General features: G+C 30.5%; 3 protein-coding genes, 1 long non-coding RNA gene and 1 pseudogene across 5 annotated transcripts in view; 1 reads left to right on the top strand and 4 right to left on the bottom strand.

The window, feature by feature from the left end:
* Positions 1–10,851: 10,851 nt before the first annotated feature.
* On the bottom strand, positions 10,852–12,215 carry LOC129292505 (probable pectate lyase 16; annotated as a pseudogene).
* A 14,518-nt stretch (positions 12,216–26,733) lies between these two features.
* On the top strand, positions 26,734–31,508 carry LOC129292070 (ras-related protein Rab5-like). Of its 2 annotated transcripts, none has more exons than XM_054929577.1 (7): positions 26,734–26,992; positions 27,304–27,381; positions 27,495–27,662; positions 30,087–30,135; positions 30,235–30,308; positions 30,503–30,596; positions 31,087–31,508. In XM_054929577.1, the coding sequence occupies exons 2-7, from the start codon at positions 27,319–27,321 to the stop codon at positions 31,185–31,187; spliced, it is 549 nt and encodes a 182-aa protein (XP_054785552.1). In that variant the 5' UTR covers positions 26,734–26,992; positions 27,304–27,318; the 3' UTR covers positions 31,188–31,508. The 2 variants fall into 2 exon arrangements, with proteins under 2 accessions (XP_054785552.1, XP_054785551.1); XM_054929576.1 differs by having other exon boundaries at positions 26,737–26,988.
* An 857-nt stretch (positions 31,509–32,365) lies between these two features.
* On the bottom strand, positions 32,366–33,538 carry LOC129292069 (uncharacterized). Its single transcript, XM_054929575.1, has one exon. The coding sequence runs from the start codon at positions 33,319–33,321 to the stop codon at positions 32,473–32,475; it is 849 nt and encodes a 282-aa protein (XP_054785550.1). The 5' UTR covers positions 33,322–33,538; the 3' UTR covers positions 32,366–32,472.
* Positions 33,539–33,827: 289 nt separating this feature from the next.
* On the bottom strand, positions 33,828–38,489 carry LOC129292068 (uncharacterized). Its single transcript, XM_054929574.1, has 6 exons — positions 37,847–38,489; positions 37,566–37,698; positions 36,998–37,101; positions 35,628–35,772; positions 35,401–35,541; positions 33,828–35,252 (listed from the first exon to the last, which is right to left on the bottom strand). The coding sequence occupies exons 1-6, from the start codon at positions 37,885–37,887 to the stop codon at positions 34,083–34,085; spliced, it is 1,734 nt and encodes a 577-aa protein (XP_054785549.1). The 5' UTR covers positions 37,888–38,489; the 3' UTR covers positions 33,828–34,082.
* A 33,297-nt stretch (positions 38,490–71,786) lies between these two features.
* Positions 71,787–72,089, bottom strand: part of LOC129292524 (uncharacterized) — a 551-nt gene continuing 248 nt past the window's right edge. The window contains exon 2 of the long non-coding RNA XR_008588898.1: positions 71,787–72,029. This is a non-coding gene — a long non-coding RNA (uncharacterized LOC129292524). The remainder of the gene's footprint in view (positions 72,030–72,089) is intronic.

Raw genomic sequence — 72,089 nt, 5'->3', positions numbered from 1 at the left:
GACTGAAGAACTTCATTGAATTTCTCACCTTTTATCACTAGTTCAGCAACTCTAACTTTTGTGGTTCATAAGTTTTGAAGCATATTGAAGACAATGATGGAATCGTCATTTGGTTTCATATTTCTAAAATAAGATATTATGATTTTCTTATGTAATTAATTGAATAGGATATGATGTGGTTCTATTTCTAGCGAATGATAGTGCTTTGTGGTGATCATTAAATATGGTGGTCGCTAGTGGTAAGTTATTGGATTTAAGTTGGTTGAATAGATAGGGATGCGATCCGTAATATCTCTTGACATTAACCACACTATAACCTAAATCTAGGAATAATCATGGTCATTAAAACTAATTTTTACAATTAAGGATGGTGCTAAAGAAATATAGGATCAACCATGGCTAGTTGAAACCCTCAAAGTTAAAATCAAAATACATTAGTGAAAAATAGGATCTTGAAAATAAAATAAAATTTAAAACAATCAATTATGGCCCTTCAAACATAAAATCATAGTAGAAACAATCTAGGAAGTATGGAAAAGAGTTTGAGCATTGAAAACAATTTAAACAAGGTCAAAATAATCATTTTCACAAATATTGCACCATTAGCTGTGGCCAAGCTTCTTTCTACCATGACTAGTGGTACAAAGGCCATTCATTATGACCAAGCACTCTATCCACCACGATTAACACCTTCTATACCATCTACCATGACTAATAGAGGCCTTTGTTGTGACCAACAAGACTTGCAGCACAGAAAAGATAACACCTGGATACCAACTTTCAGAGCGCCTAACTTTTACCTCAAACCTCTAGTTGAGATGATCCAAGCACCCATATGAAGATAATTAAACAATATAGTGAATGACTCCATCCTCACCTCTATCCGATAACATATAGAGATTTTGGACACTTGGAGCGAAAAGTACACAACATCAAAACACCTAAGTGTCTAAATACTGTTAACTAAGCCGTTAGCTTTAACAATCCATAAGGTAATGCTCACATTCACAATAAAGCATGACTAAACCTTCAATACATCAATAACTTCCAACAACCTAATTTAACTCACACTTGCAAGTTTAGACCCGTAAAAAAGAACTCAAGGGAGCCAATAATAACAAATACATGCCTAAGTATAGATTGAGCCATCTATTAGTAATAGAAATCTAAACTAATGCAAAACTCCTAATGTTGGAAATGTTAATATTCAAGTACACATAGAGCTTTCTAAAGACCTTAGGATTTACTAAGAATCTCTAAGATTGTTGCCTTTCCCTTATTATTCTTCAGCAGGCTCCCTAAAAGGTATAAAAGAACCTGGAGTGAGATACAACAATCTCAGTAACCCTAGCACAAAAATCAAGTATAGTAGGATTGAGACAAATGGCAAGTAAAAAATAGAACTTCCAAAATTAACTATTGTTAACTACTCAGACATGAATGCGAATGCTATGCAACACACATGATCATGCATCCCACCTTATTATTCTCCTTATATCCTATGACTGAATCCATAAGATATAATAAATATAGGACTAACCATTGTGATTGAGTTAGCTTGCTTTTTAATCGTGACATTACTCAGCCAATGCATCATGTGCCCACTCTTGGATCATAGATGTCCCCTTTTCATAATTTCTTGACCATATTGTTCCTTGTAGGAACCGGGTGATATTGAATATCATGTCTGTAACATCTTAAATTTTAATCCTTAGTTAATTAGTGAGATAATCATGTTTAAATTATAAATTAGAGTTAGTAGATGGCTAAAAATTAATATAGTGTGTAGTTATAGAGAGTTAATGGATATTTTAGGTTGTGGTGCATGCATAGCATGCCATAGAGCATGAGCTACTAGAATAAAAAAACTCACCTCTTTATACCATATATTATATAGCACATGGTACATGCATTATGATGCATGATACATTTTCTACAAAAATAAGATATGAAATTAAAGGAAAACATAGATAGAGGAAATATAGAAAATAAAAAAAAGATGAGAGAGTTTGAGATCTACTAAGGTTTAGTTCTTAAGGTAGATTAAAGCATTTTGAAGGTAATAAACTTGAATAGTAAGTCTGCTAACTTCTTCTTCTCATTCCCAATCCATTTTCTTAAATTTTATGGTTAAGGTTTGTAAGAGGGAGATGATTTTCACTCCATATAGGTTATAGGTTCGAACACATGACTCAAATGAGTTTAATGGGAATCGTTTGAAGTAGTTAAACTAATGATTAAGGGTTTTACACACTTTTGTTTAGTGAGGCACATTTATATATGAAATTAGGGCATTAAATTTGAGTTATGAGAATTGTTAAGGCATTAATGACCCTATGTGAGGCTAATAATTGTTGGTTGGGGACCTATATAAGTTAGTATACCTAACGGGTAAGCTTAAGTATGAGTAATAAGGGCTTTACATATTTGAGAAGGGAAGATTTAAAGTTAGAAGTGTGTATTGGACAATGTTGATGAGTTTAGAATTGATTAATTGTAGATTAACCATTCGAGCACCATATTTAGCTTGGAGAGCAAGCTTGGAAGCACATATTGATGGGTAGACCTTTGACCTCTCAAAAGATTGAGGTAATTGGGAGAACCCTATCTTAAGTAATTATTTGTTAATTGTGTTATAATATGAAAATAGTTTTATTTACATGTATAATTGAGATTGTGAATGTGAAAGCATGCTATAAACCATATGATAGTGTATTAACCTTGATCTAATCCAAATGTGGAGTTGAATTCAACATGATTTTTAAACTATGAATATATATTGAAATGAGAAGTGTATAATATGTGATGTGATGATTGTGTGTTAGTAAGGAAGTGGTGCTTGAGTAAAGTAGAGATTGTATGTGATGAGTTAGAATTGTTTATGCTCACATGTGTTAATTGACTATGTGATTTTGAAAAACAATAAGCCTGATAATGTGAATCACAAACATGTGAAAGTATGTGTGTGAGTATAAGGCATTGCATGATCATTTGGTAGGATTACGCTTAAGGAGAGGAGTAAAAAATCCATAAGGTATTTATGACCGCCTTTTAATGCATAAAGGTTAGCCTTATTTCACTATTTTTTGAGAGACTAGCATCTAGCTATCTCAATTTGTTTGTCGAGGAAATTAGCTTAAGGTATACAACACCTTAGAGATTTGAGAGTTAGGGAAGTTATGATCTGAGAGTGAGTGCTGTAATCATTAGCTGGGTCACATCTTACAATTAGTGAGTTTGGGTAGTCCAATCATATTGACGGAGCCCTAATTAATATTATAGCCTGTGATTTTAGTTAGAAGAAATAAGGAAGGTATAATGAGGTATTGATCATGCATATATGTATACATCCAGCATATCACATGGTTGATAAGTTTGTGGCAAGTCGTGATAGTAAGTGTGCCATTATCATATAGTTGGCTATATTGTGACAATGCGTATCAAGTTGTGTATTAGTCATTGTCACATGTTTATCTATATTGTGGCAATGAATCTTATGATTCTAAAATGTGAAATATGATAAAATGAGTTAAAGTGTAAGAGTACAACTTGTGATGTGAAATCCTATATGTTTGAGTATTTAACTCCCTTTTGTGTATTTTAATCAATTAATATGCAACTGCATAGGATAGGTATACTTTGGTTACTGATTGATTGTATTCACTCCTCTCTTTTAATATTTTAAAGGCTCTAGCTCTGATATGAAAAGAGAAAAGCCTCTAAAGGCTTCAGAATCTAGAATTCCTATTGTAAAGCCGCTTAAATTTATTTATTTTTGTATAATAGTTGGAATATTACCAATTAGAATATATTTTGTATATGCTTTCACTATGTTATTGCTTACAATCTTGAGATGCATTTTGGGCCCTAGAATATTTCATGTAAGTTGTTAAAGTATTAATAGGGTCAAAATACCAATGCAAGTGTAGGATGTTGATTTATCATAACAATACACATTGATTGTAAAATGTAATGCTAAAACCTCCTTCTATTTTTGGTATTAAAGGGGTTGAGAAGTGAAAATTTAAAATGATTAGAATTACATGCATGTGGTGTGTTATAGAGGTAGTCCTAAATACTTTAGGTGTTAGGAATAGCATTTGATAAATGCATGGGGTTTTGGACACCCTTGAGTTATGAAAAGTTATGAAAGTGTGTTTAGATGTCCATCTTCCTTGTGTGACATAATTTGAAAGTAAAAATAGTATCATTAGCTATTTATGAAAAGAGATTTTTGTAGGCACCTAAATCACCTTATTCAAATGTTGGACGGATAAATAGGACATATCAAAAGTTACCCCGGGTTGATGTCAAATGTTGGCAAAATTACTATCTGAATTGTGCAACACATGAAGGCACATGGCATAAAGAAGAATAGCCATGATCTATGTGCACATTAAGGTCAAGAAAATGGGCCAATCCTATTAGGCCTACCCATTTAAGCCCATTTAATAGGAGGGCTGGGCTTGCAATTAGGATCCTTAAATGGTAAACAGTCTCAAATGGGCTAGTCCATTTAAGCCATAAATTAAATGAGCTAGTCCTAACAAGTTGAGAACCAACCCGTTTAAGCAAGTGTAATATGTTTTTTCATCATATAGCCTACCTTCCTTGTGCTTTCTGTGGACCTTGCCTAGGGAAAAGCAAAACTTTAAATCCTCTATGTGTTTTATAAGTTGGAGGCCATATGTTGAAGAAGGCAAGGGAAGGGAAGAAAAAAGGCTAATATTAATAATTCTGATTCACTTTAGTCTTTTATTCAATCAGACTCATCATGCTACTTATGTACTCATGCCTCACGCCCTCATGTGAATGCTGTTGTCACCTTGCTCATTTTTTCAATCTTCTCCTTTACCATTTCATGGCTTCATGCTCATGACTCCTGTAACCATCACCTTTTAGATAATTAGATTTGACTTAGATTATAGAGTCATAGTCACTGATTGCTTTTACGTTACCCCTATTCAACCACTTTAGTCTTTAAAATCTAGATCTATCCTCAACAACACTCAATCTAACTACCTCTACTAGTTGTGCATCTGCGACATCAGCACCGTTTGAAGCTCTCAAGTCTCCAAGATCACTTGTACTCTTTAAAGGTTAACCAAATTTGAGTAAGTTTTCTTATTGTTCATACTCTTCTACCTTCATTTATCTGTTGAATCACATTTTCTCCTTGTTCGTACTTCATAAGTTTGAGCGTTCTCTTCTTACCATTTTGCATTTTGTTTAGGTGTTCTATTTTGCTTTAATTTATGAGTAATTTGTTCTTTTGACTTTGATGTACTAATACAGTAGGCAATCGACATTAAACACTATAATATCTACCTCACAATCACACAAGAGTAAGAGAAAGGCAACCAATGTAAATATGATGATGAAATACTGGTTAAGAGTGGTATGCTCCCTTTTCAGCTATTAGTAGTGGCAATGTCATTGGAAAATATAAAGGAAAAGTACTTGCTAGTGTAGTTTAAGAGGCAAAGGATGTGGATGATGAACTAAAAACTAAACAGTCTAGAGGTAAGTCATGTTCTTCTTTCTAAGAGACTGATGAATTCAAATCTAAAAAAACTAAAACTTTAACCTCTGATATTTGGAAGTATTTTACTAGAATTGATGTTAATAGGAAACCTAAAGCAAGATATAATAGTTGTCAAACTTTATTAGCATCGAGTGGGGCTAATGGTACTTTACTTTTAAATAGGCATGTTAAGCCTTGCAAAGTTCTAGACAAATTTCATAATATTGAAATAATGTTGTTGGATAAAGAAGGCAATATTGGGCATTAAAAAATTAATAATATGAAAATTCATAGGATTATTACTATGGCCATAATTGAACATGATCTTTCTTATTTCTTTGTTGAATACAAGTGGATTAAAAGAACTACTTTTTACATTGAATCCTAATATTAGGCTCTTTACTAGAAAAACTGTTGTTGCTAATGTTATGAAATTCTTCATTTGATAAAAAGTAAATTTGAAATAAAAGTTGAAGAGAAGTAATAGTAGAATTTGTTTGACATCTGATTGTTGGACTTCTAAAAGGTATATTTGTTTGACAACCTATTTTGTGGATGAAAGATGAAAACTATGTAATAAAATACTTTCATTTTGTAAAATGGAACCTCCACATTCTAGAATAGAGATAGCTAGAAAAGTACATGAATGTTTGATTGATTACAAGATTGAGAATAGAATATTCTCAATTACTTTAGACAATGCATATGAAAATGACAATATGTAGGACATATTAAAAGAGAGGTTAAGTTTGTGAGATAATTTCAAATTAGTAAGTAATGGAGAATGTTTTCATGTGAGGTGTTATGCTCATATCCTAAACTTGATAGTTTAGGAGGGTTTGAAAATAATAAGTTTTGATTTGCCTAAGATTAGAGAAAGTATTAAATTTGTGAAAGCATCAAGGTAAAGTTGATTCATTTTAAAAAATGTATTGAGCAAGTTAGTAGCATTGACACTTCAATGGGCTTGTATTAGATGTGCCTACTAGATGGAAGACTTGTCGCTAGATGTATCCACTATATGAAACTCCACTTACACAATGTTTGAGAGTGGAATTAAATATAGTCATGCTTTTGTATACATAGTTGTAAATGATACAAATAACAAGTTTGGTCTCACACATAATGAGTAGGCTAGAGTTGATGCAATGTGCACCTTCTTAAAGCCATTTGAGACTATTACAAGGTTAATTTCTGGGTCATCATACCCTACTTCAAACTCTTATTTTATGTAAATTTCTAAAATTGATATGTTGCTTGATGCAAGTATGAAGAGCCACAATCTTATGATTTAAGAGATGGCTTGGAAAATGAAACAGAAGTTTAACAAGTATTGGAATGAGTGCAGTGTCATTCTTACACTTGCAGTAGTTTTCAATCCAAGATAGAATTTTAATATAATACAATATTTCTATATGAAGATTGACCCTATCACTTGCCATGAGAAGGCTACTAATATTAAGAGTAAGTTAATACTCATATTTAATGAATATTCAAATATGGGGACATCTACCAATCTTAAAGTTAGTGGGGCTGTAAGTAGATCAAGTTGTAAAGCTTCAATACTCATCATCTTCCTTAGTTTCAAATGTTTCAACATCAACTTCTTTTGATGATGTATTTGATGTAAGTTTTAAATTCCTTATCTTTTTAAATTCTTTCACTTTTTTCAATAATCTAGTCTTCATTTGATTTTTTTAATTCTTTATAAATAAATGATGCAATATTATCAAGATATTTATGCAATTATGGATCATTCTTCCTTAGAATTAGATTTCTTAAGCCTGATAGTTGGAAAGAATTAGATTTCTTTAACTGGTGGAAGAGTAATCAACATCAATATCCAATTCTTTCAAGTATGGCAGCTGATATTCTTAGCATTTTGATCACTATAGTAACTAGTGAATTAGCTTTTAGCATCAGTTCACGCGTCACAAGAAACTATTAAAGTTCCATTATTTTAGCTAATGTTCAAGCTATCATTTACATTCATAACTAGTTACATGGTTTTGTGTACAATGGTAATTTATATTTATGTTATTTTTTACCATGCAAACAACATAATAAATTATAACTATATTGTGTGAGTATTTTTTTATTATTTATTGTAGATAATGAAGGTGAAGAAGAATAAAAAAATCTTGATATTTTTTCCCCTAATGAGCCAAATACAAGATCACAATTGAATTTTGTTGAACTTGATGATAGTGAAGAAGAAGATAATGATATTGGTACTAATGTTTGAGTTACTAAGTGTATTGATTTAAAGATTTTTATAAGACCATGGTTCTTGATGTTGGATGTTGGATAGATTCAACTAATCTTGGCTTCATTGCTTGCTATCATTTTTATTTAGATTGTGTTTCTGACATCTAACTCATTTAGATGTTATTTTGTTTGTTTGGTTATTGCTACTTGTTAAGCTTATTGCTACTTACTTATTGTGTTTAGTTTGTTTACTTTATTGCTTATTGTTGTTTAGCCTATGTGATTTGACATTGGAGTAAGATTTTATATTATAGTGGAATGAATAAATTAATTTTAATTTAAAAAAATGAAAAAAAATTAAAAGGGCTCAAAGCCTATAGGGCTGATAAAATATGATGCCCTAAAAGAAAACTTAAGCTTAAATGAGTTGGTCTTTTAAAACCTAAGCTCGTTAAGGGCCAGCCCAACCCGTTTTCGCAGCTCTAGTGCACATGCCGCGACGTATCTCCCTGTTTTCCACTTTTCAAGTATTTTTTAATAGATTTTGAGTTTTTTCACTCCCATGAGGTATCTCATGCTTCTAAAATAACATTTCACTTTGATTTGAGATTTCTCAAACATCATTTAAGTTTGAATTTTAAAAACTTAAAGTCTCATTTATACAAATTTACAGACTTAATAATCTAAAGGGACTTAGTCCATGATTACATTGACTTTGCTAGGTTAATTGTGATTAAGTAAGGAGTTTTACAATATCCAAACTATGTCGTTTCCCATACAATATGACAATACTAAGAACTTTAATTATCCATTTGCGAACCACTGAGTACGACTCTCAATAGGGCTAAAGGTAGAGAGAGGGGGGATTGACAGGGGCCACGGCCTCTCAACTTTTTAATTTTTTTCTTAGAAAAATATAGGATTTATATATTTTTATCTCTCTTAAGTTGACACATTATAAAAGTTATGAAACACTAGATGAAATTCTCATTTCAATTTTATATGGAGTTTTTTACGTATGTATAGAGTAACTATTTCAATAGTTTGAAGATATGGTTATCATAAGATGTACTAATCTTTAATAAGATAATGCTATATATGCTATTAAAATATTGATGTCATTTTATTTTTCTTTCATTTTATATTTAATAAAAGAAATTGTGAGAATTATTATTAACAAACTTTGTTAAGCATTGCAATTAAAATCTCAAAATATATTGAATGATATGTGCTTGATATCTATTATAAAATTACTTATCCAAAAGTTAAGAAGTTTGGTGAAGACATTCTTTTTAAAAAAATTACTTTTTTTAAAATAATCAAGCTATTGAAATTTATGATATGAATGGTTTTTACTCTGATATAATTCAATCTCATTAGCATAAAGATTTTATGACAATTGAGCATTATTAATGTGTTAATATATATTTTTACTATAATTATTAATTAAAAAATTAAAAAATAAATTCAATAAGCAAGTAATATAGCTTGTTACATTGAAAATAACTTTAAACTTTAATAATATATTTAAATCATTTAATGCTCAAAGGAATGATAAAATTTTTACTAATTTAATGATAATTTATATTGAGAAGAAATACTAAAACATTTATTGTAGAAATAATAATTAATGATTTTATACTATAAAAAAGTAATGAGCAAAACTTAATATATATATATATATATATCATACAATATAAATATATATGTTAAAATATTTATATTATGTCGGTGATATATATAACTTTTCTTTAATTATTATATATATTTTGTCATCTCGATCCCCTTAATAAAAATTTCTAGCTTCGTCCCTGAGTGGGGCCACACCATGTTGATTTCATCCTCAACCCATCTCTCTTGAGTGAACTCCCTCTTATTCATGATCATGCAACTCAAATCATGTCCTCATGACGCATTAACAAATTTATTCATGCTCATAAATAAAATGATGTCATCATGCTCTACGCATTCTAGTAGTACTTTCTTGACATGCATATATATGTTGGTGCATGCATGTACAAGCGCATACGTGCACATATGAGTGCATACCAAAAGTTAACAAGACATTTCTTACAAGGAAAACAAGCTTCCACTTCTCACGTGTACAAGTACATGCATGCACGTATGAGTGCATACCAAAAGTTGACAAGACTTTCTTACAAGGAAAACAAGCTTCCACTTCTCATTTCTATTGAAGACAATAACACGTGTGTGTGTCTTCATATGACATACATATTTTGTTGCACATGCCACTATATCACAATTGCTTCATGAAAGACCATGTTACCACACATAATGTTCTTCAAAGATATAATCTATATTTCATAATAGCATTCCATTTTAGTCATTTATTGTCAAACCATAAATAATCATAACTACATTGATAGCAACCAACGTATACAAAATGGTTTTTCAAATACTTTAGGACTTTATGTAACATATGTTTTTATTAAGAATCTAATTGAGAGGAAAATAAATGAGTTTTATAAAATATAAAGGAGAGAAATAATCTTAGGTTCCATCATATTCTTGAAGTCCAAGTTTAATTTAACTTTTATTACAATTACTCATTTTAACTTCCAAAATTTCTTTCTTTTGTTTGAAAATTTTGACATGGTTTTACTAAACCTAATTGGAAGTATAATGGCAATTTTTAACCACCTTTTTGAAATAATTATTGTGGAATCAAACCTTTTTAATTATTAAACTATTTATGATGGCCTTTATGCTTATGGCAAATGCTTGACAATGAGCATCCAACTATTTAAGAGTTGAGATTTTAGTAAAAGTAATTATTAAATTATCATAAAATAATAAAGAAAAAGAGAATATTTGTCCTTTGTCAGCTATCCTTTTAGTTTTCAATATCGCCCTTAGAATTTGTTTCTTCTGAAATCAATACATGAAAATTTTGTGTTGTAATCTAAATAGAACATCCATAATTATAAATGAGTAAATAAAACATTTTTATGTAGACTAATTAGTAACAATGTTACAATATTATGCTTACAAGTACTTTGATAAATGTACAAATGTAGCAACATGCTCATCTACCTGCTTCAGTCAAATTACAATAAGCTTAGAAATACAATGGTAAAGTCCCAGGTGTAATATTAGAATTAGCATCTAGAGGTTTTGGTACAATATAAAGCTCTTGATGATCTTGTTAAAACCCTTGCATATTTGGCATCTGTAACTTTAAAAATTTGTTCCTTATTATAATAAGGCTTTAGCACATGCCCTCCTTTTGTTTTTGTGAAGCAGGCTCCATTTTCAAACACATCTCTCACCAAATGGAATTCCCACTCACCTTTATTTTCATTGATCTCTTTTCTCCATGTCACCTACTCACACAGAGTACATACATATATGATTTATAATGAGTATAAATATAACTTTTTTATATAGAATTTCAACAAATAGTTGAAATGGTATACCTCTTTGCTTCCAGATGTTGGTGCTATGAAGAGGTTGGCTTACTCTTAAGGCTAGGTCCTATGCTTCCACCGATAGCATATTGCACCCATCCTTGGTAGAGATTATTGGCTACATGTGCATGCCCATGACGAATTCTGTAGCATTATTGATTTATAAGGCAATTGCTTTATATAGAAAAGTGTGTGTATTGTATGCTTTTAATTAATTAATTAATCACACACCTGGGCATACGTTGATTGCAATTAGGTCCAAAATGGTTGTAAACCACAGTGACCTTCATGTTCTTGTCTCTGATGTAACCATTATCATATCCAAGAAGCATAACCTTGTCTTGGTCTTTGTACCAATTATTCGAGATAGTGACATTGGTGGAACCCCTTGTGACATCAAGAACGTCATCTTGATAATCATATAGTGTATTATAGTCAATCCAAACCTTATAAGCAGTAACTAATCTAATTGCATCCCTGTCCACCTGACCCACTTGAATCACCTTGCCTTCTGGGCCCATCACCATTCCAGCAGCCTAAGGCTTACAGTGATGAATCTAAATGCTGTGTATTATTATGTTGGTTTCCTATTAATTTTGAAAATTGAAAAAAGTAAAATAAAAAAAGACAAAATAACTATATGAGTTGATAAATAAATATTAATAGATCCATTAAGAAATTGATTATTATAAGTAATGTACCTTAAAGATCATCAAGCTTGCATTATGAGTAATGTGAACGTTGACACCTCGGCCATCAATGGTGGTAAAGTTGCTAATGAGAAGTGGTATAAGAAGCTTAATATGCATGTCTCTTTGGAAAGTGATCTAAACTTTATGTTGAATCATGGAAGCTCTATCTCTTAATATTTCGGGTTTAGGGTTTGTTGGGTTATCACTAGGATCTGTGACTTCATAATGGATAAGGTCTTTTCCAATGTTATTAGCCATCTTCCTTGTGTATTCCACCAAGCAGGTTGTAAGCTGTGAGCAGTGTCTTTGCCATAGGGAGTTCATTCTCGAACATTAATCAATAACGTTCATGCTTAAACCAATCATTTTGATGGAATTAAGTATTGGAGCAAAAACAATCAAGGTTGAAATAATAATAGTGAAGTGTCCTAGGATATAATGGAATCTTTGAGAGGCCATGCTTGCGTGTAATGAATGGGAGAGAAGGATATAGAAGGAGGAAGGAAGGAAAGGGTTAAATGAGGATTAATGTTGAAGAAGTAGAAGTGCTAGGAAAGATGATATATTGAGATAAAAATGATTAGTGACGCTTTGAATTTGTTGAGTAGTTGTATTAGGTTGTTGTCAAAGGAATATCAAATATTGGTGGGAAGCTATTTTTGTAAAGGAAAAATTTGTGTCATTTTTTATGCTAAATGTAAATTGTGAGGAGCTACATTTTGTTTCAACAAAATGGTAAATCAATCATTTAATAACCATATTTTAATGGCATAATAATAATCCTACTTATGATGCTTGATGAATTATGAACATCAAACAACTATGAATTATTTGTTCAATAATTCACATGTACAGTTATTAATTTAACATTATTCAAGTATGGATGTTTACAATTATGGTTACTAAAACTATTTTAGGATCAAAATGATTTTCAACTTAAAGAACTAATATATTAGGAATGATGTGAATGATACATTAAAGTAAATAAATTGTGATTGAAATAATCAATACTATGTTAGAGGAAAACTAATTATATTTTTTTTATTGGATTGCTCCTTCAAAAACTTGCACCAATTCCCTCCTACGTTTGGCTTGTGTGTTTTCTCTCACTTCCTTCATGTGACTTTATTACATTTAGTGGATTCTTCAAGTATAGATCAATAAAATCTGATGAGATATCATAAATATATGTATATCCTGCCTTAAAAATGACTTTTTTTTACTTTATCACTTGATATCTTGGGAAACCTGAGGTTATTACCATCTAATGCCTAAACTAATATGAACCTCATTGTGTGGGACCAATATTAGCAATGATAGCCAAATAGGTATTTCGGGAATGCTTTTAACATATTTATTTAACTTGACTGCATCTTTTAGGATTTGAACCCGAGACCTCAAAACAAATTGATTCAACTCCTTGATGATGATAATTGAAATCCTAATGCATTATTTTTTTTCAAAATAATAATAAATAAAGTAGAGGAATAGTTGAAAAAACTATTATAAAAAAGGGTCAAATGCCAATTCAAATCTTAAACTATATGCCTTGGGAAAATTTGAATCTTGAACTCATATTCAAGAAATTTTGAACCTTGAATAATTAAATCTGAGGCAATCTAACCCCCACCATTAATTTAGACTAAATGTCCATTTAATGGTGGGCTAGAACACACACACACAAACTTTCTCTGTCTCTCTCTCTCTCTCTATAAGTGCTCTCTCCTTCTCTTTCTCTCCATTCTTTCTCACTATCAAGCTATACAAAGATCAAGATGTAATTCAACTATAGTCCTGGCTTCCCATCTCCAAGCCAAAGGACTTCAATTGTTCTCAAAGAACTTGAGGAGTCGGGCTAAAGTAGTTAGAGTCTTAGGTTCTGTTAACATTATTGCTAGTGCAGATGACCAACATGGCGGATAGTTGACTAGTGAGTTCAATGAGGTAGATGACATTGACACAAAGAGTAGATTTCATAGTAGGATTGGAAGCTTCAAGAAGGTTGATCATTGTTGACATGTTTTTTCGGATTGTGAACACTTGAATTTTAATCATGCGTCGTGCCTTAAGCCCTATATTGTTCTCTTCTTGAATGGAATCAACCTTCTTGTTGGCTTGTAAACTCATGAAGAATCAATGTAGTTCTACTCATCTGTTACTTTAGCTTACTATGAGAAAGAAGGTAAGAGAGCCAGAAATAGAGGGGCTTAAAGTTACTACCTTAACTTGAAATTAACAACAAGGGGTAGATTGCTCTAAATTTAATTATTCAAGGTTCAAAATGTACCAAATACAAGTTCAAAATTCAAATTTTAGGATCTACATTACCATTTAACCCCATAAAAAAAATCCAATGCCCTATATTTTGGATCAAACAAGGCTTCTAGAAAATACCATATATTGTGCTTTAAAAGGAATATTTTTCTTACTTCTATGACCTTATTTATAAATTATTTTTAACATGCTTTATCAAAAATCTTGAATCTCATTAATTTTAACTAAAACTTTAATAAGTTCTCAACTTTTTTTAATTAAAGATACATATCCTAAAACATACTTTCTCTCACTAGCATATAATGGAGGATAAAGAGATTTGTGATAAAAAGTTAATAATGTGACTTATTAAAAAAAAACCCCTCTTCACCTTATAAATAAAACTAGAAGGAGTATTTTTTATATCATTGGATGATAATTGTTCCCTTTTTTATTATCATATTATTTCACATTGTAAATTGATTTTTGGATATATTTTTTTTCTTTCTCTTTTTTTGGAATGGAAAATGGATACAAAACCAAAAGGTTTTACATTAAAACAGGATCAAAAAGAACTTCCTCTCCATCATCCATGACCTTAATACAATAAGGTTATTTTCCTTTCCTTTTTAGATTGTAGGAACATGGTTTGATTGTTTGACAACAACAAGGGCAAACCCAATTGCTTGCAAGATGTAAGAGTTCTTACTATCAAAGCTTACATAATTTATAAAATCAGTTTTCTAAATATATTTGTTTTATTATTTAACATAATATATGGTTACATCTTAGGGTTTCTACATTAATTTAGATTGGTTGTATTATTTTTTTAGAACAAGAGTAAAGTCAAAACTAGTTTAATAATTAATGAATCCAATTCACAACCTCCCAGATACAGAGATAAGTCTAATGCCATTCTTAATGTACCATGCAACATCCTAATTTTAATTTGAGATTTTATTTTGAAAATTATGTTATTGAGGTCTTTTGAGGTCAATTAAATAATTAGGCATGTGATAATGACTTAAATTGAGCTTAGGATTGATAATTAAGGTTGTGGAGGGCCCAAAATAGGTTTTAGGCTTGTTTAAGCCTAACAAAGTGGGTTTAAGTGAGGGTCTAAATTTATGAACCATGTGCTATGGTGCATGGTATGAAAACAAAACTAAATGTTCTACAGCAAACTGTAAAACTTTTTCATAATCCCCTCTCAGCATATTTTTATTTCTAGAATGGTTCTTTGGACTTTTTTATCCTCAATAAATTGGTTTTCAAACTAAAATATCCCTAGAAACCTTATTTACATATTATTTGATATTTAATTCAATATTTTAAATTTCAAAATCGTGCTTTGAATGGTATCCCAATTGTACACTTTTATTAATTGGTAAGCTTTTAAATTTTTTACCATGTTAGGCTTTATTAACTAAGTTTAATTTTTTTTATTATGGTAAACTCTTTTTTACTATGGTTGTTTATTTGAAAGTTATTTTGTAAATTAAGAAAAATTATTTTTCTATCTTGGTAAAACTTTGTAAAGTTGATTTAATTTTTTTCTACCATGATTGACCTTTTTTGCCATAGTAGTATTTTCAAAAGATATATATTATTTTTTCTACCACGATAGATACTTTTTTACGATGCTAAACATGTTAAAAGATAAGTTTTATTTTAATTATCATGGTAGACATTCAATTATCATGATAGGGTTTAATATTATTGTTTTAAAAAAATTGTGTTCCATATCATATTTTTAAGGATATATATTATAAGCTTTAAGAAAGATAAATGACTTACTTGTTCTAGAGTTCAACCTCCCATATCTTGATTATTTTAATGAATTGAAAGTTTAAGCCAAAAAGTAATTCTAAACTATTTTATTAAATTAAATTAATATTAAAAAATATTTAAATAATTTAATTTAATTCTTAATTATTTTATACATCTAATATTTCAACACTTAGTCAGAGATAATGGAATATAATTATTTAATTATTAAATGAAGCGGTTATTGATCGGCTCCTTATAAGTCGATCAGTTGATAACCACAAACACACGATTCATTTTCTTCTGCTCTATTATCTCTGAACTCTCTGAAGATTCTGGGGGCCAATGGGTTGTGCACCTGTCTATACTTGAGGTAATTGAGCCTTCTTAAGCACTCATAGATTCTTCAGGTACGCATATATTACTTTACTTATTTATATAAATTGAGATATACAAATCCAACACTTGGCATTAGAGCCTAGTCATGAATATTAATCTATATATCTCAATTCAATATGCTTAAAGAGATGATAATAAACTGAATAGAAATCCCTTAATTTATTTATCATATTCATATATGTTTAGTTCTCGTTTACCATTCTTATTGAATATGATAATGATGATTTTGGATATGTGAATTCTGGTTTAAATTTGTTATATTTATGATGAAACCATTAGCATGATCATAAAAATCCTTTGGCCATATGATTTTTTCCCCTTTTATGAATCTCTTTTGTTCTTCCTCTTCTACCCGACTTCACCCCATTTGACTATTGGAGTTGCTACTGCGCCATGGCTGAATTCTTCAGTTTTGCTCATCGAAAAATCGTCCTTGCGAGTTGCTACAAAACATGTGCAATGGTTCTTCCCTTGTTCTGCTTCAGCATGGTTTCCAACATCGCTCTCCCATGATTTCTATTCTTCATCAATATAGTAAAAGGAGGAGTCGCCAGAGATGGTCGTCAGCATCATGACGGCAACGAGTTCTGCTTCAGGTTCACTACGGTCGATTCACATTTTGTGTTGCTGTTTCACGGCACTGCACAGTCGCTAATCATGTCAGTCATCTTCTCGTTCTACAATTGCTGCCAGCGACGTCACCCCCTTGCTGTCCAGCTCGCAGTTGAGGAAGATACTGCCACAAGGTCATGAAACCGAATCCTAAATCTGTGAAAAAACAAAAAAAAGAGGAGGAGGAATGAGCCAGCATTTCACTTAAACATACTGGGCTTTAATCTCGGCCCAGTAGTATTAGTGTTTAAAAAAACATTTTTGTTAATTGTGTTTCGGCCCCAGTTTTAAATTACATTCTTTGGCCATAATTTCTAAAATGTCCTTCGTGACCCCAATAAATTTTTAGAAATTACTCCCTTAACTTCCAGAATTGAAGTTTGACCCAAATTTCTTCTAGAATTACTAATCTACCCCTAAACACCTTTTAAAATTTCACTGAAGTCTTAAATTTATTCCCTAATTCCTAAAAGACCCCCAAGGACTTTTGAAATTATTTTGTTTTATCCTAAGGTCATAAAATTTGTAACTTTGTGAATTATTAATGATACTTAGGATCTTATAGCATTGATAATGGATATACCACATAGGTGTGACATTATTAATGTGATTTTGATGGTTGTTTTCAAGGATAGGCTAATAACACTCCTTTAATGTGTTAAATATTTGTTGTACCCTATAGGTGTAGAAATATTTAATGTATTATTTTGTATGAACTTTTATGAGCTAGATCTTTATGGTATGTGAGCTTTCTTGGTGCATGATTATAGTTACATAATTGATAATCGCTTGTTGGGAATTCTATTTTATAATTATGTTGTGCACGCATAATTAATATTTCCTATTTTCTATTTTACGATTTCAGTTTCTGCTTTTACGCAACTATCCTTTGTAAAGGCTCTCAATAGGACTAACTATGATGACTGGAAAGAGTCCATGAATATGTATCTAACCATTTCTGAGAAAGATTTAGCTTTAGAGAACCCAAGCCTGCAGATCTCTCTTCTGATTCTAGTGTTACTGAAATGGCCTTTCATAAATAATGGAGTGAGTCTAACCAAATCTGTCTAGCGATCATCAAGTACACAATTGAAAAGGGAATTAGGGATAGCATTCCTGAAAAGGATACTGCAGTAGAGTACTTGAAAGCTATTGGTAACAAATACAAGAAGCTCGATAAGACTTAAAAGAACTACTATTTGTCACTTCTTGACAATACTCGATATGATGGAATTTCTGGTGTCAAGGAGCACATTCTAAAACTTGTTCATTACTATAACAAGCTTAAATCATATGGAATTGACTTGGGTGAAAGTACCTTAGTTTATCATGTTCTTCAATCACTACCATCGAAGTACGCATTCTTAAGGACTTCATATAACTCACAAGAAGCTGAATGGTCTATTGACCAGATGATATCAATACTCACTCAAGAAAAGAAAGCTATAAAGAAGAATTCCTCTCACTCAATAAATTATGTTTCTCATGGCTCTAGCAACAAATCTGAAGGGTCGTATAAGAAAAAAGGGAAGAAGAATGATGCCCCAAAGCCTAATAATCCAACCTTTAACAAGGATGGTGATAAGAATGAGAAGTTGAGGAAGAAACCCTTTAAGGGGTTATGCAATTATTGTAAGAAACCAGGTCACATTAAAGCTAATTGCTTCAAACTGAAGAACAAACAAGAAAGTGAAGGTACAATTCTTCAAATTGCCTCTCTAGCTCTAGTTTGTTTTGAATCTAACACCATTGAAACTTCCTTTGACTCATGGTGGCTAGATTCTGGTGCCACTATACAAGTTGTGAATTCTCTACAGGGGCTAAGAAACCAGAAGGTTCCAAGCGAGGCACAGAAGTCAGTCTTTAGCATGGCAGGGGGCAAGGCATCAGTTATTGGAACTATTTCTTTATATTTAAATTCTGGTCATGTTTTACATTTAAATAATGTTATTTATGTACCTTTTGCGAAGAGGAATTTAATTTTAACTTCTACATTGGATATTTGTGGCTATTCATTCTTCTAAAAAAATAAGAAAATTGACATTTGTTTTTATTCCATTAATGTTGGTTTTGCTTCCTTGATATATGGTTTATATCGATTGAATGATTAGTCACTTGAACTTTCTAATCTCCATATCAATGTTGCCATTGGGCATAAACATCAAAGGCCTAATGATAATTCCTTCATATTATGGCATCGTCATTTGGGTCATATTTCTAGTGAGAGATTGGAACACATAGCCAAGCAAGGTGTCTTGCAAGACCTTGATTTCTCAAATTTTGAGACTTGTGTTGACTATATAAAGAGAAAATTTCCTGCTAGAGCTAAAACTAAAGGGGTAAAGAGGTTTGAAAATACTTTAGACTTAATCTATACTGACATCTGTGGACCTATCACACCTCCAACTATAGGTAGTTTCAGATATTTCATCACCTTCACAGATTACTCTCGTCATGGATGGATTGAACTTTTGCGTGAAAAGGGCAAGTCTTTTAATGCATTCAAGACCTTTAAAGCAGTAGTTGAATTAAAATCTAGCAAGTCCATTAAATGTGCGAGATTTGATAAAGGAGGAGAATTTTATGGGAGATATACTGAGACTGACAGGAACCTTGGGCCATTTGCTTTGTACTATCAAGAGCATGGCATTAAGCTCAGTATACTATACTTGGTACCTCAGCAAAAGCAAAATGGGATTGTAGAAAGACAAAATTATACTCTTATGGATATGGTTAGAAGCATGATCAGTTACTCCTCACTGTCGAAATTCTTGTAGGATGATACACTCAAAACTGCTGTTTATATTTTGAATCAATTTCCTAGCAAGTTAGTTCCAAAAACTCCATATAAGTTGTATTTTAGAAGGACTCCTGCGCTAAAGTGTATACAAGTTTGGGGTTGTAAAGCACAGGTAAAACCTTATAATCTATAAAAGATGAAGCTTGATGCTAAAACTGTTGATGGTTTCTTTATTGGCTATTGCATCGGATCTCATGGGTACAGATTCTATTGTCCAAATCACACTACTAGGGTAATTGAATTAGATCGAGCTTATTTCTTTGAAGATGCCTTAGACAATATGAGCTTTGTGCCTAGGAATATTACTTTACATGATGAAAGCAGCATTTTGCCTATACCTATCTTGACAACCCCTCATGTTGACAGAAATAATGTTGTGGATCAGGATGAAGCTGAAGATAAACCACCTTTAAAGGGTAATGGGGATCTAGTTATTGAACCAAGATGATCCCAAAGGGTTCGCAGATCTGTTATTCCATATGATTATATGGTGTATTTGCAAGAATTTGATTCAGATGCTATTAATATTTTAGACCCAATATCTTACCAAGAGGCTATTTCTAGCTTGCATTCTTCTAAATGGTTGAGGCTATGAGTGAAGAAATCACCTCTATATACTGCAACCATGCATGGGAGCTTGTAAAGTTGCCAAAGGGTTTTAAACTAGTGGGTTACAAGTGGGTCTTTAAAACAAAATGAGGAGCCAGAAGTGAAATTGATAGATACAAAGCCAAACTTGTAGCTAAGGGCTACAACTAGAAAGAAGGTATTTATTACACAAAGACCTTCTCTCCGGTATCCACCAAAGATGCCTTTAGAGTGGTAATGGATTTAGTTGCACAGTTTGATCTTGATCTTCACCAGATGGATGTTAAGACTGCGCTCTTGAATGTTGATTTGTATGAAGAAGTCTACATGACACAACTTGATGGTTTTGTGGAATCTGGTAAAGAACATCTAGTGTGCAGATTGAAAAGATCCATTTATGGGCTAAAACAGGCCTCTAAGCAGTAGTATCTAAAGTTTGATAAAGTTGTCACCTCGCTCGGTTTTGTTGAGAATGTCTCAGATTAGTGTATATATCAAAAGTTTGATGGGAACAATTTTGCCATTCTTGTTCTCTATGTTGATGATATCCTGTTAGCCAGTAATTTAATGAATTTTCTCAATGAGATAAAACACCTATTGTCTTGCCATTTTGACATGAAGGACATGGGTGAATCCTCTTTCATTCTTGGGATACAGATTCATCGTGATAGATCTCGTGGTATTCTTGGTTTATCACAGACCACCTATATTGGGCGGGTACTTAAGAAATTCAAAATGGATTCATGTTCTCCCTCACCTACTCTTGTACAAAAAGGTGAGCTTTTGTCAGAATTGCAGTGTCCCAAGGATGAGAAGAAGAAGCTGAGATGAGAAAGATACCATACGCTTCTACTGTCGGCAACCTTATGTATGTTCAAGTGTGTACTCGACCAGATATCGCCTTTACCATTGGAGTGCTGGATCAATACTTAAATAATCTAGGTTTGGATCATTGGAAGGTTGCTAAGAAAGTTATAAGGTATCTTTAAGGCACAAAGAATCATATATTGACTTATAGAAGGTTAAATTCTCTTGAGGTTGTTGGGTATTCTAATTATGACTTTAAGGGATCAGAAGATCTTGAAATTATTGGCTTTTCTGATTTAGAATTTACTTCTTAACTAGATGATCATAAATCCACAATCGGCTATATTTTAATGTTGTCTGGAGGAGCTGTCTCTTGGAAAAGTGTGAAACAGAAACTTATAGCAGTTTCATTTATGGAAGCTAAGTATATTGCTTGTTTTGAGACTACACATCACGCTATATGGCTGAGGAAGTTGATATCTGGCATGTACCTAGTTGAGTCAATATCACGTCCTCTAACCATTTACTATGATAATAAATCTACAGTATACTATGCTAATAATCATAAAAATTCCAATCATATAAAGCATTTTGATATCAAATTTTTGTTTGTGAAAGAGAAAATTGCTGAGTCTCAACCTCGTGTGATACACATTCCTGGCACGCAGATGCTTGCAGATCTGCTGACCAAGGGCTTACTTGTAGAAGTTTTTCAAAATCATGTAACTTGTATGGGTATTGTGAATTCCTTTGATGCCCTGGTTTTAGTGAGAGTTTGAGAACCCTTTATGTTGTGATTTCTCTTTAGACTTTGTTTTCTTCTATAAGTTATGTTCAATTCAGTTAGATGCGTCTATATCATTTGTATCCCCATAGGATTCAATGATTTTGTTGTGGTACACTATGCATGTCACTTGTTTCTCTATAGGAATCAACGATTTATGTTGTCATCTCACTTAGCTGTGTTTGAAATACAAAATTTGTATTTTATTCAAATTATAGGACATTATATCACTTGTTTCCCCATAGGATCTAGTGATTTTGTGGAGCTTCATTTTCTAAATTTTGTTTGTGGCTTATTTATACTACTTGCTTAATTAATACAATCCAAGTGGGAGATTGTTGGAATATTTATTTATGGATTAACATTAATTAATAAGCCTAATAGTTTTGGTCTTTAAGATCTTGTGTGGACCGTGATAAGTGGACCACACAAGTGAACCTAATGGGCAGAGGCCCAACCCATAACCCAGTAGCTATCAGTTATTCCCTATCTCTTAATTGACTGAGTCAGAGATAATGGAATATAATTATTTAATTATTAAATGAAGCGGTTACTGATCTGCTTCTTATAAGTCAATTAGTTAATAACCACAAACACACAACTCATTTTCTTCTGCTCTATTATCTCTGAACTCTCTAAAGACTCTGGAGGCCAGTGGGTTGTGCACCTATCTATACTTGAGGTAATTGACCCTTCTCAAGCACTTATGGATTCTTTAGGTACGCATACATTACTTTACTTGTTTATATGAATTGAGATATACAAATCCAACACACTTACCTTCACAAAATCCCTTTCAATAAGCTAAGACACACCATTGCCATCATCACCAATCTACCTCTTATTCAATTCATCTAATTAGGGTGCATTTGGTTTTTTCACTGTTTATATTCAAAAAGCTACTTTTCACTTTAAAGAAGTTAAATGTTGTTTGGAGATCATTTATGATATAAAACTGACTTCCCAAATGTGCTTTTCGAATGGGCTAAAACAAAAAAAATTGAAAAATTCATATCAGTAGCTTTTGGAAAGTCAGTTGAAGGAAGATACATTATTAATAATATCTATTATTTTAAAATGACCATGACACCCCTCCCCTCATATTTGTCTTTTCCTCCTATTTGAGCTCATGTGTGTGTTTTAAAACCCATCTTTGTTCCTTCTTCTCTATGTGTCACTCATCTCATTCGCCTTGCTCCATTATCAGTCCACCATCTCTCCTCCATATCTCTAATGACTCTCGTCCTTCTCTCCTCCATCTCTCCCCTGCCATCTAATCATAGATCCGACTCCATCCATTCTTCCTTCCTCAAGCTTGTGGTCTTATTCTGTCGTCCTTCCCCGCTATTCCAATGGCCATTTTTTCATTTATAGCTCACAGATCGAGCTTGTTTTAGGTCTTGGATGACATTGCAAAGCTGACTAACGTGAAAACACCTAGGACTTGTTGAACTGAACTTAGACGCTCGAAACTAAACTCAAACGCTCGGACCTCCTCTCCAATCTGCTCTTCCATCTAAAGGTATGATGTCGTCCAACCATTCTTTACTAGATCTAGAAATGGTGGTCCTCTATTTTGGATGAATGTATGAAAATATATGGCCTGTATCTTCGATCGGTGGTCCTCTAATTTTTTCTCCAAATCCGATTATGCTCTATTTTTTTTCCATTGAAGGTAGTTCTGCTCTGTTTCACCTGTTTCTTCCACTTGCATTGCTAATCCAAAACTTGAGAGCTTTTGAGAGAATCTGAATGTTATTTGACTCTTGTTTTATGTGCTTTTAATTTCAAGTCATGAATAATGGTGTAATGGTTATTTAATTATGCTATGCCATTTTTATGGATGAAAGTATGCAATCTCACTTATTACAATTACTTGTACATGTGAAAGACGATGAGGTTGAGACTATTACTGTAATAGTATCTAATTACTCAACAACTTTATTGGAAGAGCCTTGTAGAACCAATTCACAATCAAGTCATGCATGGGTGTAAGAAATTTTGCAAGGGCATCCTCAGCATTGTTATGACAAGTTTCGCATGGAAAAAGATGTTTTTCTTGAACTTTGTGATAAACTGGTGCAACATGATTTGCATCTAACCAGAAGAACAGGGATTCATAAAATAGTCGGTATGTTTCCTAAATATTGTTGGACATGGGATGGGGAATAGAATGACACAAGAACAATTTCAATATTCAGCAGAGACTGTTCACAGACATTTTAAAAATGTATTGCATGCTTGTGAGAAGCTAGCAAAGGAATATATCCAACCAAAAGATCACACTTTTCAAGATATTCATCCAAAAATTTTAGGTGATCCGCGATATTGGCCGATGCCATAAGAGCAATTGATAGAATACATATCCCATGCATGGTCAATGTTGAAGAGCAAGGGAAATATATTAGAAGAAAAGGTATTCCAACACAAAATATAATGGCCACATGGGATTGAGATATGTGCTTCACTTATGTCATGGCTAGTTAGGAAGGGACTGCCATGATGCTCATTTATTTGACTATGCACTCACAAGCCGAACATAAAATTTTCACATCCACCCCAAGGTATATTTCATATTTATGTAATTAAAAATAATTTTTTTTAATATTTTTTAGGATCTTATAATTTTTATTTTTTTTATTGGTAGGTAAATATTATTTGTGAGATGCCAGCTATCCAACTCCATGTGGATATTTAGGTCCTTATAGATCTTATAGGTATCACCTCCCAGATTTCAAGTGCTCATCCGAATTTACAAACAATAATGAGATTTTTAATTATTATCATTCAAGCTTAAGGACCACAATTGAAAAGACTTTCGAGCTTTGGAAAAATAGATTTGCAATCTTACGACACATGCCTAGCTATCCATTTGTGACGCTAGTTCATATAGCTGGTGCAACAATGGCTATATATAATGTTATTAGAAGAAAATCAACAACTGATTCTGACTTTAGGCATTTTGAGGAAAAAAATATGGTTAATACTAATAATGATAATGACAAGCATGCATTTTCATCAATAATTTCAAGTGCAATTTCAAGCATAGTTTTTGATAGAGAGATGAATAGGGTTCGGGATTCTATTCGAAATCATATTGTATATTATAAATCGAAACGTTAATCATGTAACTATTCAATATTAATGAATGTTTAACTATTTATTACATAATTTTTTTTAAATTATATTTTATATTTTGTCTTATTATTTAATATTTTAAATTTTATTTTATTTTAAATTTATTTCACATTTTTTAAACATTGTTAATATATTATATTTGTATAATAAAAATTATAAATTATCATAAATCAATGTCCTTTTTGGTCATTACATATTATAAAGTACATTTCAAAAGTACAATTTTTATTAATCCAAACAACTTTTAGTTTGCTAAATTAATTTTTAAAAAAATGTATTTAAATACAAATTTCGTTATAACAACTGATTTTTATCAAATTGACTTTTATTAAATAAACTTTTATCAAATTTACTTTTGACAAACTGAAAACCAATACACACTTGAAAAAAACAACCCAAAGCATAAGGAGTCATAAAATTGCTATAAAATTTGAAAGCCCTCTCTTTTCCACCTAGGATTTTCTCTTTCTTCTGCATTATATTCCAAGACAATACTAGCCAAAACCAAAATTATCCATGCAACGATACTGTAGGAAGCTTCCGTGCTCGTTTGTGTTGGCCAAAAGTCATTTTTATTAAAAATTCATTTAACAAAAGTTAATTGCTGTATTTGAAATTTGTGTTTGAAACATACATATTTCAAAATTCAATTTCTCCCTTTAGATGCCCCAACCCAACTTACTTTCATTTTCAAAAGCTTTAAATTTATTCATTCCCCATATCCACTTCCAAACCCATTTGAATGTTCTTTTAGAAAGTTCAATTCACAAAAAATGTGTACCCAAACAACATTACCTGAAAGTGAAAGGTAATTTTTCTAAAAGTGGGATGTAGGATTACCAAACAGGCCTCAAAATAAACTAACTCAATTTTCTCAATCATGAAAAGCCACAAATCTCTTCTCATATTATCCAATAACCTCATGGTAACTCCAAATACCCTCAAGATTTTGCACAAGGGAAGAGAGAAAATAAGAGAAAGCATTTACCTTAAGTTTAAAAAGAATGGTTGAGGAAAAAGGTGCCCCAACACCAAGAAATGACTCTCCTTGAGCAACGGACAACACAGTTTTTTGAACTTATGTGCCGTCCACATGTTCGCATCCTTTTGAAGTGAGTTTTGGCCCCCACACGCATTATCAAGCCCAATCACTTTCCTAATTAACATTTATTAACGTCTTATTAACCCTAAGACCCTATTAATTGACTTTAAACTCAAAATAATTACACGTTAGGCTTATGCTGGCTATACAAGCTTACCTAAATTCATTGCATAGAGTAATTGATATTATCACATAACTGCACTAATACTGAATATTAATCTTAGGGTTTAAATATATCATTATTTAAAACATTAAGAACAGTATAATGCCCATTAAAATAAAAGGATCTAAATTATAGATTGGATGAAAGTTTGATGACAATAAATTTTGTTTTTTTCCTTTATTATATTAATTTTTAATTCTGAAAAATTAAATAAAAATGCTAACAAATATATTTCCCATAATGGCCAAGAACACAATAATCCCATAATTTCAGTTGATTTTTTTTTTTTTTGGAATTTTAGGACAATCAAGACCATAATTATTGAAGTTTCATGTGTAATGGATCTCTTATATTTCTTGTGAATGAAAGTTGAGAGGAACAAGACATAAGAGTACAGCTCAAAAGAGTTGAAAACAGCATACTTACCAGTCCAACTTCCAAAACTACCATTCTTCTCTCCCTTTTTAAAATTATCATCTCTTCTCAATATTATTTCAGTCTTATTGCTTCTTCGATCCAAACTTCTGAAATCTCAATCACATCTCATTGTGTGGCTCCCTTGAAACAGTCCTTGCGTCGCTGGCATTACCTTCATCATCATCACTGATCGTATTCCCTTAATTTTTCTTCTCTTTCGTTCATACCTTTCTCTGCTATAGACTCAAGATTTCTCTGTGATCAGCAATGGTGAGGTCCAGAAACAAGAGCTTACAGGCCAAACTGGTGGGTACGTCTTCCCTTTCTTCATTTCATACAACACCTAGGGGAAAAAAAAAAAACAGATTCTTCTTCTTCTTTGAGTTTTCAGACTTATCACTCATCACATGTTGATCATGATCAAGACTCTATACATAACTAGGAATTAATTTAAAAGGGAATCAGATTTGTACAGTATGATGGCTCAGGACTTAGCCAATTTCTGATGAAAATTTGTCCGATTTGTCTCTGCTACGAACAAAATCACATATCAGCAAGATTATTAAGAAGGGGAAAATTTATTAGGCATGTTGTGAAATTGGTTTATGAACGAATTTGCAGGTACTACTAGGACACATGGGCACAGGGAAGACAAGTTTGGTTCTGAGATTTGTGAAGGGGCAATTTTCAGAGTACCAGGTGATTAATTGATTGATCATATATATTCGATTGACTTTGGCACACAAATATATAGAGAGAGGTTTGAATCATGAAGATTGAAGTGTGTGAGTATGTTTTAATTTCTGGGACAGGAATCAACAATAGGAGCAGCATTCTTCACACAAGTGTTGTCATTGAATGAAAGCACGGTGAAGTTTGATATATGGGACACAGCAGGCCAAGAAAGATATCACAGTTTGGCTCCTATGTATTATCGTGGTGCTGCTGCTGCTATTGTTGTCTATGACATTACTAGCATGGTATCTTTTATATATATATATATATATATATAGTTATCTTGTATTTGGATTAAATTTGAGTGTTGTCGGGTCTAATTAAACTAATTTGGTATTTCCAGCGTAATTTTTTTCAATCTACAAGGTTCAAAATGTTTAGTGCTGTTTGAGAAAAATTGAGTTCTTTTTAATTACTTAGCCCAATTAGCATTTATCAATTGTTAACGGTTAGAATCCTTGTCGGCTATAAGGCTTGGTTTGCACTGGGGGAAAAATAGGGAGAGAGAAAATTAGGAGAGAAGATTAGAAGAAAAAGACATTTTTCACCATTATTTTCCCCTAATTTGAGTGTTGTCTATTTCCAATTAGGATAACCCTTATAATGTAATATTTTTTCAATCCATGAAGTTCAACTGTTTAATTTTGTATGAGAAAAATCGAGTCCTTTTAAATTAGTTAACTGAATCAGCATTTATCAGTCTCAATTAGGATACTTGTCGACTAAAGAATTTATGCATGTGGAAAAGAGATAAGTATAATGATAAGACTTACCCATTAGATGAAAATGACTTTTGTGTTTATCTAACTTTAGTTGTGAACTAGGTTTGTTCATCTGTCTCTTAATTTAATGGCCTTTCATAAATCATCATGTTTGCTCTTAGGCCTTTGACATTTAATTAGTGTCCTTGTTCATATTTAAGTGTAAAATTTATATGAAACTGTGGGGTGTTATCATGAATTAGGATCAACTTTACAATTTCCTCAAATTGTCTCAATCTAGCTAATTTTTAGCCATTAGAGTGATATGCATTATTAATTTGTATCTTTCTTCTTAAATCATGGGGATGCAATATTTATTTCTTTCCTATTTTACTTGGATGATACATTCGAATTCTCACTCTTTTTTCCCCTCCTTGAATAAATTGATGCAATATTTCTTTCTTTCTTATTTTAATGAATTACATATCTATAAACATGATGTGAGATATAGTAGATCGATCTAACAACTAGAATATCAAAACAGAGACAAATTGAGAAAACTGCAAATTTAGCTGATTTAAATTCATGTATCGTACTCTACTTCTTGCTTTGCCTTTTCTTCTTTGATGCTTAGTAATTTTTCATTTTTTCCCTAATAGGTATGGATTAATCAATTTATTTGTGCCAAAATGTATTTTTCTTGGCTGTAAATCTATTAGCTTTTAAGGCAGAGTAACCACTTAATGTTTTGTTTAGTACGTAAAATATTTTTTAAAAAAAAATAGTCTAGTATCTTGCTAAAAGAAGATTAAAATAAATAAAATTTGAATAATAATTAAAAGAACATAAAAAAATTACAAAAATTTACGAGAATGAAAATTTCATTTTTCTTGTTCATACCAAATTAAGCTTTAAAATTAGTGGGGACAATATATGTTTAAGACTTTAAATCCACTAATAAGCTTTGACCCCAAAAAAAAAAAATTGTTCAACAGTAGTTAAAGCATTTGTTAGCTTGGTATCTACTTTATCATGTTCTTAAAGAAGAGCACAAACACACTTGAGTATCTTAGAATGCTTTATTCATTTGGATATCTTTAGGACAATGTCTAAAGATTAAAGTCACTTTCAATTAAGTAACATATCACTTTAGATAGATTTAGATGATCCATTTTCAACCTTGTGGATAGATATTAAGAAGTTCCTTGCGATAAATTAGGATACTAATTTTGATTTTTTATATAGAGATCTTAAGAATGTGTCAGATTTGAATTCAATGAGTGACCTAAGTCTATTTATTGAGTGAGTGTCCCAAATAGAGTCATTAGATTCATTAGCACTTAAAAATTGTTAAAATATATTTCTCTCAAAAGATTCTCTCTCATTATCAGAACATCCCTCACATATATCATCTTCTCCAAAAATTTAAGATTTAGCATTTTTTGAATATTTTATGATAAATTTTTTTATAGCTGTTCAAATAAACAATTAGTTATTACTATGTCACATAAGATATTCATTCAGAGAGTAAACTTAAGCCACTCATTAGATTAAATCTGAATATGTCAATTAATTGGTTTGGTCGGCTCTTGACATTCATCTTTTGTTCTTCGTTAGTTTCCATTAGGTTGCAGGAGGTTAATGAAGTTAGAGACAATAACAAAACTTAGTGTGCTCTAGTTTTTGGATTTTTTTTTTATAAGGGATTATCTTTTAGACAAGAAAATAGTTAAATGACTTAAGTTTTGGAGGCTCATTAAGAATAAGGTAAGCTTTATGACTCAAAGATTACTTACATGTATATTTACATATTACGAATCAACAAAATTTGAACCCATGCTAGGCCCACTCCTTGGTAACTAGATTAACTTTTACTAACTGTGTATATTAACTTTTATTAACTGTGTATTACTATAAGTATTTCCTTTTATTAGGACAAAAAAAATAACTAATTTTTGTGAGTCTCAGGATTCATTCATACGTGCGAAGAAGTGGGTTCACGAAGTGCAAAGACAAGGTAACTTGGGTGATAGCCACACACACACACACACACACAAACTCGAATAAGAGAATGATTTAATGTGACAACTTACGGATGTTGTAAATCAAATTTCAGGAAATCAAAGTATGATAATTTTTTTGGTGGCTAACAAGGCAGATTTGGAAGACAAGAGAGAAGTGTTAAATGAGGTACCCCTGTTTTATATATAGCAACAATACGATTTTGTTCTATTTGTGACATATTACTTAGTATTTGGTGTTACTGAATAATCAGACTCGATTCAGTTCAAGTTCAATTGAAGAAAGAAAATGTTTTATTACCAATTTGCTCTATGATTTACAGGAAAATAATGATCAAACTTCGTTGTCCCAATGTTTTTCAGGATGGTGAGCAATATGCCAAAGAAAATGGCATGACTTTCATGGAAACTTCAGCCAAAACTGCTCAGAATGTCAACGAGCTCTTCTATGAAATAGGTAACAAACTAACTCATTAGCTACTCTTCTTCTAACTTGGTTTGCCCCAAAATGTACCACCTTTTTGTTTTTTTCCCCCTAGTGTCACAACAAAATTTAAGGAATGGGTGGATTTTGAAAAATAAATTTAATTTTGACAAAGTTATAAAAAGTTTGTATTATTTTTCTAAATTTCTATTTTTTCAATGAAATTCAAGAAAAATCCATATAATTTACTCTAATCCTCTCTTCTCTGTGACTGTGTCCCCCCTTGAATAGGGTCCTATGGATCGTACATAGTTTATAGAAATGAGTTGTAATATTACAAATAGTATTTTTCAAGAAAACAAACGAACGAAAAATGTAATTTATATTATTCATTTTTGTTTTTTGAAAACACTTTTCTACCTATATTATATATTTCATATGGATTGCTGATTGCTATTGATTGATGTTTGGTACATAACCTTCATGAGGATAGTTGAAAACTTGAGTGTGTGACATTGTGCAGCAAAGAGATTGGCAAAAGCTAACCCTTCACGTCAAACTGGGATCAAGCTGCATAGCAGACCTCAACAACAAAATAGGAGACGATTCTTTTGCTGTGCTTGATCACTTCTTATCTTCTTTTGCTTTTTTCCCCCTCTTTCAAGTGTTGCTCAATTATCATATGTCTATTATACACTCCACAATAGAACCTCTAAATTTATGTTACTTTACTTGGAGACCACCTGCACATCTCATAGAAGGAAAATTACAGTGATGACTCTCTGCCACATCACACACATACCATCAACATTTGTTTTTTGGTATGAACCATCAACATTTGTTTTGTGTACAAAGATATCATTGTGCAAAGCTGAAAAGTGTTTGTGGAGGGTATTTCTTCTCTTATTATATCAAAATTAATTCTACTTTGTGTGCTTTTATAAAGAGGTTTAGTTACTTTTCTGTTAAATTAAAAGAACATTGATTTGTTCTCTTCTTTTCGTTTTATTTATATTTCATGAAAATAAGATTCTTTAGCCATAAACAGAACAGTACGGGACATAATAATGACTGAACATAACAGGCAGATTTAATGCGAGAAATGAAGCTTCTTGCCTAATGGGGTTGAAGCAGACAGCTGGAATCGTCCACATCGAAGAGCAGAATACACAGTTTTTGTTCGTTTTTTAAAGAGCTTCGATACAGAGACTACACAGAGCATTGGAATCAGAAGTCCAGGTCCCTCAAAAACAGAGATCATTACTAATTTGATCAATGAAATATCACAAGAAACAAAATCTATAGTATTCTTTTTCTTCTCTGCCCATCCTCCAAAAGTCACGTGCACTCTCAATCCCAATAACAGAAGCAGCAACAAGTGGGTGTGGTGGAAACATTGCTTGTTATATCCACAGCCTGGAAACAAGAATTTAGAATGCAATATCCAGTATGCATTTCTATTTTTAAAATGTGAAATGTCTAAGTGGTGGGAGTCAAAGCTTTTGCTTTACTTTCCATTCTTTTCTTTTTTTCGTCCCGGAAAAAGAATGAACAATGATGTCAAAACTTGGGTAGACGAGCCATGGCCATGCCTGCAAAAGACAATTTAAATTGTCATCTTTCTTTAGTGTAAGGCTGCTCCTCTGCCACTTTTGTTCCTCCCAGATAACCAGTCCCCTGTGTATTGCTGCCACCACAAATCTTGCAACATCTCTGCCTTCTTTGTGCAATAACTTTCTCATTTCTCATTATAGGACCCAAAAAAAAAAAAGAAAAAAAAACAAGAAATAATCAGCCGGGTGTTTTGGAGGGAAAAGAAAAGCTTGACTTGTGACACAATCTCGCTCTTCACAAAAGGATCCACATAACAAGGAAAAAATAAACAAAGGAAGCCTTTGATGGTTTAGCTTCACCACTGAATTGAATCATCATGAAGGGACGTACAGGGGGTGGCAGATAATGTAGATGAGAGACCATTGTTACAGTGAGAATCACTCCCTAAATTACCCAACGACGCTGCATGTTTGAGAGAAACGGAGGAAGCCTCTGCAAGGAGCTTCTTCATCGGAGAAAGAGGAGGAGTGTGTGAAGGTGAAGGCTGAGCTGCCTCGTCTTCACCAGAAGAACCAATTGGTTCCAAGCGAGAAGGTGAAGTAGGTGGTGTTTCAAATGGAGTATCTGATCCACTACTTCCCTTGCATTCCTCGTCATTCTCGTAAATGGGATTAGAAATGTACACGAGGTGTTCTCCGCAAAAGGTCCCCCTGGTATCATCACTCCCTTGAACTGAGTCATGCACTTGTTGAACTGGCTTTGATGGAGAAGAAGCAGAGACAAGTCCAAGATGACGAGGGCTTGTAATGAAATGTTGCGTTTGAATTTGAATAGCATGATGACGAAGCTCAGCAAGCTGCTTCTTTGCTTCAACTAACTCTCCTTTGGAAGAAACCACAGGGAAAAGCAAGTTTCTTGGAGCTTGAAGGACTCCTTGAGCATAAATGCTAGTGAAGGGGGGAGGAGGACGATGAAGAGAATGTTGATGGGGATTTGAGGTGGGTGAAGAAGGTGAAGCATTGGTTCTGTTTGTAGCAGCGGCGGCAGCGGAGGTGGAGGTGGAGGCTCTGAGTAGGCGGCGGCGGCGGAGCAAGAGAGAGCAGTAGAGCTCCGTTAGTAGAACAAGGATGAGGCCCAGAACAACAGCAAGGGTCACCACCATGATCAAAGTGGCACCCATTATCACTTTGGACGTGCCCTTCATCTTCTCTGTCTGTTGTCTCGTTCCTGTGAAGCAATGAGAAGAAATTTATTTATGGCGGTAAAAGAAGTAAAAAGCTTCAGTAATATAGGGGAGAATGAGAAGCCCTTTTTGGCGGGAAGATAGCCATTAAACTGAAGACAGAGGAGATAGAGAGACATAGTTGCGAATCTTGAAAAGAGTAATGGTCCTACTGTCCTTGGGAATGCAGAGGCTTTTGTTATGATTTCTGAACTAGCAAGCTAGGAGTTCAGTCCCTCAAGGTCATACCTGTAATCTCGCTTAATATTAGCTTACCATAATCACCTTATATAAGTAAAAGCATTCACCTTTAAATTTATTCCCCTGCAAGGCTGCAACAACGGTATGTCACTGTAAACTGTTAAACAGTTTCAACGTAGCATTGCTATTGACAGTAATAAATTAAATATTTTACTCTGAACTTTTATCCTCAAGCTGTGAACATGGGCACGCCAGTTTTGGTTACAAATACTTGTACAATCATAAAAGGAAAAAGAAAGAAAAGAAAATTTGAACAGGGATCGGATGACATATAACTTGAAGTTGCATTAAAACCGAACAACTCCATAGAGCCGCAGCCTACATAGTAGTCAACAGTTTACCATTGAAATTGAAGCCCCCCACCCGCCAAAAAAAAAATTAAAAAAAAAAAACGACACACCAGAATATGAGATAAAGGCTGAATAATTAAAACGCCTTATCTACACGGGCATTGAAGCTTCTTTGACCCTTTGTTCTTTCTTTCATCTTCCTTTCAACGCTGCAAACCGAGCAGCCAAATCATCGTAGTCAGGTAACTTGGGATGCACATGCCGAGCTACGGTTGGTCTATCCGGTTGAAATGAAGCACCTCGAGTGAATTCTTTGTTTCCTTTCATTACTTCTGTTTCCTCGCGGGGAAGAGAAACCGATCGTGGTAGAGCAGCATTCATCTCTGGTGACTCATCATTCCTTGAAAATTCTCGTGCTGAGTTATCCATTTGGCGTGCATGGCGGCTTCTATTCTTTCTTATCCATTTTTCAGGCAAGATGGAAGGTTTTTTACTGTAATATAGCAGTAACTTATCCATTATCCTTTCCTCTTCATGACTTCGATAACGATCATCGTCAAACAAGAGTTGCAGGCCACGTCTTGGGTCATCTCGTCTCCTGCTCCTCAATTTTCTCGTCACAATTCTACTATGTTCTGCACTGGCATCATACTGACTAGAATTGGCATCATAGTGACTAGGGCGTGATTTTGAGTGCTTGCGCCTAGATGATTTAGATTTAGGCGCGGGAACTTCAGTAGCCAATCCCTTTTCTGAACTTAAATGAATCCTCTCTGATGCACTGGCCACATCAGGCTCACCATGTGGTGAAGGGTATGCAGAGATGTTACCTTGGTCTTCTTGTGAAAAATCAACATTGGCTCCAGATTTGCTAGTCTTCTGTTTAGAACTGGATTTAACATAAGGAGGCGGAATGTGAGTATTGTAATAGGGGTTGGCCATCGGTGTTTCCTCCCTAAGTGTTTCCTCCCTATGAAGAGTTCTGCTTCCCCAATTACAACCATCTTCAAATTGTTCCACCCCTTGATCCTGGGATAAACCACCTTTTACAATCGGTTTTGGCATACTATCCTCATTCCGGTGTCGTCTGTCCCTCTTAGCATTAAGCTCTCGTTTTTCATGGTCATGGATATCACTTTTTAGAATGTCATCACAACCATTATGCTGATTTAATCGATATTTAGGAGGCCTGGATCTAGACTGAGCATCGTCATAGACTCTTTTTGAGACAATAGCTTTATTGATAGGATGGGCTGGCCTTTGCTCCAACAAAACATGTTTGTCTCCTTTCAGGGCACCATCATTGCCATGTGATGATTTATTATTATGGGTCAAATGGTTAGTTTTGTAAATTTTGTGGTCCTGCATTAGTCGTAAATAAGAAGTGGTTCCAGCTTCAGCTAGATTTTCAAATAGGATTTGCCTTTTAGGAACCAAGAAACAACGTGCAGAAGTTACAAAATAAGGAGGGGGAAATTTCTGGAGGTAAAAAATTGTCAGAATATCACACCTGTGCAAATGCAGAGGGTTTGGACATCTTCTCCTCAAAAGCCTTGAAGTCCCAATTTATTGAAAACTCTGATGCAATCTCCTGCATCAAGTTAACCTTCTTTTCCAATGTAGAAGGCCTCACATTCAAGTTTGCAGCAAACTGGTAATAAGCAATAATCATTCATCCGTTCAGGTCCAGGAAGAAGTTAACTATGTTCAGGTAAAAATGAAAGCATGAACAGTGACCTCTTGGTTGACATAGCAATCCAGGGAATTCCCATATCTCTCCTGAAATATTTGCCGAAGCCCGCGTAGTTCTGGAAGATCAGAAAATCTTGCAGCAGCAAGCATTAGAGATGATACAGCCTCTCTGCATTCCTCAGGGCATCCACTGTAAATGAAATGAAAACAGTTGAAGGGTGTAAAATATTCCAGCTGGAGTCACGAGTAAAAGTTTGAAATGGTTGGCCAACCCAGGCAATTGGAATACCTACTACACTACTAATGCCCAAACAACCCACACCGCAGAAACAGTTCCAAAGTAGGATAGCTACTTTCCCAACCCATCAAAAGAATAACAAGGAAAATATTAAGAATTTAGTCTAATAAAAGGCAATCAGCTTACAATAATTATGAAAAAACTATATGTTGCTTGGAATTTGAAAAATTAGCCACACTGTTCATGACAGATAAATGGTGTGGATTGCTATATATATATATATATATAATTATATATATATTCTATGTTGGTCGATATTGATTTTTTTTTCTTTTTATCATAGTACTAAAATTTTTACTACCTAGGCTTCATGAATACTTTTTTATCATGCAAGTTTCATTGGTCGTGCTTTTACCTCTCCCATTCCCACATGCAAATCTTCAAGCATTAATCTAGACAATATAGATAGCAGTTCAATCATGTAAATTTGAGCGTTGAGATTCCAATTCAAATAACTAATCAGTAAGAGGCCTACTTTTGACATCAAAACTTTAAGTGATACCTGAATCTGATCATTATTTCTATGCAATGCGATAATTGGTACTTATCACATTGCATAATCATTTCAAGTTTTCAATTAAAGAATATGAAGCCACCTAGCATAGAAAGACCACACCCCAACAGCAAGTTCACCTAGAAACTAATAAAATTTGACCATGCACTCGTGTATTTATTTATGTTGCAGTATTAGAGACCGTTAACGTAGTTTGGTCCAACATGACGAAGTGCCATACGTTGTACTCTGAAAATTTAGTAAGAAACACATTATAGGAGTAGAAGAGACCCGGAAGCAGGGTAAACAAATAATAGCATTGGCACTTGAAAATTAATTTGTTTCAGAATATCACACCAAAGACAGATGAGTGGGCCCGGTTATTGAATGCAAAACAATATTCTTCTATACATTTGTGCCTACGTAGATGTGGAGTTCGATTTTGCCTATTCTTTAGTCCTGCCAACGATCCATGGGTTATGTAATTATGTCGCAGCATGAGCAACAATACTATATACAAGAAGTCCAGCGGATTCACTTGATCAGCCACAATTTAAATTAAATAAAGAAAAAACCAAAAAAAAATCGAAAGAGGAAAAAACTAATAAGAGAAAATAACCATACCTCAGGCTCTGCATCACCGGAAGGCGCTTCATTACAAAGTCACAAGATTGCTCAATGAAATCATAACAAGACGACATTGTCCGCTCAACAACAAGTCCATCAGCCTGTTTCCCCACCTCACAAGAAGGATAAAGCTTCATCAGCAGTATATTAAGGATTCAATAAAATAAGAACAGAATATACGATTTTTCGGATACTTTATCGGCTAGTCCACATAAATCGAAAAGCAAATAGTTGAACTCCCAACTCATGTTCCTTTGTAAATTTCCTCTTCATCAGTTTCAATTTTCATATAGGCAAGGAATGCATAACAACCACAAATGACGATTACCAGAGAGCATTTGACAAATTTAATTACTGCTAGTCCGGTAGGACCGAATATGAAAGCTCCTCCACAGTAAAACCACACAAATTAAAACATATGACAGATCTAAACCAAGAGCATTCAACCCAAGATCATGTCCATAGAAGAAACAAATCAAACACATGGAATCTAGAAACAAAACTAATAAAGAAAATACGCGCGCGCGGGCGTACATATATATATATTCATATGAAATATGCATACCCTTCCGTAGGCATTAATATCGAGACCATTCGCCAGCAGATCAGCAATGTCTTGCTTAAAAAACTTCTCCGTCGCCTTCCGCTTCCGCCTTATCACATCGATCCGATTCTTGATCAACTTGATCAACGATTTGCTGCCAGAAAAGTAAAAAAGCAAAACCGGGAGCATTCATAACCACATTCTCAAATTCTTTCGCGCCAACTTCATAAGAAACTGAACTCAACAAAGAACTATGACAGCGAAGGAAAATAAATTAAGAGAAAAAAGATCTTAGAGGCAACCATTTAGCGGCGAACCCGCGGCGAAGTAGTCCGTCCAACATGCCGGATCTCTGACTTCAGTCTCCTCAGTGATCGATTTGACTCAGTCACTCACAGAGAGAGAGAGAGAGAGAGAGAGATTCGACATTGACGACGGCGTTTACGATCGGAATAGACCATAAACAAGGAGGAGGTGGTGGTGGAAGAATAAGAGAAATAGAATTAAGAAAAAAAAATTGAGTAATAAAAAAAGTTTTTCGAAATACACAAAAAGGCTCTTTCTGAAGGCGCGCTTCAATGGGTTACTTCGAGACCTTTTGAAAATGTCCGCCGAACAATGACAGTATTATGACAATTAGGCGCAATCTCAGTGACGATAGTGGCATTTGGCTTTTATAAAGACGTAAGAGTTAAGACAAGAGTGAGAATAAGAGAATATTTCAGGGGTATTTTGGGGAGATAGAAAAAGCGTAATAATGGTGAGATGCGATTTTGAGTCCCCTTGGTTCAGCGATTCTGTGGTGATAATCGCAATCAATGATGAGCTGGACAACAAACGAAGACGACGACTCAGACAAGGATTCCACTTCAAGAACACAACGCATTTTAGGCTTTTGATTGAATCCCTGGTGACTCCCGCTTGAGGGTTGAGCAGACCACGGCCTGCTGAGAACTGAGCCCGGCAAACAGAGTGTTGTCAGGCGTGGGCGTGTGGCTTTGTACCAAAATTTATTTAAAAATATATTTAATAAACTAAAAATATTTTAAAAAAATTAGCCTTGTATGTTAAAAATAAATGACTGCTTGCAATTAAAATATGTTCATTTGGGGGGAAAAAACATGTTAGGATCAAAAGTAATATTTTTAAAAAATTATAAACATTCAACAATCCTACTATATTTTTATATGACATTAAGTTAAGAAATTAATTTAAAATTTCAAATAAAATTAAAAGGTTGAAATTTAAAAAGCATTAGCAATGCAATTAATTACATGAAATATAACAAGAAAAATAATCTTACAAAATAAGTTCATATTTTTAAAAAAAATAAAAACATTTAAAAAAATATGCATATAGTATACTCCCTCCATTCAAATTTATAAAATATTTTTTACCAAATTTCATCCGTAATAAAATAGTTATTTATTTTTAAAATAACTCTATCTTTTTATATTTACTCTTATATAATAGAATGTTGCATCTCACAATTAATATAAAGTGATTTATTCAATAAATGCACTTTTAGAGGAAAAAAAAGTAATGATTACACTTTAAAATATTAAAAACGCCTTACATTTTTTTAACATTTAACCTCTCAAAAAATACCTTATATTTTTAAACGGAGGTAATATACTTTACCAATCCGACCCCAATACAACAAGCAATACATTGTTCATGCCCTAACTAGATATGCTCAATAGGTTAAGTTATTAAACTAAGGATGAGATCTACCTTTGTTTGGATGGATGGAGAGAAAAATAAAGAGGAAAAAACTATAGAGAAAAAGTCTCAAAAATAGTGAAAAAATTATTATTTTAGAAAAAAAAATTCTTCTAATTTTTTCTCATCCCTATTTTCTTTCTGCTTTTCCCTTCAAACCAAGGCACGAAGAATTAGTGAGGAGAACTATGAGGTAAAGGTATTTGGAAAAAAGGAGTTCTTGAAGTAAATTAAGATTAAGCAAATTAAAGTTGTAATCTTAATTCACTTGGAGGACTTTTAACCTTTTTCCTAAATAAGTTTGCCTCTTGGTCATTCTTACCAATTTCTTGTAAATATACTTAACATTATATAATCAATATAATTTTCTATTAGTACTACTAATCGAAAATTAAAATAATATATACTTAATGTTATACTTAATATAATATAATATAATTTTATTCTATTAAATTAAAATAAATTTTAAAGTGATGATAATATTAATAAAAAGAATTTATTATAAAATTAAGGGTAAATGAGTAAATTAATTTCTGAACTTAATGTCTAATAGTATCAAAAACTTTAAACTCATTTATTGTGTAAATTGTTCTCTTTATTTTTAAAAATGGTACAATATGGTTTCTGCTATTAATAAAAGTTAACTTTATTTGTTAGTTGGCAAAAAAAAAAAAAGAACCAATTTTTTTGCCCTTTCTCTAATTTTTATGTCTTATTTGTAATTTTTTTATCTTTTTATGTAATTTTTTATTTTTTTGTCATTTTTTGATCAATTAATTATCAAAGTTAACTTTTATTAACAGCATGGCTAAATTGTATCCTTTTTAAAAATTAAGAGAATAATTTACATAATAAACAAATTTAAGATTTATGATAATATTGGACCCAAAGTTCAAGAGATAATTCATTCAATTACTAAGGCCTAAAGTCTTCAAAAGCTCATTCGAAGAAGTCCATTTTGAAAGCTATCTAATATAGTATTTTTATTTCTATTTTTTTAATGATAAGATTATAGAGGTCTTCAATAATTGATATATTATAAATTTGATCTTGTTATAATTTAAATGGGTTGATGAGCACCCTAAATCCTAAACTATTGCACAAATAGCATTCTAGATTCTAAATTCTTGAAATGAAAAAAAACTCTCATCAACTTCTAAATTTTGAGAACCTAAACCCTACCATTAAATTGAACAAAACAACATTTATTTTAAAAGTTAAGATGAGTGCCACATCAGAGTATGACTAAACCCCACAACTATAAAGTAACAATTGTTTTTTCCAATTTAATGGCAAGGTTTTTAGAAGATCGGAATTTAAAAGTTGAAGGAATTCTTTTATACATTTCGGTAGTGCAGGGTTCATAATATTATTTGTACAATACTTTAAGGATTAGAATGCTCATTAACTCAATTTAAATTTAAATTTTGTATTATTTAAACATTCTTTTATTATATATATTCTTTACCATATCAAATTTTATATTATTTACACATTTTTTAACAAATCAAGTTTTACCTGACAAAAATTACATATCAAAAAATGTAAATCCTTTTTAATAATTAATTATATATTTAAAAATGCATTTTATATATATCATTTTAGCAACTTTTAGTTTACCTTTTTGAAAAAAAATATCTAAACATAAATTTCATTACAATAATTAATTATTATCAAATTAATTTTTATTAATCAAACTTTCAACAAATGAAATTTTGACAATTGAAAAACACAGACTTCATCTCCATTTCTAAAATTTTCAACTTCAACCAAATTAATTATATAGGTTACTTGTATTGTTATAAAGTGCACAAAATATATTGTTTATAATTTATGACTATCACAATTAGTTATAAATTTTATATTTGTTAATAAAATTGACTCGGAAATTGTTTAAGAAATTATTTCTTTTTTTTATGCAAAATTATTTCTTTTTAATTGATAAATCGTGTCTTTATTAACTCGTTATGAATAGTAGTATTTAATGTCAGATTTTCAATTGATTGATTGGATTTAGTAGGAGGAGAATATCCAATGCTAATAAATTATCCCTCCATATAAAATATACGAAAAATTTTAATTAATTCACGTAGTTTGAAAAAATAGTTAAATATAATAATTATGTTTAAAATTTAAATTTTAAACTAAATTATACTTAAAATTTTTTGGGAGAATTATAATGAAGTTTCACATAAAAAATTACCATAAGATTTAGTGATAATTGAAATAAAGCAAGTTGCAATATCTGTATGTAAGTTTTCCTAATTTTTTTGCCCAATCATTATACTTGTAATTAATGAAACAAGTTCGGTCTTTTATTTTAACAGGGGAAATTTGAAAAAATAAGATAAATGCTTGAATTTTGTAGTTTTGTTTATGAAATAAAATAATGAAATATATGGTAGTTTCTTCTATACTAAAAAAATTGAGGGATTACTAACTATTTGGTATCTGAAGAGTTTTTAATAGAGTTGAAATCAAAATTGGATTTGGATTTGAAATACAATTATATCTTAATATAATCTTATGTAATATGTGTACTTAAAATATATGAAGACCCAAATGCACCTCTCAAAATTAAATGAAAAAAGAATTATCATAAGTTTAACCAAGTTTATATTTAGTCTAAATTTACAAGCGAGATGACATGATTTTGTAAGATAGAAATGTAAAAACAATAAACTTAGAAAGTCAACCTAACAATGTTTGCATCTAATTTAAATTTATAAGTGAGTTGACATAATTTTATAAATTAAAAATATAAAAAATGATAAGCTCAACTAGTTATGTAATGTCTGTCTTGACATTATCAGGACAACATACTTACACGCCGTTGTGGTAACCAAAATTAATTAAAATCCAAAGTAAAAGTTATCACAACCTAAAGGTTAAAGGTAATTATTTTAAAATATTGGGATTCTAAGAAAACTTTTTTTTAAAAGTTGTTTGAGCTCAAATCAAAGTTTAAAATCAATCAAATATGATAATGGGAACATGAAAATCAAACAGCACTTAAAAATAAGCTAATACAATTTGAAAATTTTCTAGATTCTAGCCAGTTCACTGCAGCACAAGCCATACCCGCCACGGCAGATGGCACATAGGGTTGAGTCCCTTAGCAAACATTTGCACCGCGGTGCACACCTACTGTCATGACAGTAAATTGCTGTCATGATAGCACTCCAAACTTTCAGAATGCACCATTTTACTATCCGACATTCGATTTGAACGGTTCAAAGTGTCCACACAAAACTCTTCGAGCCCTCTAGCTAACAGCATCGATCTCACACTAAAATAATAATCCATTAAAAAGATGGACATCTAAATCCAAAGTGGTTCGTTTTTACCTCAAAACACATTTAAAGGTGTTCAACTCATACCACAAATGCCATTAGCTCTGAAATCACTTTGACCATCTCAAATGGACCACACATAACACACATGGCCAATCATATTACATAAATAACTAATCACACTCAAAATGATTACCAAAACCCTAACTCGCAACTACACAAAGGGGTGGGTAAAAATCAATATAAATATTATTTTGGTCATTTTAACACATAATCATTACAATTATGTCACTTGTAATTGTATCTTGGCCAAACACACTCATTTAATCACAATAGCATCAATTTTGGGCCAAGATATGCAACTATTTCACATATTTTCATACAAGTGATAACAAAATCAAGAAATGCTCTTAAGTTGGCATTATAATATAGTATATTCATTACAAACCCAAAAAAGAGGAAAGAGAAGAGCTATACAACAATACTCTTCACTCTTTAGTTACCCCTTCCTTCCCTTTACCCTTAGTGGAGTCGTCACTTATAAAATATAATCATAGGGTGAGATAGACATCTCAGTAATAAAATAACTTACTACTATTAATTAACATGCACAACCATATGAGAGTAAAGTAAAGCTATTAAACACCAAAATACACTTTTAACATATTACAACACAACATTTTTCATAGTAAATGTATATTTCCACTTTAGCATTTTCAACAAATCCTTTCCATAAACACAAGTTATTTACCACTAGCATGATCATTCTACCATCCAAGCCTTCATATCACCCTGGCTAAAACCATAGGCTCTTAAGCCAAATGCACATTCACAATGACCCGAGTTCACCTTTAATGGTAGGATCACATGGCCAAAGGTGTCATATCCTACTTTCAGACTATGGTGTCCCCCTATCACACACGAATCAAAGTGTCATTACTCCAACATCACATCACTGATGCTAAAAAGCATCACTTTCTAATGCTATATCCTACATGGATACTAAAGAAACTTTTTGCAACATCGTGCCTTACTAGGCACTAAGGAAATATATGCCATATGAATTTCCACTACTTCTTCCTATGGGTGAACTCCTACCTCCTAATATGATCATGCTTATACTTTTCATACATTTCACACACTTGTAAAAAATCACAATCTTTTTGACGTAAGGACTCAAAAATCTTTATCATTTTGAAAGTAGTTTCTAATGCACAAGAAAAATCATCTTTCACAACATGTCCAGGCTTTCAAAACACATGTAAACAAATATATTTATCTACTCACAAACATTTAAGCAATATAATTAATTAATATAAATTATTCTGTTACCTTAATCCTTTGTCACAAAAGGGTTACTGTAGCTTAACGTTAGCTCCACACGTTCCCATTCGCACAATAACACAAGAATAACCTTTAATCTATATAATTAAGTAGAGCTGGTAATTTAGGCGGGCCAGGCTCAATTTGGGCTGAGCTTATTTGGACCGGGCTTAAAGTATCCTACTCCTTCTAAAAAGCCCATATAGCCAAGCCCGGCTCTAACACCTTCGGGCTTCGGGCTTATTCGGGCTGGCCCGAATACCCAAAATTTTTTAAAAGTATTTTTTCTTTATTTTTTGAACCAATTTTAATTTTTAAATAATTCTATTAAGCGTAAAATATTATCTTAATTTTAAAAGAATAAAATCAAAAATAACTTATCAACTTTATACTTAAGTAGCTCTGTTATTATTTTGTTATATTATGTATAATTTATTCATGAATGTTTCCTTTACTTGTAAATTAATGTCTTAATTATTTAAATATTGCTCTTATCATAGTCATATATAAATATTTTATATATTTTAATTAAATTAAATTATTTTAATTATGATTAAGTTGATCTCAATTCAATCACAGTTAGACTACTAACTTAAAATTATTATCCTGATTAGTTCAAAGTTTTTAATAACTTTTAGGTAAATTATACTTTTTATTTTTATGAATATAAAAAAATTTCCATCATTATATTATACAAAAATTTATTTAATTATGAGTAAAATATTATTTTTTAAAAATTATTTTTCTTTAACTTTTTATATTGTTTAACTCTTATATATAAGGGATTCTTACTCTAGTTTACTCTTAATTTTTAACTAAGTCTAGCATGTACAATAACCAAGTAATCATTCAAGAATATTACTCTATTTATTATGTTTATCTAGTAGTAGAGTCAGGAATTCATATATGCCTAACTTTTATTTTTAAAATTATTTTTATTTTTATTTTTACTTTAAAATTAATTATCTTAATTTATAAGAAATATAAAATTATTTTTTTATACGCATATGATTTATAGGACTCAATTTTTTTAAAAAAATTGAGTCTTAAAATATAAAATTTAATATTAAAATATATTTTAAATATTATTTTGAGATATTTTATTGATTAAAAATAATAAAAATATGAAATATAACTATTTTTAATTTTTTTAAAAAAATAACCATATTAAAACACTCATATATATATAGTATTTTGGTATAAAATGATATAAAACTTAAAAAACTAATTAATATTTATTATATTTTATATATTTTTTAAAAATTTATTTTTTTTATTCGGGTATTCGGGCCAAGCCCAAGCCTGATCGAGCTTGGCCCAAATTTCCTCGGGCCTATTCGAGCAACCCGAATAGGGCCGAACAATAAAAAATTAATATTTTTTTCGGGCTTGGCCCTAAATTTTTCGGGCGGGTTCGGGCTGGCTTGTCGGGCTTGGCCTAAATTACCGGCTCTATAATTAAGTGACAATTGTTAATTATCACTTTGGATAAACCTTAAATTCACTAGGTTTCAAGTACCCATAACACTCAAATTTCTTATCTAACAGCATCAACCCTTCCAAAACAAAAATCCTATTTAACATCCAAATATACCAAAATTATCATCCAATTACCCACATTATCTCAAAACCTTCAATTTCTAACATAGGGTTCGTCCCAACCCTAACCAAAAATCTCAAATCACCATAAAACTTATAAACCTAGGGTTAGATGATTGATTTAACTCTCCAATATCTTAAATAAGTTAATGGGTTTGTCCATTACTCAATCACAACTGAAAACAAGCTCTTAAATGCCCTAAAGTCAAAAATTTTGCATAAAATGGAGAGGGGGAAGAAAGGGAAGCTTACCCAATGATTATTCAAACTCTAAATGCCTCCAAATCTCCCTAGCAGACCACAAGCTCCATCTGTCGATCCTCTCGTGTTCACCCTTTTCTCTTTTCTGATTTTCAATTTAGTTTGCGAATTTGATAAGTGTAGATTTTGCATGTGCGCTGTGGCGCATGGCACCTTATCAATTTAAACCTTTCTCTGTATCATGGCTTGCTCGAACTTTAACCTAACCTTCTTCTAAAGCTGTCAAAGGATCCAAAAATTATATTAGTCTTCCATAAACGTCATTAATCAATAATTTATCTAATTTGATCAAAATACACTTATAAATACTGATAATTTTCAGTTTGAAAACTTAGGATGTTACAAGTCAACTCAAAAATTTGACAACAATGATAAAAAGTTTTTGATAGAATTTGAATTAAAATCGAAATAAAATTAAATTTTAAAAGTACACTTGGTATGGAAATCAAATCTTACTATAGTTTTATTTAATATGTGTACTTAAAATGTGTAAAGACCTAAATGTCCCTCTCAAAATTAAATGAAAAAAAAAAAATTCTCACCGCTTGTGAGAGAGATTGAGGGAAGTGATGAGAATTTTCCTAAAAGTAGGCCATTTCCATGATGATAGTGATGGAACTGAATTCAAGGTGTTGTTGTGTTAGGTAAATTAGTTAAAGTGGTGGTTCTATATATTAACCAAAAAATGGATCAGAGAGGAGAAAAAAAAAAGGTGAAATATTAACTTCAGCAGTTGAACATGTCGCAAGGAATGAACTGTCCGACCAGATGGACTTGTTTATCGATCCCATTCTTAACAACTGAAGTGGTAGTTGCAACCTAGAAATGCTGTTATTTTAATTTGAATTTTAATATTTTACATAATTTTATTTATTATTTACATTATTACATCTCGAAGGTTTAAATAATCTAGTATTTTCTGGTGAAAAAAATTACTATAGTATTTTTACCCACATTTTACTTTATTCTTACTAGCTGAGCTAGTCTCAAATTACATATTACATAGTTTTGTATTTTTAAAGTAATAGTTTATTAAAGGTAATTTGTTTTGCTGATGCTAATATTTATTACTACTCAGAATAAATACTATAGGGATTCTGTAAAAAATTATAATGTAAAGTAATCTAGCCTAGCCCTTATTGCTGAAATAAGATTCGTATTGTCCAGGTTGAATTTGGACGTTCAAATGTATAGCTTTTGTTCGTAAATTGTTAAAAAATACATTGATTTTTTTAAAACAAGTGATTGTTAAAAAAAGTATTTATATTTCAAATTTAAATTTCATATATGTTAAACTAAAAAAATTAAAAACATTAAAACCAAATAAAATAATGTTGAAACATTTGATCATAGCGCAATTATTTTAGTACGCATGTCTGATTATGTTTTCATTTTTTTTAATAATTTTATAATGTATTTTTTAGAATTTAAAAAAAATTAAAACAATTGTTTGATAATACTAATTTAAAAATAGTTTTAGAGGATGAAATAACTTCGTCTTGCGTTTTGTCTTGCTCTAATTTTATTGTCACCAAAATCACAACTTTTTCCATTAATGAAAACATATTTTTTTTCCCTGTCTTTTTTCTGCCAAAAAAAAAAGGATAAAAAAACACAACTTAAAACAAAACTTGTCTTTATAGACAAGAAAGTGGAAATAGTTTTCAAAGTAGATATTCTAAAAAAGTTAATCAACAATTTTTTATTTAAAAAAATTTAAACTAAAAATTATTTTTAAAAATAGAAATAAAACATTTTCTAAATTTTCCTAATTTTTTATTTTTTACAATTTGTTTTGAATAAGAAAGAACTACAAGGTATCCTTAGAATACAAATAGCCTATTTTACAATCACGGTGCATAACCTACCATCTTCTACCATCTTAATAAAATAAGGTTGGGGGCTACAGAAATTTTTTTGGAATGATGAAATCCTTTTGCACCCATATGGAGTTCACCATAGGTAAACCCTAGATGGATGAATCGGTTTCACAACCCACTCACCAAGATGAATCATAGACTAACTTTTAGGTAGTTGTTCAAACTCATTTATACCCTCTATTTTTATGTATAAGAAATTTTTTTAAATTTTTTATTCTTAAATATAAAAGATTGTTAGTATATTTCTTTAATGAATAGACCATTATACCCTTATTAAATTAAAAAGAGAAAAAATAAGTACTCTTGTCATGCCAGATCCAGAATTTCCCAAGAAGGAAAATCGAATAAAAATATAAATATTTGGGAGTCACCACCAAAATTTTAAAGGATAATTTTGAAAACCTTTTTAATGCATGGTCTGCGTATAGAGAAAAAGGTAAGGGAGTTGATTGTGTGCAAGGAAGATATTAGGCACCCCACAACACCCATTCATGTGAATGGTTACTTTAAGTTAACTATATAAATTTAAATGGCTTTAAAAATATATTGATTATCCGTAATAAAAATAAGATAAAAAAGGTTAGAAAATTAAAAATAAAAATTTTTATTTATTTATAAGTTGGACTTAACCAAGGATAAAACTCTAGGGCCTATGTACCCTTTTGAGGGATCAAAACTCACGTAGTTCGGGGTAAAAATGTGTGCCTCTTGATTGAGGTTTTTTCTAAAGAAAATGCTATTTATTAATTTTTTATAAAATAGTTTTAATGTTGGTTTGTGTTTTTTATTTATGCAAATATTTTATTTCTTTATTTATGGCAAAACTCTAAGAAGTAATTTTGGAAAAATATTTTAATAAGACTTATGAGAATTTCATACATTCACCTTTGAAAAAATATTTTATTTTATTTATTTATTTTGGAAAAAAATTATTTTATTTAAAAATAAAATATTTTAAAATATACTCGTGATAATTTATCACTGCATAAGATAAGTTATTTAATTTACAAATTTATAAGGGCTCTGAAAGTCTCACGCAACTGATAATGTTAAAACTATGCACATACAATAATTTATTACTGTGTAAGATAAATTAATTTGTAAAATTTGTAAGGATTTTAAAAGTCTCAAGTAATCAAAATGATATAAGTTTTATAGATGTACATGTTGATAATTTATCCACATGTATACTAAATTAATTAATTTAAAAATTTATGAGGACTCTAAAAGTCTCTCATAGCAAACAAATTAGATAAAATCATATAATGGAAATCAATAAATAGAGATTTGAGATCTAAGTTTTAAAATTACTTTTTTCAAAATTTCTTATAATGACTCTTGCATGATATATACGTCCAAATTCAATTATGATGCCAAGCTTTCCCATGTATTACAATTAAATGCCATTAAAAAGTAAAAGAAGTTCTCAGCCAAGCATCATATCAAGCTTAAAAAGTGGTATGCATTGGTACATGTGGGCATAAACAATGGACTCAAAACCAAGGAGTTAAGATTCAAAGCCCGTGAGATCGTGCATATGGAGAAAGCAAGAAGGCAAATAGAGGATCCAAACTCAAATCTTAAATTGAAAGACAAGAGGCTAAATCAAATAATAATTATGTGAATGATCAAGTTTCATTTAAAAAATAAATTAAGTAAAATAGAGGGTGGAAGAATAAGATGTGCAAGCATTTATAAAGTTTAAGAGAGATGAGCTTACCTCTAGTTGCCTTTATCAATTAGATTTCTTATTTCACTATTTTCTATCGTGTTATTTTTCTCTCACAATTTTTTCTTGAGTCTCTCTCTAATTGTCTCCTTGAGTCTCTCTATAACTATTTTATACTCTCCTTTTGCTTTTTTTTATATAGACTCATACATCTAGGGTTTCTCTAATATCTCCATCCTATTGTCATCAATATTAATGTTTTTATAGATTCTTATATTATTATTATTATCATTATTTAGAGATCGGATATTAATTGTTATCTTTTTTATTATTATATCCTGATTATTATATTGTTTTGAAATCTTCAAATAAGATTAGATTATATTATCTTGAAATATTCAAATCATATTATATTATATTCTAATTATTTCAATTATTATACTATGATCTAGCTTGAATATATTTTTTTATTATCTTTGTACCCAACTTTTATACATACATACATACATACATACATACATACATATATTTTCTTGTTGTAAAATATTATATTTTTTTATTCTTATTATTTTCATTTTTTTATTTATTTTACTATGGATATTATCTTATTTACTTATTAGGACCTAGATAAAATACGGTGTTCACAACTCTTATAAAATTATTTTGAAAAAAGAAATTTATTTTTTATTTACAATTATTAGAGGTAAGATTAAAATGTTATTGTGCTTTTAATTAGGTAATCAATTTTATTGATTTACATGATTTAGTTAAAAATATTTTATATATAAGAATGGAGGAAGTAGGTCCTCACAGAGCTTACCAGTACCAAAAGTAGAGCCAAAAATAAGGGCCGAGCTTAAAAGTCCTGTTTAAATAAGAGTTCAGGCTTTGAAAACAAATTTTTTTAAGTGATCAGGTTTGAGAGCTTGGCCTTGGTAAGCTCCATAAAAAAGGGTTTGGGCTCGAGTGGCCCTTTAAGCTCTGTTATATTATTGTTAATTTTTTTGATGGAACACATGTTTGAAGTCAATGACCTGCTCACTTGATCCTACACGCATTATATTATTATTAATTTTAATTTATTTTAAAATTAATTTAATATAATTTAATAAATATTAGTGTATAGTATAAAATTTCTGATAATTTTTACTTTTCTATAATTATTATGTTTATGTATTTATAAAAAATGAACTATTTTTTAACTAAAACTTAAATTTTATTACTAGACTTCTAAATGTGTTTTGTTTAATTTTTTAAAAATTATGAGGATTTTATTTTTTTAATATTAAAATATTTTAATTATTTTATAATGTTTATTTTTTTTATTTTTTTAGAAAAGGGCTTGTGAGCCTGACTTTGAGCCCTTCACATAAGGGCTGAGCTTGACAAATGGGGTCAAAAATTAAAAACCGAACTTTAGAGCTCAGGCCCTTAAGGGTTGGGCCTATAAGAGCCGGGCCCATCTTTATTTTCAGCTCCAACCAAAAGTACTTAGTGGAGGGCTACACATGCATAAGATCTAGTTGGGTTGGGTAAAAAGTAATACTCCCTCCGTTCAAAAATGTAAGGTATTTTTTGAGGAATTGAATGTTTAAAAATATAAAGTAATTTTACTCTTTCGAGGTATAATCATTGTCTTTTTTTCAAAAGTGTCCCTATTGATAATGACTTTATATTTATTGTAAGATATTTAATATGAATAAATATGAAAAAATAGAGTTAATTGAAAAGTAAATAATCACTTTATTGGAGGGTGAGATTTAATTAAAATTATTTTATATTTTTTAAACAAAGAGAGTAGAATTTATGATAACTCTCAATCAAAAATAATACCATAAAATATACACTATTCATAAAAAATTAAAAAACAAAAACAAAAAATGACATATGTTCGATCTAGACAGGGCAGGGCAGAGGTAGAACCTCACCTGATGCCTCGCTTGGGATGCTCGAATAGCTCGGAAGGCCATGCGCACAGCTGGAAGGCTTTTTTAATTAAATATTGTTGGGCAAAATGGGCAAGGAATGGATCCATTCTGAGTGTGTCAGGTTAGTCAACATTATTATAATCAATCATCAAAGACAATAAAGGAGTCTGACTTAAGGATGTGGGGAAGAAAACAATCGAGAATGTAGTCCGAAACCTTGAAACCTTTTTTGGGAAAAAACTGAGGAAAGAATCTGATTCTTCAATGCTCTTCAGTTTAATTAAACTAACCTGATAAGTAATACCTTTGAAAAAAATCATTGCAAAGAAAGGGGCAAGTGGCTTCCACATGACTTTCTTCACAAATTGGAACATCATCGTCAACCTCAGTAATTAAATTATTCTAGAACTTTATTTCATTTGTATGATGCATTTCCTCCACTTCATGGTTGTGATTCGTAAAAATCAAGGGTTTGTTTGGTTTTTGGGATATTTTTATAGGAATATAATGGAATACGAATGTGAATGAAAATGAAGTTTTATATAATGTAATAAACATGTTTGAGAGGCCATTTTTGTATTAAATTAGATATTGATGGCCATAATATAAAAACATATTGAAATATCTATTTAAAAAATTTTAATTATTGAAAAATATTTTAAATCATTTAATAAAAGTAGTAAAAATATTTAATTTCAATTTATTAGTGAGGGCATTCATTCCTAAAATTTGTGGCCCATCCATCCTACTCTCAATCAAATGGAAATAGTTGAATGTTTAATACGTTGAAATGAATTACAAGAAAATAGAAAGAGGTTAATAAGATTTATAGAAATATGAATAGCACTTTTTTTATATAATTATATGATTGAGTCATATTTGAATATTATCAAAATTAATAGACAATAATAATATTTTTTATTACATCTAAAAGAGTAAAAACAGGATAGGATTAGGGGTGATAATTCGAGCCAAATTCGATAGGACAATCTGTATAAGTTTGAAAAATCTTATAGTGGAGTTTAGAACTTTATAAAAATTTCCTTTACTTTGAAATCCAAGCCAAACTTGAATGCTTGAATTCCTTTTTTTTATTATTAATAAAATAAAATTAACATTCACTTCAACTTTTACTTAGTACTCATAAACCCTCTCCTAAATTCTCTATTCACATAATTTGCAGTCCTAAATGAAGTTTTAATATTTTAATAATTATTTGTTTTGAATATTTTAAAAATATTAAGAGCAAATAAACATGATAGTTCAATTTATATGATTTTATTTTTATTCTTTCAAAGCTTGGTCTTACTTTAATAAGAATGGAAATAAAGGTGCGTTGTAGTGTTATATTGCTCAAAAATATTAATTTGTTTAGATAAATATTGATATTGACTTGAAAAAAATATAATATTTAATGATTTGGGTATTTAAGCCATCCCAAATAAATTTAAAAACTTAAGGTGTTAGGTTTGTGAGCTTTGTTATATAAACTTTTTTATATATTTAAATATTATTAAACTCGATTTAAATTGGGCCTGCTTTACTTGAATTACTAGCATATAGGTAAGATAGTAAGAAAATAGAAGCCAATGTTCTGTACCAAGCAAAAGGGGGGTGGGAAAAGACAAAATAGGGTATGAAAAGAATAAATTGCCCTTGAACTATAACTATTTTATCCAAATAAAACGGGCAAATTGGATATTTTATTTATTTTTATTGTTGAGCTATATGTAAAGTTGTCAATAAAAATGGACTCCAAGCAGGCATGGCATGTCCTGAACGGTTCAAGCCTTTAAGCCTCCTTATCTTAAATTCATAGTTTTTTTTTTTTTTGCAAGTTTGGCTTGTATTAATAACACATAGGGTTGAGTCCAAAAGTCTCATAATTTTGTTTAAAATTTAAATTTCTAATTATGTCAGTACAGTATAAACTTTAAAGGACCAGGACTTAAATGTCCAAAAGGTAATAAGTTTCAAAAATGTAATCATAATAAAACAGACCCTAAAATAAAATGTACAATTATTTTTATTGAAATTTATAATTATTTTAATACACAATTCAATAAATTATATTATTTTTATATATTAATTCAAAAATTAAAATAAACGAAACAACTTCAATCATATTATTTTGCAATATTAATAATTTTAACTAAACAAATCACATACTTGCCAGAAAAAGAGGGAAAAAAATCCAAGGCCCAATAGCAAAAAAAGGTAGCCCGAACTTCTTTCAAAGACCTAATAAAGATTAGACATAATTCTTTTATGCAAAAATCTTCCATATTTTTTGAACGGATTGCTCAAATTTCATGTACTGCTGTATTAATCTATGACGTATTGGCGTCTCAGTACGGTGTTCCTTGATTGACGGGGAGAACTTGAATGCCCGCCCCACACAAAGTCCTTGCGTTGAATGGTTGCTCAAATTTGTCTTTTTTTATACTAGATTGCTCAAATTTCATGTACTGCTAATATATATATATATATATATATAGAATTTTATTTAAAGATTAGGAAAGAAAATTAATTTTAAGTGAGTGTAAAAATAATTTAAAATTTTAATTCAATCCAGAAAAAAAAGGTCAAAATAATTTTGATGGTGCAAAGACCAAAATGCCATACACGTATTATGTAACTAGTTATTAATTTTCTTATTACACTTACTAATTTATCAATATTACTTGTAAATTATATCCTTTTGTAAGATAATTAATAATATTAGTTATTAATTTACTAACTTTACCTGTTAATTTATTAATAATAGTTATAAATTACAAGACTTGTTAGTAATTTACAACTAATATTAGTAAATTAACAAGTAAACTTAGTAATTTAACAACTAATATTATTACTTATGATTGAAAATATGATGTTAAGTTTTATATAGTTATTAACATATCAACTCATATAATTTGTAACTCATATTCGTAAATTAATAAATATAGTAAGAAAATTAAAAATTAGTGATTCTGCATAATAGGTAAAGAATATTTTGGTCTTTTCAATGTTAAAATTCTTTTAACTTTTCTTCCATAAACTGAATTGAAATTAAATCTTTATAGTGGTCCTAAATTAAAATTCTGCCTATATATTACTCCGTAAAGGTTTTTAGCTTGAGTCTTAAAGTTCATCGCTTAATTCTCAAATTACTCTCTTCTGTAATGTTTAATGTGTTTAAGATCGTTCATGAAGGAAAATAAATATTGCATACAAAGTATTTTATTCTCCAAGAATTGAAGCTCTGTTTATATATATATATATATATATATGGTCAATCAAATGTAGTTTTTTTTATCTGTTTTTATAATAGAAGGATTCAAATAAATTAAAAAAAATTAATCATTTGGTCCTTATAGTTTTGGCTTAATTGTAACTCAATTTCTCAATTTTGACTCATTATAACTCAATTCCTGAAGTTTTGATTTAGTTGTAAATTAATCCCTGAACTTTATCTCTTGTAAATTAGACCCTGAAATTTCAACCTCTTAAATATTGATCCCTATATTTTAAAATTTTAATATTTATAATATTTATAAAAATTAAAAGGGTTTAATAATCTAAAATATTAGTAATAAATTTTAAAATATTTTTAACCTTTATAATTTTATTTTTTAAAATATATGGACCAATATTGAAGGTGTTGAAACTTCAGAGACTAAATTGCAAGAAACAAAGTTCAACAATTGATTTACAATCGAGTTAAAATTTTAGAGATTAAGTTATAATTGAGTCAAAATTACAAGGATCAAATGATTAATTTTCTCAATAAATTAAAGCTAAAGTGATCTCTAGTCTTTCAATTTTATACAAAATTTTATTTTAATCTTTTAATTTTATAAAATATCTTTTCACTTTTTTACTCTAATGCCATTAGTTTAACAAAAAAAATATTAATACATTAAACTTATAAATATTAACAAAGCATTTTTAAATATTGACATATTAAATTTAATTTTTGAAATAACGATGATTAATATAAAAAGTAATCATTTTTAATCGATGATGTTTAAATTAGGTATAAAATCAATAACAAAAGTACACCTTAACCAATTAATTAATTACAAAATTACTAACTTTATGGAGTCAATAAAAATTAATATAATTATTTTTTACTACATTTAAAAATAGAGGGAGTATATCATAGTAATTTATAGTGTCATTGCATTAAGTGCATTAAGCATTCATTATATCATAATACTGCACTAATATAGGCAAAATCAATGGCATACCTAGATAATATTATTTGGGGTAATATTATTGTGATCCAAATCTTAAGTTGAATAAACTTGAAAAATTTTAAGGTTGAACTAATGAAGATTGAATTTTTATTAACTTAACCTAAAAAAACATGGCCAAAATATATATTCCCTCTGTTAAAAAATATGAAACATTTTTAGTATTTTGAAATGTAATTAGTATGTTTTTTCAAAAGTTCTCATAATAAATAAATAAATTTATATTTATTTTAAAGTAAAATACTCTATTAAATGAAGGTAAATATAAAAAAATGATGTCAGTTTGAACTCAATTAATTATTTTATTAGATGATATTCTATTAAAAACGTCTTATATTTTTTAATCGAGAGGGTAATATATATTCATACTAAATATTAATTAATCTTTTAAAACTCAGTTCAATTTTGTATGGGGAGATTATATATATTTGAGTGCATTGTTATATTTTTAATATGTAAATATTTTAAAATAATCTTAAAAATATATTTTAATTTTTATTATAAAATTCTAAGGCTCACATTTTTTCTTAAAAAAAATCAAGACAATACAAAATTTTATTCGGGATAGGCAAGACATACATCCCAACATTGATATTAAATTAAAATATATGGATGGCAATGGCATAAATGATAAAGCACATAAGACATGCAAGGTCAATTTAATAAAAAGCTTCTTAGCATTGGGTTGTACTTAATAAGACCTATCTTAATATATGGATGGCTATATGTTGTTGTATCTCAAGTGCAAAGTAAGAAAGGGTTAAAGATATTAATTCTTGATGTAAATGATATAGCCCACAAATGTTATCAGGAAATGTAGTTTATAGGGAGATTTTCAACAATCTAACTAATGTATTACAACCATCTATCTATTAAGGTGTTGTACTTTTTATTTTGTTAAAATTTTTCACTCTTTATTTGATATGACAAATTGTTGCATTCATCCTCAATATGTTTTTGCAAATTATCCGTCTTTCTTTATTTACTATAAAAGATTGTTGGGTTTGCCATCATATAAGTTTTTAAAGGAAGATTTTCAACAATCTAACTAATGTATTGCAATCACCTATTTGTTAAGGTGTTGTACTTTTATTTTGTTAAAATTTTTCACTCTTTATTTGATATAACAAATTATTGCATTCATTCTCAATATGTTTTTACAAATTATCTATCTTTCTTTATTTACTATAAAAGATTGTTGGGTCTGCCATCATATAAGTTTTTAAAATTTATCTATTGTATAATCACCACAATTTTTTTGCACCATCATTTTTAAATATTAATCATTTATTGAGTAGTTATGTTTTATTATTATTTTAGGCATATAACTACTTAATATGTATAATTTGCCACCATCTAATAATTAGAAGAAGCTGCAAAAATAACATCCCGTGCAACGCACGAGTGATTAACTAGTTTTCTATTAAAATTAATAATACTTTTTATTTTTTTTCCAAAAATTTTCCCACGTCCATAAAAAATTATGCTACTAGTGAGTAATTACCAATACAAATATGATGTATCATAAAAGTCTCTCCCTACGCTTGTACAGAAAAATTGGTTACTTCCAAAATATCTAAAATAGTGCTTATTTGAAATGTCATATTATATGCTATATAACTATAAATATGACAATATTAGGAATTAAACTAGCCATTGGGTTAGTTAGGATATTATCTATTATGTTAGAGCCTATAAATGCCTCTTGCTTATTGTATTCCCGTGATCCTCAGTCATTAATAATAATGCATACTATTCAGTGATACATTTATCTCCCTATTTCTCTCAATCTCTCTAATTCCTTCATTCTTCCTTTTCTTCTCTCATTTGTTACTCTCTTGCCCTTTGCCTCTCTTCCCATCCTTCAATCTTTGTCAAAATGATAGAAGTATAATAGTGGTATAAAAGCTAGGTTTTGCTCGACATTTCTTCTCTCATTTGTTCCTTTCTCTTTCCCTTTCTTCCTATCTTTCTATCTCTATTAGAATTATAGAGGTAAAATAATGGTATCTAGAGCTAGGCATTCCTCGACATTTCTTCTCTCTATGATGGCATGATTAATGGTGTATGGTGACAGCAAGAAACTAGAAACAACAAGAAATGGATGATAGGGTAGCAAAAGTTGAAGAATGATTTGAAAAAGTCAATACCTTGTCATATATGGTGGAAGCCATCTCCAATCAACTTCAACTTCTCATACGCGATCAAGAAGAGGGATCTTGAAGTGGTGATTGAAATGGTTGTAATTGGAAATACAATGATAACAATCAACATAATTGAAATAGAGATGATTATCAGTGACCCACCTAATTCACGAAGATAGAGGTTCCTAAATTTATGCAAAGCGACATGTTAGGGTGGATTTTGAGATGTAAAAGATTCTTTGAGCTCAACAACACTCCAGATGAAGCAAAAGTCACGATGGCAAGTATCTATCTTTATGAAAAGGCATGGTCTTGGCATATAGCACTCGAAAAGACTTAGTTTAACGTCATTCAAACTTGAGATCGGTACATCGAAGCCCTTAAGGAGAGATTTGGACCCACCCATGAGACTTTGTTGGGAGATTTAATGCGATTAAGGCAAAAGGGTTCTCTTGCAAATTTCAACAATGCCTTCAACTTTATTTTGTGCATGCTAGACCTTTCCTAGAAGTATTCCATTGAGGCATACCTCGAAGGGTTATTAGAAGAATATGCAGGCCCCGTGAGACTCTTCAAGCCAAGAACTCTCTAAGAAGCACATTCATTGTCACATATGTAAGAAATCACCTTATAAAGGTAATTAAAGAAGAAGACAAGTGGCTAGAATACCACATACACTGCTATACCCCTAAGTGCCTCGTCACTAACCACTTAAGCCACATAAGCTCCTTATAAAAGCAAACTATTAAGTGGGGAGGCCCAGAATAAAAGGAAATCCATATCTTTAACCTCTAAACTATTACTTTCTTTCTAAGGAGTGCTATTAATGACTCTAAATCTCTTTCTGTAGAAGAAGAGGTAGAGTATCAAAGCAAAAATTTGTGTCTGTATTGCCATGAGAAATTCTCTAAAGATCATAAGTGCCCTTAAAGATAGAAATTACAACTACACTTTATTGAAATTCAAGAATTACTAGGAGAAGAGACCACTATTGATGAGGCTACCGAGACTAACGAAGAAGATGACAAACCCTTCATCTCTCTTCATGCCATTGATGGAGTGGATGTTACCTCTTTAATGAGAGTCACAAGGCATTGTGGTAAGCAACAACTTCACATTGTTATTAATAATGGCAAGACTCATAATTTCTTAGATTATGATGTAGCCAAGAAGCTTGCGTGGCAACTAGATGGGACAAATGAGTTTTAGGTCAAAGGAGCTTGAGGAAGGAAGCTTAAAGTTCATGGCATTTGGAAGAATTCCAAATGGAGGATGTAGGCCCTAGAATTTAGTTTTGACTTTTGTATTCTTGAATTGCACACTTATGACATAGTACTATGGCTTAAATGGATTAAAAGTATTAAACATGCTTTTTGGGGTTATGAATCACTAACTATGTTCTTTTGGTTAGAAGGTAACATGTGCAAGCTTTAAGTTACTCCTCCTAATACTCTATTGATGGTATAGCCAAAGAATTTGGCAATTAAGGATTCCTATGAAGATCAAGTCTTTTTATTGCAGCTAGTGACAAGGGGTAAGAAAACTTTGAATGCTTCTTTATCCAAACTTATGTAGAAACTCAAGATGAGATTTGCAACATCCTATAAGAGTTTTATGACCTTTTTAAGGAACCAAAAGGGTTAACATCATTTAGTGAGGGCCATGACCATCCTATAGTGCTTCAAGAAGACACAAATTCTATTATTCTAAAGTCATACATATATCCTTCAACTCAAAAGGATGTTATTAAAGGATTGGTGGGGGAATTATTACAAAATGGAGTAATTCAAGAAAGCTTAAGTCCATTTTCAACTCTTACTATTTTAGTAAAAAAGAAAGATGGCACGTAGGGGATGTGCATACATTATAAGGAATTGAACAATAAAATAATAAAGAATCAATATCCTATTCCCTTGACAGAAGATCTATTCGATGAATTGAATATAGCATAATGGTTTACAAAATATGATTTATGGGGCTGGCTACCATCAAATCAGAATGGTGCCTCAAGATGTTCCAAAAATGGCTTTTAAGGCTTATAATGGTCACTATAAGTGGTTAGCTATGCCATTTGACTTAATTAATGCACCACCAACTTTTCAAGGAGCTGTGAATAGCATTTTTTACTCTTACTTAAGAAGGTTGTTTTTGTATTTTTTGACGATATTTTAATTTATAATGCTAATCTTGAGGACCATGTGTAACATCTTATACAAGGTTTTTCATTTTAAGAGAAAAGAATTATTTTGTCAAAGAGAGCAAGTACACTTTTGTTGCAATTGAAGTGGAGTATTTAAGGCACCTAATTAGTGAAGGGAAGGTTAGAATAGATCAAAAAAAAATACAAGCAGTGGATGAATGGGCTAAGTCAAGAAATGCGAATCAATTAAGAGAATTTTTAAGGTTGGCTGGATACTATAAATGATTTATCAAGGGCTACAGGGTTACTAAGCCATGGACTCTTTTTCTTAAGAATATTGGCTTCAAATAGACCAATTATTTGGCAAAATCATTACAAAATCTTGAGAAGGTTTTGACTTTAACCCTTGTTCCCACTCTTTCAAATTTTAACAAACAATTTGTTGTAGAGGCAAATGTATATGGGACTAGTTTGGGGGTTGTTTTGATGCAAAATGGGCAACTAATAGCTTATTTCAACAAGGGAATGGTTGAAAGACATCAAAAGCTCTTCATTTATGAAAAAGAGCTTATGGCTATGGTATTGGCAATGCTTCATTGGCATTAATATCGTGAAAAAAGGTAATTTATTATTCAATTAGACTAACATAGTTAGAAGTATTTGTCAGGATAAAAGTTGAAGACATCTTTTCAAATGTTTTAAGTGGCCAAGTCAGATGGGTTTGATTATGAAATTCAATATAAAAAGGGTAATGATAACTCAATAGCAAATTCTCTTTCTCGAATGCATAAACAACAATTGATGCAAATGATTTATAATACTACTTCACCTGTGTTTCTTGCAAAAATCAAGGAAAGCTAGGATACCAAGGGCCACTTCACATTTGCTGGTGATTTGCTTAGAAGGAAAGGGAAGCTAGTAGTAAGGAATAATTCTGATTTGAGGCAACAAATATTGGAGTAGCTTCATGCAATCAAGGTTACTTAGGAATACAAGCTACTCATCAAAGTGTTAAATCTTTATTTTGGTGCAAAAAAATGATCAATGACATTTCTAATTTTATTAAATAGTTTGACACTTATGCTAGCTGTAAATCTGAGACTATTGCTACACCAGAACCTTTGCAGCATTTAACTTTCTAGCAAAATATGGGAAAGTGTCACTATGAACTTCATTAAAGGTCTACCTAAATCTTTTGGTAAGGACACCATTTGGGTTGAGGTTGATTGTATGAGTAAGTATGCACATTTTCTACCCCTTACTCATTACTTTCTAGCTTTTTCTTTAGCCCATATTTTTATGGATAATATTTACAAATTACATGGCCATGCCTTTTGTTTGTTAGTAGCTTTTGGAAAGAGTTTTTGTAGATTTTAAGGGTGAAACAACACCTTTTTATTGTAAATCACCGTCAAACTGATGGGCAATCCAAATCACTTAACTATTATTTAAAAACTTATCTTTGTTACATGAGTTGGGAACAACTCAAAGACTGGAGTAAGTGGCTGCGAAAAGTAGAATAGTGGTACAACACCACTTCTCACACAGCAACTAAGGCTACTCCTTATGAGATACTGTGTGGTCAAAAACTTCTTTTCCATTCTCCCTATTTACCGCACAATAGTATATTAGATGCTTTTTGGACATGTCATTTATAGCAAGAGAAGAAGTATTGGCTATTTTGAAGCACCATCTTCATAGGGCAGCCAACTTAATTAAGCAAAAAGTAGACTCATGGGACTGACCAAGAATTTGCAATAGGGCAGTGGGTTTTTCTCAAACTCCAGCCCTATCAGTCAAATTTCAGTAGCTTCTAGAAGTTCACAGAAGTTGGCTCCATGTTATTTTGGTCCTTATAAGGTTTTAGAAAAGGTTGGAGTTGTTGCATATAAGCTAGAACTACCTAAGGACTTAAGGATTCATCCAACTTTCCATGTGTCTCTTTTAAACTTGTCTTGATACCAAGGTAAAGCAACGCCATCCTCCTAATGATTGGCCTGCACTCCCACCTGCACTAGAGCACAAGAAACTCTTAAACAAAAGGGTTGGTAGAGAGCATGGAAGAATTATAACAAAAATTCTAGTGCAATGGAAGGATAAACCCAATGAAGAAGCCTCTTGGATGTCCCTTCATCAATTTCAACAGCAATTTCCATCATTTGTTGTGTTTGACCGTTGAGAGCAAGGGTGTTTTGAGGAGGGGTATTATTATATAATTGTAAGTATGACAGTGTTAGGCATTAAACTAGTTGTTACGTTAGTTAGAATATTATTTGTTATATTAGAGCCTATAAATACTTCTTGCTTATTGTATTCCCATAATCCAAAGTCATCAATAATAACGCGCACTATTCAGTGATACACATGTCTTCCTATTTCTCCCAATCTCTCTAATTCCCTCATTCTTCCTACTCTTCTCTCATCTGTTCCTCTCTTTTTGCCTCTCTTCCTGTCTTTCTATTTCTGTCAAAATTATAGAGGTATAACATTCTATAATATTATAGATATATATATATATATATATATATTTCTCTCTGATATCATTGACATATTTTTTTGCTATAGATGTTGGTAAGACAAATAATTCCTATATATATATATATGTTCCTTTATAATTCTATCGGGGCTCAATAGTTTTTATTTATTTGGCTCTTTCACAACTTATCAAAATGAATCCTCTTAAGAAACACTAATTTTAAATAATTTCTTATGAAAAGCAATTGTATGTTTTGAAATTCTATACATTTATGCCCGTTTATAACATAATGGATGGGGATTTGAATGGTTATCGTCAGGAATGACTAAGCTCATGATAACATATATAAAATAATTTAATGATATATTATTAATTTTTAAAAATCATATAGTTAATCTTATGCAAAATCTGATAAAAAAAAAGTATAACGATAATAAACCTAAATTTCTTTTCCTTAATCAAATTCCTTCGAGAAAAATTCTAAAAATAAAACCCAAAAATTTTAAAAGGTTGGAATTTAAAGATACTAGCAATTATATTATTGTAATTATAGATTGATGTAGATATAGCTAGTTTTGTACCATGGTATCAACGCTTGCATCTAATTGATTGATTGAGTTATTAATACGTAACTGATTTGCCACGCCACACATAGTCGGCGCGATGTTGCCGGCAACGAAATGATCCTGGATGGTGTGTCGGCGAGCAAATACAATACTTCTTGATCGATCCAGTCCTCCCGCCGGTAGCCACCCTTGATGCCGGTGGTCGCCGCGGTGGTTGCAACACAATCTGTCTTCGATGGTCATTGCTTGCAAGAAGACACCTCGCCAGGTAACACATTCTTCTTCGTCTACTTCTTTTATTAGTGGTATACGCACACAGACACACACCCCCCATTAATATATGTATGGCGTGCTTTCTAGAATTTAAGCCTGACAAAGAAAGAAAAGAATATGAGATTTTAGGAGTTACTTAAGGAAGAAGAATGAGATGATGATGATGAATAATGAAGGAACCTGCGGTGAGCAAGAAAAGATGAGACTTTGATGTTTATAATTAAAGGCCTCGCTTTCATAAAGATTCTCCACTTTGGGTGTAAGCAAGTCCTTGTGATGCAAAAATCAAACAAAAATATTCTCTTAACACTACAATCTTGAACAGATATGAGAATTATCTATGTATAGTGAAAATAGTTAAGACTAAATAAATATAACGATGGAAAGTGATTAACAAAATTTTGAATAAATTATACCTTTATAGTTTTTAGTTTTACATAAGGTTTCATTTGGTCTCTTAATTTTATAAAGTGTCTTTTCTATTGGTAGTAATTTGGGTCAAGTCTGATTGGCCAACTTGAATAAGTCTGAATAATTTTAGGACCAAGCTTAAAAGTTTAAAAGATTTTTTTTTTTTTTAACTTTGGACTTATTTTGAGCTCCCCAATGAATTTCAGACCAAGCTCGAACCCAAATAGATTTAGTTGAAATATCCAAATTCCTTTTTTATTATTAATAAAATACTATAAAAATTGAAAATATGCATTTTTAAAAATGAAAATTGAAATTAGATAAAAATAAAAAATAAAATAAAATAATATTTAATAATTTAGGCGTTAAAGTTCAAGGGATTAGGACCGGGCTTGGTTACATGAGCTTTTTCTATATGATAAGATACTTTAAAGTTTAAACTTGATCCAAATAAACTTGGTTTACTCTAATTATCAGCTCTAGTCTTTTCAACTTTTAATTCTAATACGATTAGCTTTATCAAAAAAAGTATATTGAACTTCTAAATATTGACAAAAATATTTTGAAATGTTGACATATTAATTTTAATTTATTCATAGATGATAAAAATAGTTAAAACTAAATATATAACTATTGGAAGTGATTGATTGGAAAAATAATTTATTTTTTATTATTTGGAATGATTATAAAATTATCAAGGAAGTTATTTGAAACACTTTTTTTTTAAAAAAATAAATTAATGGGAAAATTGATTCACAAGTCCACATGATTTTCCTCAATTTTAAATTAGATCATTGTGATTTATTTTCTTTTAATCAAGTTCTCATAATTTGATCCATAAAATGTTAATGTCTGAAGGTTAAAATTATTTATGGATAATTATAGTTTCTAAAATAATAACACTTTTAAAATTTATTAAACAATTTTATTTATTCCTTTTGGCTGGAAAAAATTCAAAAAAATTTTAATATTTTTATTAAAATTCTACATGTATAAAAATTATTTAGAAGACATAACCTAATTGTATAAAAATTATTTAGAAGACATAACCTAATTATATAAATTATGACTTATAAAAATTAAATAATTAGTATTGAAATTATATAATATTTTCATAAAATATAAAGTTCTTAATTTCATTTTTATTAAAGGAATAATTAAAGGATTTTAAATTTTACAGATTGAAAAATCTAACAAACTATTTAAAACAAAAATAAATTATAGGGATTTATGAACTAAAAATTTAGAAAAAATATAGGAATTTACAAATTAAATTAATTAGTCATAGTTTTTTTAGTTGAAATAGTTTTAAAATTTTATTAGCTCAACAGAATTCAAATTTTACTTAAATTTAAATATTAAATTTATGTTTTATAAACAATATTTAAATTTACTACCTACCTTTGTTCCAACTAAATGATCTTATTTAGTCTTTTTTTCCTTTTCGAAGACGAATAAAAGTTAAACAAAATACTACATCATATTCAGAACTTTTTTCCCCCCAGCATTCAGAACCATTTGTTTAAACTTGAAAATAAGTTATTTTTAAATTGTATTAAAAAATAATTTTTACGGATATGAAATTAATTATGAATAATTGAAATCTGTCATAGATTACATTTTAAATAAATAATTTTAATTGTATTTATATTTCTTAGATTATTTCCTATTTCTTAAAGTTTTTACTTTTATAATTACTTATGTTTGAAATTTAATTTAATTTTAAGTTGTTGAGGTCTTTATATATAAATAAATATAGATTATTCTTATCCATCGTAAACTTTTTGATGAATTAAGATATTTGATAATAAATATAGTGGAACAGATGTTATGAAATTCCCCATCCCTTTATTTCATTATTTGGTTTTTCTGTCTTTTGCTTCTATCCCTCCCTCCTTCCCTCCTAGCCTGCATCAGTTTTGGATTATTTAGGAATTAGGAGTTTATTAAAAAAAAGAAGAAGAAGCTATTTTGAGTTTGGTTGCCATCATTAAAAATAATTTATATTTTATTAATTTTTAGATTTTAATAGAAAAATATATTTGTTTGCATCGTAATTTCGTTGAAAAGAAAAAAGTTGGGGTGTCACCTTAGGCAGGTTAACTCAAGTTGCCGGAGTAGTATAAGTAAGTTTAAATCTCAAGATAATGGCATATACATCAAAATTCAAAACGCACTGACAGATTGCTTGTCAACAATATTATCACATAAATAACAGGATTTGAACCTTTGTCATTATGCGATAAGAGCCATATACTTGTCAACTAAATCATTGGTTGTTGGCTAAATTTTAATCATTTTTAAAAATTTAAACAAACATCCTAAATTTCCTTTAAAAAGGTTTTTAAATGATTTTTCCTCTAAAAAGGAGGTGAAACAAAATGAGCTCTTATAAGGGTTGTGGGAACAAAATTTATAATGACAGAAGCTGCTGGACTTGCAATATTGACTAAATTTAAAAATTGAAAAAACAAACAATATAATATCTCATTTAAAAACTTTGGATTTCTTTTATAGTAAAATTAAATCACCAATCCCTACCGTTGAATCTAATTTTGAATCAGATCCTTATAATTTCTCTCACTTTAATTGGCCCCTTGTACTTTTACTATGGCATATGAAAACATGAAAGGTTAGTAATGGACGAACTAATTAATTTATTGAATTGGTTATCTCAATGGGATCAATTCATGGCTTTACGTGTGCATTAATATGAGTGTGAACCAATGAGTGAACATACAATGCTATTTTGCTGCTCAAGTGGTACTTGAATCAATCAATAGATTACCTATATGAAACAATAGAGAAGACTGCTTTTTCATATTTGCAGTCCCTATGTTCTGCAATGAAATCAACAACAGCAATCAAGAAACAAGAAGAAATAGAGAAGTTAGAAACTCATGAATGACACAGAAGGAGTCCACAAATTAAAAACTATAGGTATCATTCCCTTCATGTTCGGACACTCACTTCACGGAGTTTTTGGGCTACACAAATAAGATAGAGTCGGTGACAAAGGAAGAGAACTCAACAGCAAGGAAGACATAGAGACGGAACAAGTTTCAGCTCATCGTTTCTGAATCGTTTAGATATAATTTTCATGGTCCAAATTTACAGTCTTTTAACTAATGTGTTTTAAATAAAAAATTATTTTTTTAAAAAATTGACGGTTAAGAGATTTTTTTGCTTTAGATTATACATCCATTAAAATATTTTTTTATAAAAAATGAAAGTAAAAATTTGTAAATTAAATCTGAATCATCCAAATTAAATCTGAATGATTCAGGTGTGATAAGCTCTCAATGCTTATCTATATATTATGAGCATTGAAATTAGTTCTACGTAGAGACCGAACATGATGTTTTGCATGTCATCTTCTTGCTTATCCTTTAATTTTCAGTCTCTCCCTCACAGTCCATGCTGTCGTGACTGCGACATCAGCTTAAATTAATGGTGCTAGATTTTCTGTTAGGGCATTAAGACATGATGGGTTAACCGGCCTAACATTTGAAAGTATAATGATCCAATTAAAAAAAAAACTATAAATACCTGATTCAAAATTGAGGCAAATTATAAGAAATTGTGAATTAATTTTCCCTTCTTTTAACATAATTGTTCATGTCAAAATTTTGGACGCTCGCCATAATTAGATTCTATGGTACAAGGTATGAAGCATTTAAAAGATTTTAAATGGATGAAATAATATTTTATGAAAAAATAGATTATAACAGTATATCTACAAAATTATTCAATTAAATTTTATATTTAGTTTAGACGGACCCAATGAAACCATTTGTATTTCAAATTTTCAATGTAATGCTCTCCCATGTGTTTGTTCACAAGCTGCGCATTTTTTTTTTTTTTTATGCTTTAGAAAAGTCAAGGGGACGCACACAAGTCGAGGGCGCACATAAAAAATTATAAAGATATAATGCTAAGATTTTTTTTTAAATAATCAATTTAAATATACAACTCACACGCTTAGGTGCCAAAGCAAAGTTTGAAACTTTAGACCTCATGCCCACAAGAGGGTGACATTTTCACTAAGGTAACTCGTAATATCCGAATTTCTAATATTGCATTACTACTAATTAAGAAATGAATTAGTAATTTAATACGAGATTAGGATTATGAATAGTGAAATGTTATTTTGACTCATTGAGATGTTACATAAACATATATGAGTAGAAGAACATTGTCTTGCAGTGGAGCATGTGAGTATAGTGAGGATTTCCTCATTGTGCCATACACCGCAATGCATGGTGCAAAAGTTTGATAAGTTTGAATGTGTGTCAGCTCGTGAAATAAAAGAAAGGAAATGAAAAAGAGGTTCAGGCGTGGAGAAGAGGTGGACCTCTGCTAGGGCAAGCAATTTTTGAGAGAAATGACAACGTTTTTGACCTGTTACTTATTGGATAAGTCTTGTACTGTCTTAATCTCCAAGTCTACCATATTTTTTCTTGGCTTTAACTAGTGAGAAATTGAATTTAAAAGTTTTAAAGAGTTAATTTCTTATCCTATAGTAATAGAAAGGTCCTCTGGGATTAAACTAGTATTTTGTCACTGGTTTGAGTCAAGACGGTAAAACTTTGAATCTTTAGGCTCAATTTAACCTAGTTTAGAGAGAGAGAGTAATGAGAAAAATTTGATTATGGAAATGTTAGTGCTTGTATTGGGTGGTAGTTGGTAATAATGAATGTGAATGAGTATGAACAGGGAAATGGTAGCAATTAGGTGCTTAAATGTTGTAATTGGCACCAATAGTCAGTAAAGTAATTGACTCTGGGTGTCCCAATTGTGTAGATTCTCATATGTAACGTGTTAAAATTGGAAAAGGAGTAAAGTAAGGTTGAGGAAAACACAAGTAATCTTTCTATCAGACAGAAAGGTTGTGGTAATCATATAATTTATTATGTTTGTTAGCCCCATATAATTGTATAGAAATAAATGTATTATTGTTTCATGAGGTTTTTATGTATGAGTCATTTTGTGAACAATTTTAGCATGAAATTGATTTGTAAAATTGAAGTTCGATGATTACTAGTTTTGATTGATCCTACATAAATGTGTATATATATGGTGTAAATTGTGGAAAGAAAAACAATGAAATGTATGTGAAAAACATGATCATAGGGGGTAGGAGTTCACCCAGCGTATTTGTGTGTGTGGAGATGAGAATGAATAAATTCATATGGTCGGATTGGCACTATAGGACATCTGGTACAACATTATACCAAAAATAAAATAAGCATATTAATTATCTCTCAAACATCTCAGGACAATCCTTAAGATCTTTTTCAACCATATCAATTATCTCATTAAAATGATCAACATCATATATCCTACTATCACGATCAAATGATGTGGAGCTCACATTATCCCTCCAATCACTAGCGTAATTCTTTGTTTCTCCATGCATGGTCCAACAGGTGTAAGTTAGATCAATCTTATTACATACTAAATGATCTTTCAATTTTATTGGCTTTACTCGTCTTCCATAACAACATTTTAAACAAGGACATATGACTCCATAGGGGTCTTGATCACGAGAAAATGCAAATTCAATAAACTCATCCATCGTATCTCAATATTCTCTACACAATCGATTATCTGACATCCATTTACGATTCATATCACTAATATAATCATAAAAATTTAAAAAACAAAGATCAAAGATTTAGAATATTTTTTTAAAAAATTTGACAGAGTCTCCCCTAAAGTGAAACATCCTAAATAATCAAATCCAATAATTTAATTTATCAATTCATCAAAAAATAAATTTGTAGCACAATGTAGCAAAAATCTATCAAATAATTCAACATATAGCACTTAATTAACATAAAGTAAATTTCAATATAAGCACACCAAAATTTATTTACATAACAACTTAATCATATAATAATTATAATCAACTTCAAGTTTAATTTTAACTAACAAGAGAGCAGTTTAATGTCTCAAAAAAAAAAAAAAAGTCATAGAGTATTATCATCAAACTTATATTATTATTAATAATATTATATATATATATATAATATAATAACATATTAAAATTACTATATAATTATATAATTTTAAAAAAATTAAAACTAACCTCGTGACTTGCAGAAGAGCAAATCCGGTGACGCAATTTCAGCAGTGATTTCGGCGTGACTGTGAACAACGATTCCTGCAGGATTTCGACAGCGAGTAGTGACTCTGATTCGAACAGAATTTCAATAGCGACAGACGGCCGAACGCATTCTGCTAATTAAGGTCCAAGTTTATGGATCACTCATTTTCATTTTATATTAATTATTAATTTTAAATTTATTTGATATAAAACTTTTCATATTTATTAAATTCACTTACACATGAATAACCGAACATATATCAGAAAAATAATTTGATTAATATATGAATTAAAATATATTTATGCATGACTTTTTTTGTTAAAACTTTTAGTAAAGTTAAATCATAATACATAAAATTATTTTAAGTTTAAGTTATACACAAATAATAATATATAGAACTTCAATTAATTCTCTAAAAAAGTTTCATAATATTTTATTATTTCTTCTTATTATAAACAGGAAAACTAGTTGAAAAAATTGTTTCAATTTTAAATGTAATATCTAAATCTCATTTATCTAAGGTTTGAAAATGAGAATGGATTGGCCGGTTGAACTGATTTCAATATCAATTTTATACGTACGTACATACACACATATATATAATGGGATATATACTCTATCACATGTACATAATATTATGTGATATATACCTAAATTAACCAGTTCACTTTAGAATTGTGTATACATTATGCTTCATCGTCCAAGCCCGTTCAATCACAGTCCCACATTTATTATTTTTTCCACACTGCCTGCATTGATTGCACAAACAGCAATAAAGGTAGTTTAATTTCCAACGCAAGTGATTAAACAGAGAAATATTTTAAAAGCCAATACATGCGGGTTTTTTTTTTTAACAAATAAATAATTTGAGTAATTTTCTCAATGTATGAGCCGATTTGACAAATTCTCACCCCACTCACCCCACTGATATGTGGTCATAAGAATTTCCTAGAAGAGCTACTCATGTACTGCGGCGAACGACGGCTGAATCACACACACAGACACACACAGACACACACACACACACAGAGCACGGGAATCCAATGTTTTCATGGTTGAATTGAAAAAGTTAACGGTTTATAATTTATAACTTTATATGATTAAATTGATGATATAATAATTATATTAAAAATATATATATATATATATATATAATAATTTAAATATAAAATAATTACTTAACTTAAAAATAAAATTAAATATTTTAGATTTATTATAATTTAATAAGTCACATGATATAATATAACATCAAATGACTAGAAAAATTGGTCATTTTTTAAAATAATTAATAAAAAATTTAAAAAAAGAAAAGGGCATTTTTTTTGTATAATTCAATTTTTAAAAACAGGATCCGATTCCCGGCTTGATCCTGATTTTTAATCCGACCATCAGTTCATAATAGCTTAATTCGGCCCAACTCCTCAAATAATTTTTTCAGCTTGATCAAGTCGTTAGCCTAAATCATCCAGTTTGGTCTAGATTTTTAATCATTGCTAGAAACAAATAATCTATTCATTTAAAAATATAAAATATTTTTAGTTTTTTAATATATAATTAATGAGTTTCTTTTTTAAAATACATTTAATAATTAAATCACTCAACCCTTCTTTAAATGAGGACAAACATGGAAAAGTGGTGTTAATTTAAAACAATTAACTAACTTTAGGAAATACAATTCAATGAAAAATGTCTTATATTTTTTAATAGAATGAGTAATATACAAAATAAATGGGATAATGAAACTTTCAAGCCTTTAAATTTACTTTAATTATTGATTTAATCTCTCAAGTTTAATTTTAATCAATTTGATTCTTTACATTTTCTTAAATTATTATGCTAGTTCTTTAAATTTTAAAACATAAATTAACTATTAAATTCATCTAATGTATAAAATATGTTAATAACTTGACATGTACATGTATCAAAATGAAAACAAATTGACCCTTAAATTAGTTTAATTTTTATCAATTTACTCCCTTATATTACATTTTGTTTTTTAGTTTTTAAAATTTTTTGAGTCTCTTTTTCCCCTCTAAATAATTACATCTTTTTTCATTAACCTCCATGGTTACCATTATATTTCCTTATTTATGAGTAAATTTTAATCGTGTTATCTCCACTTTAAACAGTAAGAATTAAATTAATAATTAAGGCAAATTTAAGAGATAAAATCATGATAAAAATTAAACTTAAAAGAACAATAAACAAATTTGAAGGACCAAAAGTTCAATTACTCCAAAATAAATTAACAAAAACAAGTCATGAAGGCGATGATGAAGTTGAAGAGGAAATTTTCTTGATCAAGCATCTCGTGACGGACCATTCAAAGAAGAGTGAGGTTTTGAGGAAGAAGACGACCGTAATAGAGTATAGTGGAGATGGACGAGGTAGGCTCAAGAACCATCGAAGTTGCGAGCCTCACCAATGACATCAACATCCAAGTTCTCATAGACTGCACTGACCAAAACCTAATTCAACAAATCTGTGACCTAAATCTATAAAGTCATGCATG

The sequence above is a fragment of the Prosopis cineraria genome, unplaced genomic scaffold (assembly GCF_029017545.1).
Source record: "Prosopis cineraria cultivar Desert tree isolate PC_DT_omini unplaced genomic scaffold, ASM2901754v1 PC14, whole genome shotgun sequence".
Classification (NCBI taxonomy): Eukaryota; Viridiplantae; Streptophyta; class Magnoliopsida; order Fabales; family Fabaceae; genus Prosopis; species Prosopis cineraria.
This window is presented reverse-complemented; position numbering and strand designations above follow the sequence as displayed.

Bases quoted from the DNA above. Each gene is read 5' to 3' on its own strand.
- LOC129292069 (XM_054929575.1), bottom strand. From the start codon at position 33,321: ATGAAGGGCACGTCCAAAGTGATAATGGGTGCCACTTTGATCATGGTG.
- LOC129292070 (XM_054929576.1), top strand. From the start codon at position 26,950: ATGGTGAGGTCCAGAAACAAGAGCTTACAGGCCAAACTG. The intron at 27,382-27,494 runs GTGATTAATTGA...TTTCTGGGACAG, and splicing joins GGCAATTTTCAGAGTACCAG to GAATCAACAATAGGAGCAGC. The intron at 27,663-30,086 runs GTATCTTTTATA...TGTGAGTCTCAG, and splicing joins TCTATGACATTACTAGCATG to GATTCATTCATACGTGCGAA.
- LOC129292068 (XM_054929574.1), bottom strand. From the start codon at position 37,887: ATGTTGGACGGACTACTTCGCCGCGGGTTCGCCGCTAAATG. The intron at 37,102-37,565 runs GTATGCATATTT...GTGGGGAAACAG, and splicing joins ATATTAATGCCTACGGAAGG to GCTGATGGACTTGTTGTTGA. The intron at 35,773-36,997 runs GTATGGTTATTT...TTTCATTTACAG, and splicing joins CCGGTGATGCAGAGCCTGAG to TGGATGCCCTGAGGAATGCA.